The 56,154-nt window shown below is 41.5% G+C and overlaps 4 protein-coding genes across 6 annotated transcripts; 3 read left to right on the top strand and 1 right to left on the bottom strand.

The window, feature by feature from the left end:
- Nucleotides 1-8,644: 8,644 nt before the first annotated feature.
- Nucleotides 8,645-12,307, top strand: LOC306913085 (ependymin-like). Its single transcript, XM_079489609.1, has 6 exons — nt 8,645-8,800; nt 9,202-9,236; nt 9,380-9,514; nt 10,325-10,511; nt 11,726-11,813; nt 12,164-12,307. Exons 1-6 carry the CDS (start codon nt 8,671-8,673, stop codon nt 12,297-12,299), a joined length of 711 nt encoding a protein of 236 aa, XP_079345735.1. The 5' UTR covers nt 8,645-8,670; the 3' UTR covers nt 12,300-12,307.
- Nucleotides 12,308-15,606: 3,299 nt separating this feature from the next.
- On the bottom strand, nt 15,607-20,481 carry LOC306913474 (uncharacterized protein). The gene is made up of 5 exons (XM_079490146.1): nt 20,379-20,481; nt 20,237-20,289; nt 16,202-18,557; nt 16,050-16,131; nt 15,607-15,677 (listed from the first exon to the last, which is right to left on the bottom strand). Exons 1-4 carry the CDS (start codon nt 20,399-20,401, stop codon nt 16,110-16,112), a joined length of 2,454 nt encoding a protein of 817 aa, XP_079346272.1. The 5' UTR covers nt 20,402-20,481; the 3' UTR covers nt 15,607-15,677; nt 16,050-16,109.
- An 833-nt stretch (nt 20,482-21,314) lies between these two features.
- Nucleotides 21,315-35,642, top strand: alg14 (ALG14 UDP-N-acetylglucosaminyltransferase subunit). 2 transcript variants are annotated; one of them, XR_013788545.1, is made up of 5 exons: nt 21,315-21,508; nt 22,146-22,297; nt 23,192-23,314; nt 33,989-34,975; nt 35,217-35,631. XR_013788545.1 is itself a non-coding variant. In XM_079490151.1 (4 exons), exons 1-4 carry the CDS (start codon nt 21,361-21,363, stop codon nt 34,217-34,219), a joined length of 654 nt encoding a protein of 217 aa, XP_079346277.1. In that variant the 5' UTR covers nt 21,315-21,360; the 3' UTR covers nt 34,220-35,642. The 2 variants fall into 2 exon arrangements, 1 of the variants encoding a protein (XP_079346277.1); XM_079490151.1 differs by having other exon boundaries at nt 33,989-35,642.
- Nucleotides 35,643-36,957: 1,315 nt separating this feature from the next.
- cnn3a (calponin 3, acidic a) lies at nt 36,958-55,844 on the top strand. Of its 2 annotated transcripts, none has more exons than XM_079490150.1 (7): nt 36,958-37,071; nt 51,745-51,866; nt 52,223-52,289; nt 52,738-52,875; nt 53,428-53,544; nt 54,186-54,332; nt 54,650-55,844. In XM_079490150.1, the coding sequence occupies exons 2-7, from the start codon at nt 51,811-51,813 to the stop codon at nt 54,989-54,991; spliced, it is 867 nt and encodes a 288-aa protein (XP_079346276.1). In that variant the 5' UTR covers nt 36,958-37,071; nt 51,745-51,810; the 3' UTR covers nt 54,992-55,844. The 2 variants fall into 2 exon arrangements, with proteins under 2 accessions (XP_079346276.1, XP_079346275.1); XM_079490149.1 differs by lacking the exon at nt 36,958-37,071 and adding an exon at nt 39,453-39,771.
- Nucleotides 55,845-56,154: the final 310 nt, after the last annotated feature.

Genomic DNA, 56,154 nt, shown 5'->3' with positions numbered 1-56,154 from the left:
AGCAGTTGAAGATGGATTGTTGGATGGATGGTGGTTAATGTATGTTTTGTAATAATAATCAAACTCTACAAACTAGTAACTAAAGTTGTCAAATAAATGTAGTGGAGTAAATATTAAATGAAAGTACAATATTTGGATCCGAGAGTAGTGGAGTAGAAGTAAAAGTAGCCTAGAAAAAAGTAAAGTACAAATTCCTCAAAATTAATTAATTAAGATTAAGTAAGATATTAAGATATACTTAAATACTCCTTTCCACCACTGTGAGCCAGTAGCGGTCAGCAGTGACATGACTACACAAGCAGAGAATTCAGGAATTATCATAGCAACTAATTTGGAAGGAATGAATAATTGACCAGGCCCTTGCATCGCAAATATTGATCAATCAAAACAGGGAGCAGAGAAGTAACTCTAATGAGGGACAAGGATTATCAATCGAGTCTAGTGAGGCGACTCATGACTCTGTATAACAACAAACTGTTAAAAATATAGAAACTATGAAATATTTTATCAGAAGAAGAAGAAGAATCTTTGCAGTGTTCAGGCCCTAATAATTCAAATAGAATCATTTTGTGAGCATGTCGATTGGCTATTTATATTAATTGGTGTAGGAAAAAAGGATCGGACCAACTATAGAGCCCTGTGGGACCTTGGTCAACTATAAAGTATCTTAAGTGGTTAAGTTTTTCATATACATTTGATTACTTTCACTCCCAGTTATCGTGTCTAGCACCGGAATAGAGGGTATGTTTGTTTGTGACATGGGGCTCGCCATCAATACAGTGACAGTTAATAGTTCATCAGAAGCACCGACAGGTCTTAAGCATTAGAGACAACAAGGATTAGAAACAGCTCTAGCAATGGGGAGAACAGCAACAGGTGCCAGTACACTCCAACAGCTGCTAAAAGAGCAATGCGTTGACTTATCAATCTCTCCTCCTCTTTTTTTCTTTCACTCTTTCCCTCTCTCTGTCTCTGTCTCACCGCAAACACATACGTACTTACGTGCGATGTGCGTGCGTACGTATACAGTATATTATGCACGCACGCACGCACACACGCACACACACACACACACACACACACACACACACACACACACACACATTCACCATCTTTCTCTCTCTTGTGGGTACGCACACACTAGGGATAACCTTACCTTTAGTGGGAAACACATTATCTGACCTCACTCCCGGAATTCACGGAAATGTAATCCCAAGCTTCCTTAACTTTTTTTTCGCTGTCTGTATTCCTACTGTCCCTCCTCTCCTCTCCTCTGCTGTCGGACCACCAAGCATGAGAGAAGAAGATTAAAAGCCTTGATGAGAGAACCCCCTCCCTCTCTCCTTCTCTCCTCTCCTCCTAGACAGTCACAGAGAGCTATCCAGGCAGCACAATGGTCAGAGGTGGGTTAGGTTCTGGGGCTGGGTTGGGTTGGTTGTGAACAACAATTTCACAAAGACTCCCTGGCTCATGTTTCTCCCTCTGCCTGTTTCTCACCAGTCTGCCCAGTGCCCTCCCACCTTTACTCAATACAACACCCAGCACAACCCTACACGGTGTACACCCCCAACACAGACTGTGTGTGTGTGTGTGTGTGTGTGTGTGTGTGTGTGTGTGTGTGTGTGTGTGTGTGTGTGTGTGTGTGTGTGTGTGTGTGTGTGTGTGTGTGTGTGTGTGTGTGTGTGTGTGTGTGTGTGTGTGTGTGTGTGTGCGTGCGTGCGTGCGTGCGTGTCAGAGAGAGACTCTTTCGTACTCTGTCTGTCTGTCTGTCTATCTGTCTGTCTGTTTCTTTTGTCTTCTTTTTTTCATTGCATGCTAGCCATTTCTCCCATACAGGCATAGGACAGTACATGGTCTCTATATTTAGGCTGACAGTGGGAGGCCACAGATGCTTGTTGTCAGGGGTCAGGGGTGAACTCTCTGTCTCGCCACTGTGTGCAACATCGGTTTGAGAAATCAGTGCAGTAATAACTACTGTGTGTGTGTGTGTGTGTGTGTGTGTGTGTGTGTGTGTGTGTGTGTGTGTGTGTGTGTGTGTGTGTGTGTGTGTGTGTGTGTGTGTGTGTGTGTGTGTGTGTGTGTGTGTGTGTGTGTGTGTGTGTGTGTGTGTGTGTGTGTGCGCGCGCGCGTGTGTGCGCGCGTGCATGTGTGCGTGTGTGTGTGCAAGCGTGCCTGCAATGCAGTATTTGTTGGGTATATAGTTAGCCCCTGCTGTACTAAATAAATGAGCTACTGGGTGGACATATCATGGTTAATCCACGATCCAAACACACGCAAAAGAGATTAGAGGAGAATGTGTATACTGTGAATGAGTATATCCCGCCCTAGCATGCATAAGTATATGACAGCAAATGCTTAAGGAGAGAGACAGGCAACACCCTGGGAAAAGACCGGCATGTGTTTGAGGTGTTTCTCAATGCCCGGGGCTCAAAGCTCAGGAAGACCTTCTACCCGGCGGCTGTTAAGAGCCACAAACAAAACAAAACACACAAAAGATTCATGAAAAAGTGTGTTGGTACTCGGAGCTTGTAGTTATTACTGCACAGATTGCTCAAACCGATGTTGCACAATGTATTTATACATGGTTATGCCATATTGCCTCCCTCCCCCTCAGATTCTATTATATTGATGTTGGTTGTAGTTATGGTTATGCTTATTGAACATTTTCTTCTGTTATGCTAATGTTGCTATCGCTGTTATAGTAATTCTCCATGAGGCTTTTTCTTATTTTCCTTAGTTTAGTAGGTTTATTATTGCTATCGTTGTTATGTTGATGTTGCACAGTATTTTTTGCACACTTGCATTCCGCTGCTTGCACATGTGTCACACTGACCATACTGTACAGTATACTGCTGTTGTTCTGTGTGTCTGTACTGCAGCTTGTAAGTCCTTGACTCCAATGGACTTATGGGAGACAAATAAAAGTGAACCTTGACAAATAAACCTTCTCGATTCTCGATGTGAATAAGGCATACATGACACCTGAACACATAAACATTCCTAAAGGCTTGTTCCACCTGTGACACCTATATAAAGGGTTATGACAGGGGTTATATATCACTTTCACTCTCAAATTGACATACAGTAATCCTCTTTGACATAGTTGTCAATTGATATGTCATGCCGATATGAAATGTAAATGTTTTATTTTTGGTAATTTTTGTGGCATGCTTTAAACCTTTATTTAAAACGATAGTGGAGAGAGAGATAGGAAATGTGGGGAAATATTTAGCCACAATGAGCTTACAGAGCTTACAAATTGTAAAGGGTATACTTTCCTTTTTTATTTATTTTTAAATAGGCCCATAAGAAATTTGCAAGAATATAATGTATTTATTTCTGTAATAAACTATTGTGTGTGTGTGTGTCACAGTTGAATGAGGCATTTAGTGCCGGGTGTCTATGGACACCACATGAAGAACGCAGTCATGCATATATACATGTTGACTCAAGTGTTACTTTTTTGTTACATAGTAATTTATTGCTCTTTCCCAGGCTAGCTCTCACACTGGGCTATGTCGGAAAACACGCACCACGTCGCACACACACACACACACACACACACACACAGTCACACACACACACACACACACACACACACACTGTAGCAGACAAACGCTAAGCATTCAGCCTTCTAGACATACACACAAAGTACTGTACTGTACATACCTTAGTTATGATCAGAATGTACAGAAACACATGTCAAAATGTGCACATGAGACATGGGAAACAGGTGCAAATACAACTTATTTGTGTCATTATTAAACACCAGGGTATTACAGTATTGTAGAAACAACAACCATAGACACGAGGCTGAGAGAGCACAGCTCTGTGAGTTTAATCACATGTTTATAATTGAACGTTTGTTGAAAAAGATAATATTCTGGGCAGCAGCTATGAAAACAAACACACACACACACACACACACACACACACACACACACACACCCACACACACACACACACACACACACGCACTATATATATTTCCATGGTCATTATCATCCCCCTCCACTTCTCCTGCACATTGCCTTTTTCTCATGACCTTTGATCTCTCCAAATTGCCCAACACTGCTCTTTTGTAGAACCGCCTCATCAAGCCCTACTTTAGGCCCCCAAAGAGATTCCTGTTTAACTAAAGTGAAGTTGACTTTTTGGGGGCAATATATATAACCCAAGACAGAGGTTCTTATGAGGTCATGGAATTATCTGCAACACACTGAAGAGTAGACTGTTTCAGAGCACTACTAAATAACAATTTGTACCCATTGTCTAGCCTTGTGTATTTCCATTTACTCCTCTGGATTTCTTGTTAATTTACACAATCATATATACAAATTGTGTGTGTGTGTGTGTGTGTGTGTGTGTGTGTGTGTGTGTGTGTGTGTGTGTGTGTGTGTGTGTGTGTGTGTGTGTGTGTGTGTGTGTGTGTGTGTGTGTGTGTGTGTGTACGTGTGCGTGTGCGGGTGTGGGCGTGGGCGTGTGAGTGTGCGTGCGTGCGTGCGTGCGTGCGTGTGTGTGTTTGCAATTTTTGCAAAACGTATCTCTAGTCAATTGATCAAGACGACAAATTCCAGACATTGCTGCCACACAATAGGCTAACCTACCTGACCTGGCAGAGACCTGAGGAGCACTTATTTTATAGTTCATCTTCAAGCTCTGTGGCTTTCAGTCTGACTGGTTTTGCAGAACATGAAGGTTATGTCCCGTGGTCTGCTGGAATTCCACTGAGCAAAAGAACAGATTCCCGGAAATGAGATCTGTATTACAGACCAGTGTCTACATCTTGAAATGAAACCCTGTCCCCCTGCCATTTTACATTTCTTGTAGAAATCCTGGAGTAGGCCTAATTATTGATTTAGGCATTGGGGAGTGGGGACACACGATTGTTCTATATGCTTTTTATTTTGTTATGGCTGTGTGTGAGGAAATGTGTTAATTGGGGTTATTGTATAGTGGCTATATGGTTTAATAATGTTGTATAATGTTTTCCTTGTTGTGCAATTTGGGTCTGTGTTTTGTGTGGCCACTTGGATTGACTTAAATTTCAAATCAATTTGCGCTTAACAATCTATCTTCTTATTGACTCTCTTTTAGTTTATCCATGATTATGGATCATGGGGTGCCCTCAGTAAATCACTTTTTAGCTCCACTCTCTGAACCCACATTTACCTGTTCGTTTTTGGATTTAATTCTGTGTGAGCCTTCCCATCTGTGCCTCCCTATATTGTCCATCATTCATTTTATTTTTTTTCATTTTATTTTTTATTTCGAACATATTAAAACATAAAATAACAGGCAATGGAAATAAAGGAAGAACTAGATTTAAAATAATAATAAAACAAGAAATAAAACAAGGTATATCTAATATCCTTATAGTTTTGTTCGAAAAAGGGATAGGAAGAAGTTTAGTTAAAAACTTATCGGGTCCTACCCCTTCTTTGTGTATCAAAAAAAAATAACATAAAATAAATAGTCAAGCATATACTGTATACAAGACAGTCAAGGGTCAAGGTTGACCCTTGAGGACATACATTTATACACTCACAAAATCATATGCGTACACACTGTACCCAGCTATTCTATCCTATATATATATTTATTATATCTTTTTTAAACATTTTTTTAAACTTATTCCATGTTTCACATCGTTTCAGTTCGTCTCTGCATTTATTCCACAGGATAACCCCTTTCACTGAAACACAGTGGTATTTTGCATTGGTCCTCACTAACGGCTGATTAAACATACATACCCCTCTCAGATCATAATGACTCTCTCTCTTCTGGAACAACCTCTGGATGTTGTTTGGTAATAATTTGTTTTGTGCTTTATACGTTAATTGGACTGTTTTCATGTCAACCAGATCTTTGAATTTTAATGCTTTTAAATTGATAAAGAGTTGGTTTGTTGGTTCTCTGTAGGCAGTTTTATTTACAATTCGTATTGCTCTTTTTTGGAGGATAAATATTGATTTAGTATTTGTTTTGTATGTGTTTCCCCACACTTCCACACAGTATGTTATGTATGGCAATATAAAATAATTGTATAGCATATATAGTGAACTTTTATTTAAGAAATCTTTGACTTTATATAGTATTGCTATTGATTTGGCTATTTTAGTTTTTATATAATTTATATGAGGCTTCCAACATACTTTATTATCTATTATTACGCCAAGGAATTTGACTTCATCCACTTGTTCAATTTCCATTTTGTTTATTGTAAGTTTTTTATTTGTATTAGTTATACGATTTCCAAATATTATGTATTTTGTTTTACTTAAATTTAGTGTCAATTTATTAAAATCAAACCAACTCTTTAACCTTTTTAGTTCCTGTTCCACCGTCTCCATAAGTTGTTCCAGGTTATCTCCACTACAGATCAAATTAGTATCAACTGCAAATATTATTGTTTTCATTAGTTTTGAAACCTCACACATATCATTTACATACAAGATGAAGAGCAATGGACCCAACACGGAACCCTGAGGAACCCCACATTCCACATCTAATAATTGAGATTTATAATTATTTATTTGTACATACTGTTTTCTGTTTTGCAAATAACTACTTACCCAGGAGAGGGCTAACCCTCTAATTCCATATTTTTCTAATTTATATAATAATAAGTCATAATGTACCGTATCAAATGCTTTACTAAGATCAAGAAAAACTCCTATTGCATAATCTTTATTTTCTAGTGCCGTAGTTACTGTCTCAACAAATTAGTGCATGAGATGTTGTCCTATTTGCCCTAAAACCATATTGTTGTTCACATAATACTTTGTGTTTGGTAATGAATTCTTCTAGCCTCTTATAAAACACTTTCTCCAAAATCTTGGAAAACTGTGGGAGGAGTGAAACTGGTCTGTAATTTGTGAGTTCGTGTTTGTCTCCGGTCTTGAATATCGGCACAACTTTTGCTATCTTCATCTTGTTTGGGAATATTCCTTTTTTTAATGATTGATTACAAATGTATGCTAGAGGTTTCGCCACATATTCGATAATGCTTTTGACTAATGCCATGTCAAATCCGTCATTGTCTGTAGACGTCTTAGCCTTACACTTATTGACAATGTCAATTATTTCTTTTTCATCTGTTCCTTTTAAAAACATAGAGTTTGACACCTTTATGGTTTGGCTCTCCACAGTATTTGTATTGCCAGTCTTTGGGATCTTCCTTGCCAAACCAGGACCAACCTTAACAAAAAAATCATTGAATTCATCTGCCACTAAATTCATTTCATTAATAGTTGTGTTATTCATTGTCCGGAAATAATTTGGGTATTCTATTTTCCCATCGCCCTTTTTTATAATTTGATTAAGTACCTTCCATGTATTTCTAATATTACTCTTATTTTCATCCAATATTTTACTGTAATAGTCCCTTTTACTGCTTCTCATTATTCGTATCAGTTTATTTTTATATATCTTATACTTGATTTCTGCCTCTACTGTCCTCTTTTTTAGGAATTCTTTATATAGTTTATTTTTCTTCTTACATGCTTTTTGTATTCCCTTAGTTATCCATGGTTTTCCACCAAATTTCTGCTTGACAGTTTTCTTCACTAGAGGACAGTTCTTATCATAGAGAGCAGTTAATATGGACAAAAAAGTATACTATGAGTCATTCACATCCTCAATGTAAACGTTATTCCAGTCCTGGTTCTTTAACTCTCTTTTAAAGGACTCAACTGTCTTTTGTGTTTTTCATGAGACCCATTCATGGGGTGTGTCAGGTATTGTACACCAGGTGACTGTCATATGACAGTGATGTCACTCCCAGTGCAATGTGATCCTCTCCAGTCACCCAAAAGTACAGTACATGTTTTCTAAGCCTCCTTCCTTCTGTATACAAAAACACGTTTTTTTTGTTCCCCTGACCCTGCAGTCAGAGAGGAACCCCCAAGAATGTACAACTTTACAAGGCATAGAGGTGAAGTTAACAAGCCAAGCCAAACAAGCTGATGGAGGTATACGCTAATAACTGCGTTCAGGCCCTCAGAACTGAAATGCATTATAATGCCATGTCTATAGTTCTAAACACAGTAGGTACGGTCAGTAGAATAGTATATATTTTATGGGTGGAACAGTTAATTGGATAAAAAACTTTAATAAAATAATCAATTTCTACTTTTTCTTTTTTAAATACAGAGGCACAAATACAAGATCAAAATGTATTGCATTGCACATGCTGTGAGCATTTAGTCCAGCTATAACTATTGTCTTATTTTTGCATCATGACTCAATACAACAAAGTATAAAGTTACAGTATACAGTAGAACAGTGTTGTTCATAAGACTAATTGATTTAGTCAATTATAAAAGATTGCTCTGAAAAATACATATAGGCTGATATATATGTAAAATATACACAAAGAACATGCTTGATTATTAGATTTATTTAAAAAAATCTTAGAATAATCTCTAATATAATTATTGTCATTTGCAGCCCTAATATATTCTCATGATCACATGCTGTCAGAGTCACATGCTTTGTTATTGTTTGTTATTTCCTCATCCATATAGTGAGTGAGACTCGTTACAAAAGGTGTGGGGGTTTCCAAAAAGCTGTTGGAAAGAAATTCTGGTAGTTGCTCCGGAACTGGAGCCACGGCATCATGTTTATAAAGAAGTGACTCTGGCTACAGGTCTCAGTGACAGTGTATGTATGTGTGTATGTGTGTGTGTGTGTGTGTGTGTGTGTCTGAGTCACCAAAAGGAAAGCATGAGGACCTTCATCATCGTGTTGTTGAGCCTGTTGGCACTAACCTGCCTGGCAGAGAGGCCCCAGCCATGCTGTAAGTAGAATACCATTGAATGGATTTATGGACATTATCATTCTCGTTCTCACTTCGCTATAACATGGGAAATTGTTCATTGTCTATGTCTTATTCCAGCTCCTTTCTCTTATTGTGGCTTATTGTTTGTTTGTTTACATATATTTAAATTACCTTTGTAACAGTTGTTTTTGCTGGTTGCATTGGTCTTCTGCAGTACTCTCGGATAATTCAGTTATATTGGACAACAAATGTACTGTATGGGCCACCTTATTGTTGTAGAATAAAAGCATGTTTTGTGCAAATATATGTTTATGCATATGAATGTTTGCCAATGGAATCAATGAATGAATCAATGAATCAATCAATCAATCAATCAATCAATCAATCAATCAATCAATCAATGTCCCTATCTCTGACAGCAAGTCCACCTCTTCTGACTGGAGCCCTCACTATGGTGGGTGTTTCTTTTATTCAAAAACCTATAATTTTTGTCAGCAAAAGGATTGAGCACAGCATTACGTGTAAGTAAAGAAAACATGATCTCAGTTGAAAACGAACCTGACTCTTTTCAAATCAAACTGTTCTTCTCCCTCCCAGTCCACCCAGAATGAGAAGCTGTGGACTTACGCACGCTTCTTGTATGATGCACTTGGACAGCGTCTCCGCATTAAGGAGAAGGGCAATTACGAGAACAAGACTTTCACCCTCGATGCTCTTCTGCTCTACAAAGAGGTGAGTATAGTAGGCCTATAGTATAGTACACAAAACATGCCTCAGGCAATCCAGAGATCAGCATCGGGATACAAAGATATCTGACTCAAAAGAGGAACTCTATTGTTAGCACTCTGTAGTTAAGCTTCAGTAGAATGTGAACCTGTAGGGTTGTTAAACTACAGTAGTAGTAGTAATGTGTGTGTGTGTGTGTGTGTGTGTGTGTGTGTGTGTGTGTGTGTGTGTGTGTGTGTGTGTGTGTGTGTGTGTGTGTGTGTGTGTGTGTGTGTGTGTGTGTGTGTGTGTGTGTGTGTGTGTGTGGTTATAATGTTGCATAATAGTTATTGTAGCAGGTAAGTACTGTATGCATGGATTTATTGATTGCATTACTTGCTCATTGCTGTTCATTGTTCGTTATTATAACTAATAAATCATAAATTAATACATATAATGCGGAATGCAGCTCACCATGCATTGCACTTTACAATACTGTTCCAAATAGGGGAGGGCCAAGTGGTCCAGGCGCATGCCACATATAGGCTTTGGCCTGACAGCACGACGCGTGTTCGAGTCCCATTCATGCACCTTTGATGCGTGTCTCTCCCCTTCTCTCTCTCCCTCTTTCCTGTCTATCTTCACTTGATACTATCAATAAAGGCAGAAAAGCCCAAAACAAATCTCAAATAAATAAACATAAACTAACAACTCATTATGGGTCATGATGCTATCAGATTCATCATGTATAGTCTATGGTGAAAATCAAAGTTGCACCATTGTGAGTGTATGGCCCCAAATGAGCCAAATTATGATTTGCTTCCTGTTATCCCTCAGCATGTCATGTTTCTGATTGATGAGCCAAAACGTCAATGCACCAAGAAAGAACTGATGACAGAATTCCAGCCCTTTGCAGTGCCAAAGGATGCTTCTCTCCTGGGTCAGGCTGTACTGGGCAGCTCCTCAGGACGTGGTATGGGTCTCCTAGTCAACACCTGGTCGGGAACCCTGTCTAACAACACAGGTGAGAATGAGATGCAATGTGTTTTCAAATGTGGCCTCAGAATGGAATAACTGCGCAAACGGTGCAAAGTGTTACTGTCGGCCGGAGAAACCTTATTTCCCAATTCTCCATATTTAGTTTTTTAAAAAGCACACCCGTGTGAAGTGAGGGGCGCTCTTATCATCCATTCATTGTCAATGGGAATTGAATCTTTGTGTAGGACGAAACTAACCGATTTGCTCGTCACGTAAATTCTCTATTCATTGTCAATGGGAATTTAATCTTTGTGAAAAAATAGCCGATTTGCTCAGACACATATGACGTAAATTCTCGATTTATTACTTGCACAAGCAGAGCGCAAGTACTGCGATCGGCTGGGTATATACGTGTATGTATATGTATGTCTGTGTACTCCACCGGCCCCTGCAAGTACTGCAATATATATTTTGACAGCAACTGCCTGTCATAATTTCCCTATCTAAGTATTGGACAGTATTAAGATGTTTATACAGTATTCATTTTGTATTCATCCTTAGGGCCCCAACCTTATAAAGCATGAGTGTCTATTTCAAACACAGTGTTTTTTGACTGGGGGGGGGGGGCATATTTTGTCAGCAGCAACTGCCTGTCATAATTTCACCCCCCTCCCTAAGTATTTGACAGTATTAAGTTGTTGATATTGATTTTATATTCATCTTTAGGGCCCCGCGACATGCTTATGCGGTGCAGTGCAGAGCATATAAAAAATGATGCGTTTATGCGACGTGTGATCGTTCCTTGTGTGTGTGTGTGTGTGTTCCTGGCCTCTCTCTCTCTGTACAGTGTACTATAGTGTACACTGAGTGTACACACACACACACACACACACACACATACACACACACACACACACACACACACACACACACACACACACTGTAGAGAGAGTCTCTCATAGGAGTGACTATAGGACCACTCAAAAAGTGTTTAAGAAGTTAATCTGAGTTCCCAGAAGTTTTATTTCTCGCCACTAGGGATTAAGAAGTAGGCCTAGTGAGTTAATTGTGACCTTGTAGATCTGCTATTTTCACTAGTTTGGGTTTCTGGCAAATGTCTAATTTCACTTTTGGGTCACTCACGGTCACGGGCAAATTGGTAACCACTGCCGTAGCTGATCTGTCCACTCTGTGTATCTTTATGTTAGGCTATTTTATATTGACCACGTTTGTTTCCCATGTGTCCCTTAATTAATTCAGGCAAATACATGGCAACTGTTACTGAGTTTGGATGCATTCCGGTTTCAACTGCATATCAAACTGCAAAGTATGGCTGGGTCCTGGTAAGGTAAGTCGTAACCAAATACACATTAGTTTGGAGGTCCTTCCAAAAGTTTGATAACCACTGCAATAACTGTCTCACAATAGGAGACCAGAGCCCACACAACAAATGTCCCATACTTTATTAACAGTTTGCAAAATAGTACAGTGGTATGATTATACAAATATGCTATAAGGATAACGCAATTAAAGCCCTAAGGGCTTGTTTCCATTGTGGTCCTATGTATGTATTAAATTCATCAAGATATATAAAGACATAATAGTACAATAACATACAAGAAATCATCAGCACTAGTGCTATTCAGTAGCATTATTACATTAATTTAAACTGAAACCTCTGTCCCTCTGTTACTCTAGCCTCTTCAATAACGTTATTGGAATTGCGGACCCCCAAGAGCTCAACCCTCCAGACTTCTGCCACCAAGCAGATATGAGTGCTGCTGAGCATGGAAACAAACCACCAGCTGACTTCTTCAGTTTGTTCCTGAAGTGAAACTGCATGTGTATTGTGTAGCCCTGCTCGTCGCTTGGTATATAATAAACTGCATGTGTATTGTGTAGCCCTGCTCGTCGCTTGGTATATAATAAACTGCATGATATTGTGTAGCCCTGCTCGTCGCTTGGTATATAATAAACTGCATGTTATTGTGTAGCCCTACTTGTCGCTTGGTATATAATAAACTGCATGTTATTGTGTAGCCCTGCTTGTCGCTTGGTATATAATAAACTGCATGTTATTGTGTAGCCCTGCTCGTCGCTTGGTATATAATAAACTGCATGTTATTGTGTAGCCCTGCTCGTCGCTTGGTATATAATAAACTGCATGTGTATTGTGTAGCCCTGCTCGTCGCTTGGTATATAATAAACTGCATGTTATTGTGTAGCCCTGCTCGTTGTTTGGTATATAATAAACTGCATGTGTATTGTGTAGCCCTGCTCGTCCCTTGGTATAATAAACTGCATGTGTATTGTGTAGCCCTGCTCGTCGCTTGGTATATAATTCTGTGATTTGCAAATTGTAAGAGCTAGAGTTACTGTATATAACACATCATATATCAGCTGAATATTCATAATGCATTGTACACTTCAGCTGTGTAAAATCTCCCTTGGTGCCAGTATTCTGAGGCAGATATTTTGTGAATAACGTGGAGATAACGTGAACCTCCGTGTGTTGCACTCTCCCGGTGAATGAATGAATGTGTCATGGAGGATGAGGTTGTCTACCCCTCCTCAGGACAACAGTAGGGGGCTATGTAACAACAGGGACCACAGTCTACATGAGATGTTGGCAATGACTAAATTGGCGAGAAAATGGGGGGTGAAAATGCATTAAAAAATAATTGTATAGTGTGTGACTGATATATAAGTCAAATCTTTTCTCATAATGCACTGTACATCGGTTGTATTTTCTTCAACTCAAAAGTTTGTGATTTTGAGTAGTCTTCTTTGGCAGGGCATATATGAATTGGGTTGGAAATTTACAAGATATATATATATATATATATATATATTTTAGACTCTTTGACACCTGCCATTTATTACCAGCATGCACACTCTGCTGCCATGTATCAATAAATACTGATGTAATGTTTCATCAAATGTTTTGATACAAGCCATTTACTTTAATTGAACATGGTGGACCCTATTGTAAACAAGTGAAATGCTTTATGGTGTCATCCACAGTTAAAAGTTTTGTATTGAGTTGTGCTTGAAATGTACTGTAATTCTCCAATCTGTTAATAAATACTTCAATCAAACTCCCATTTCCCTTCAAAGATAGGTCATCTGATAGGAGACAATGTGACCTGGTGGCCTTTGGGCCAACGTCAACACTCAGTTTTGAGAATTTAAAAATATATTCTTTAAACAGCTATTTATCACCACACAATTATATATTGTGGGTTAGAGTTGAGTTTGATTTAGACTGGGTTAGAGTAGAGTTTGATTTAGACTGACGTCAAATTATCTGCCTTTTCTTTGGTTCAAAACTATACGTACCTCAGCCCATATACATATTACAATCATAGGAGGGGTTGTTGTTAAAACACTAAAAGCTCAAATATATGAGTTCAGAATGCAGCTCTTGTAAGGAACTATTTATCCAGGCATTGATAGATGTATTGTATTGTTTAGATAAAATCAACAGTGTTTGACTTTTAAAATGGTGAATTAGGTCTACTTATACCTAGCAGCTTTAAGGTTTCATGTTCTCCCACATGCACCGATTTAACATTAATGGTAGTGAATGGCATTTAAAAATGTATAGGCTGGGATCTACTGAAGTATACTGCATACTGACCGGACAAAACATTTTCTGCAGACGGGCAATCACTGCTAATGGCTAAAAGTCAAAATTAGACTGATACGGTGCTCTAATTTCAGCCAAGTGTAAGCCCAATACATTGAGGGAAACTATTTAATTAAGATTTCAAGTATATGTCCTACATTTGAATCCAAAGGGTTCGTGGGGTGATGAAGCTGCTGTTCAGGTATTCTTGAACCACAGGTCCATGACTCGTTGGCCTAGAAAATCCAGATGCCAGTTCTAAACTTGTGATTTTAGCCCAAGGCAAGGTATATACTCTGCTAATCCCCCACAGATCACATGACAGCAATGCAGTAGTACATTTCTGACTGGGCAGTGTTCACTATGGCAGATTCATCAGGTTTCAAGGTTTGACAGCAGTCTAAAACTTACGATGTGAAGTGTCTCGGTCCTTAGAAATGCGCTATATACATTTGAGATATTAATACAATTCTAGTGTGCACATTGAAGAAAAGCATATGATATGTCTTCCTTTATTCTCTTGAAACAAAAGGTTATAGTCAAAGAGATGGTTTGTTCCAAGCTTGTCCACCCGGCACTCATTGACTTGCATTAGGAAACGGTCCTTTCTTTATGGCCTTGAACCCCCTCAGAAAACCTATCCAGTACAAAGACAATGGTTTCTTGCAAAGAATAAATTCATGTACACATGGTTAATTTGGCAGGGATTAAAGGTAGGGTATTTAACAATTTTGGTTAAAATAAGTGTCAATAATATATTCTGACAAATTCACATGTATGGAGGGAGTTTGGGTGGAAGTGCCTAAAGCCCATTTCTCGGATGGGGAGGCGACATGCTGGAGACAGTGTGGATCTCGGGAGGCTAACCATTGGCATATTTCCTGGGGGTGTCCAGTGATTAGAACCTTCTGGGCAGAATTTCAGAGATCAATAAATAAAATATTTGGTGCAAATTTGCCCTTCGAGTTTACTACATTATTTTTGGGATATGTACATTTCTGGACAGGGAGATCTGAAGAATACCTATATGGCGTTCTGATATCTGCGACATGTAGAAGTATTTACACTGCACTGGTTGCTTCCCGAATCCCCCCCACCATAAAATAATGGATAGATATAGATCTATAATATGGAACAGATCACTTTGACTGCAAAAGGAAAGGTTTGTCTAATTCGGTGAAATATAATACCTTTGAGACCATATTTTGTAGTGGCAAGGATTGAATGACTGAAAATACTGTCTGACTCATGTTCTTTTGAGTATTATACTGTATTGTACTTTAGCTTTTATCTACACATCCATAAAATTGTCTTTGGTTAAGATTTTAGCAAAACCCTTGGACAAAGAAAAAAATATATATACACACACACACTATATATTCTCATACGTATAATTTGTACACACACACACACACACACACACACACACACACACACACACACACACACACACACACACACACAATAAGTAAAGATAATTTTAAAATTCAGGGGAAGATAAAAGTACAAACAGTTTCTTCCATGCAGTTTTATTAAAACACTTCTACAACAGACACTGTTCCAGGTAAATGCAGGTTGAAGAATCTGTGGAGAGATAAGAACCATCAACCCATGCAGTTCATATTCCTTTAAAACCATTTTATTTTGCGGCATGTCATAGATGAGAACGTTTTGAATATAGATCTACAAAGAACAAACCTGTTGTACACAAGGCATAAATCGGGTTTAAGTGGTCAAATACCAATACGTTACCACTGAGGTTTCAGTTAGACCACTTCAACCACTGTTCAACAATGTCTTTAAATGTTTGCACATACAGATCTTCCACTGCTAAACTTTGCCACATCAAATTGACTGATTTAACAACAGTGGGTGAAATATTTTGTACGTGCTCCAAGCAGTTTAAAAAAAAAAAAAAAGATATGGGTAAAGAGCAGAGAAGGGAAGTAAAATTACTTTGCCAATTGTGTAGTTACTCTGCAGACACTGTACCCAGTCCAGTTTTTGGGCACATCTTCAACTCATCTTCACTCCCTGCCTATAAAGAACAAAACATTGTTAAATTAAGAATTTATGATGAAGACCATGATTTAATTATCTTAACATACCTTATAAAATGCAGTGTAGAAGCAGTGTAAGGCTCTTGTTTGTAGGGTGGTTCTGGTTGGGAGCTAGGCTGCCGATTGAAGAAAGCAGTAGCTGGCTGCCATTTTGAAGGGTCATGAGTCTGCTTTCGACCGCTTTTACTTTGCCATTGTGCAGGATTTGAGTCATAGCTAGACTGGGGCCTGTGGTCACTTGGCTTCTGAACAGTCTGGTATACAGGCCTCTGATCAGGCTGCTGTGGTTGGGGATGGTATAGAGGCCTCGGTGATTGTGACTGATATACAGGACTCTGCGGTTGAGATGAGTATACAGGTATCTGGGAGGGCTGCTGTGGTTGGGACCGGTATACGGGCCACTGTGGTTGGGGCAGGTATACAGGCTGCTGTGGTTGGGGTGGGTATACAGGCTGCTGGGCGGGCTGCTGTGGTTGGGGCAGGTATACAGGCTGCTGTGGTTGGGGCAGGAATACAGGCCTCTGGGCAGGCTGCTGTGGATGGGGTGGATATACAGGCCTCTGGGCGGGCTGCTGTGGTTGGGGTGGGTATACAGGCCTCTGGGCGGGCTGCTGTGGTTGGGGCAGGAATACAGGCCTTGGGGCGGGCTTCTGTGGTTGGGGCAGGTATACAGTCCTCTGGGCAGACTGCTGTGGTTGGGGTGGGTATACAGGCCTCTGGGCGGGCTGCTGTGGTGGGTATACAGGCCTCTGGGCGGGCTGCTGTGGTTGGTGCAGGAATACAGGCCTTGGGGCGGGCTGCTGTGGTTGGGAAAGGAATACAGGCCTTGGGGCAGGCTGCTGTGGTTGGGACAGGAATACAGGCCTTAGGGCGGGCTGCTGTGGCTGGGGTGGGTATGCAGGCTGCTGTGGTTGGGACGGGAATACAGGCCTTGGGGCTGGCTGCTGTGGTTGGGACGGGTATACAGGCCTCTGGGCGGGCTGCTGTGGTTGGGGTGGGTATACAGGCTGCTGTGGTTGGGACGGGAATGCAGGCTGCTGTGGTTGGGACGGGTATAAAGGCCTCTGGGCGGGCTGCTGTGGTTGGGACGGGTATACAGGCCTCTGGGCGGGCTGCTGTGGTTGGGGCGGGTATGCAGGCCATTGAGGCCAAGGAGTGACCAGTGGTTGGGGCTGGTACGCAGGCCTCTGGGGTGGCTGCTGTGACTGGTAAGCAGGCCTTTGGGGTGGCTGGTGTGGCTCCTGCAACTGGTAAGAAGGCCTCTTTGGTGGCTGCTGCGACTGGTAAGCAGGCCTCTGGGGTGGCTGCTGCGACTGGTAAGCAGGCCTCTGGGGTGGCTGCTGCGACTGGTAAGCAGGCCTCTGGGGTGGCTGCTGTGACTGGTAAGCAGGCCTCTGGGGTGGCTGCTGTGAATGGTAAGCAGGTTTCTGGGGTGGCTGCGACTGGTAAGCAGGCGCCAGAGGTAGCCTCTGAGGTGGTGGTGGTGTGGACTGGTAAGGCCTTAGGGGCTGTGGATTGGACTGGTAACGCCTCCGAGGGCGCTCTGGTTCGGACTGGTAGGCACTGGCAGGCCGTTGAAGTAGCTGTGGTTTGTCAGTATAGGGGAGCGCCTGAGGCATGGATTGGTAAGTTCCAACTGACGAAATGGGCTTCAGGTTGCTAGAACCACCCCCTTCATGTTGTGAGGCAATATCCCACATGCCTTTCTTGCTCTCATAAACATTCCTTGTATCAGTACCCTGCTGTTGCTGGCGGTTAGGACTTTTACCAGACACATCTCCACCTCCCAGACTAGAATAAGAAACAGTCAAGGAAGTAGAGAGGGATAGCTGCTCTGGTTGATTGCTGGTTTGCTGGCTTTCAGGAGTGTCAATGACGTCCCACATACCTTTCTTGGTCTGGTAAACAGGTTTCGCATCTGTAAGCTTGAAACGAGGCTTCTCTTGCTGATAGCTAGGATTGTTACTAGGCCTATTGGGAGAACTTCCATGACCAATAGGACTCTCGAACAAGGAAGCACCAAAAGCTTCATTAGGGGCTGAAGACCCCTTTTGGTACTGGCTGTGAACACCACCAGGTGACGTGAAGTAAGGGGAGGGTGACTGCTCTGGTTCATTGCTGGTTTGCTGCCCTTCAGGAGTGTTAATAACATCCCACATACCTTTCTTGGTCTGGTAAACAGGTTCCGCATTTGTAAGCTGGAAACGAGCCTTCACTGGCTGATTGCTAGGATTGTTACTAGGCCTATTGGGAGAACTTCCATGACCAATAGGACTCTCGAACAAGGAAGCACCAAAAGCTTCATTAGGGGCTGAAGACCCCTTTTGGTACTGGCTGTGAACAACACCAGGTGACGTGAAGTAAGGTGTAAGGCTACTTGGTCCACGAGCTTTGTAGTGGAGTGCTGTGGAGAGTTAATGGTTCAGTCATGTACATTATGGGTTACTGTTAATGACCATTTACCATACACACATTACACGACTAGCCGCAAGAAATTTAGATGCCATCCATGTCCTCCATTGACAGCCCAGTCATCAAACAGAAAAGTCCTATCTGATTGTATTAAATGACAATCCCTAACATCACAGCTGTATGGACAGCTTGGCTTATCCTCTTTGTCTCTTGTCAAGTCTTAGTTTCATAAAAATCCACCATCATTATGTTACATTTTTTATACTTTTCCTGTGTTTGGAATCACTCGTTTTCAATTAGACCTACTGAACATCCTGCTGCCTCCTGCATTTGTGCAATTTCAGGTGGTGCAACAGAGGATGTTGATTGATTTACAAGTGCTTCCAAATTCAAACAAGACATTGAAAAGTCCAAAAATAACTGCACAGAGTTTGTTGACAGAAGGTTGCTCATAACCATTTTGCAAAGAATTGACAGAGATAAAGACGATAACCCAAGCTGTCTCTGTCTGTACACGTGCAATTTGGAAATATCGTAGTTTAATGCAGTGGTTCTCAAGAATCTCAACCTGTGGGTCAGGACCCCCCATGATTTGCAGGTGGGGGCATCCTCAGATGACAGTGTAGCGACTGATGATATGCACACGGCTGCCATCTTGCCAGCAAGGTGCTACCGAGGTGCGACTTCCCATAGACAGCCATTTCATCCAAACAGAAAAGCCCCATTTAATTGTATTAAATAACATCAAACTCAACATTGCAGCTGTACGGAAAGCTTGAATTGCCGTCTTACTATGTGCAAAGTGTTTGTTTCATAAAAATCTACCATAGACATGTTATGAGCTACTTCCTGTCAAGAAATTCCTTGCAGACGATTATTTTTCAAGTGTCAGAGTTTGGAAGCACTCGTTATAAGTAAAGCAACCTCCTGCTGCCTCCTGCATTATGTGCAAACTAAATAGGTGGTACACATGGGCTGTTGAGTGATAGTCAACGAGCACTTCCAAACTCCAGCACTTAGAAAGAAACCATCTGAAAGGAATTTCTTGACAGGGAGTAGCTCATAACATGTCTACAGTGGATTTTTATTAACAAACACATTGCAGATAGAAAGAGGATAATTCAAGCTTTCCGTACAGCCATGCAATGTTGGTGAGTTTGACGTTATTTAAGACAATTAGATAGGACTGTTCTGTTTGGATGAATGGGCTGTCTATGGGAAGTTGCACCTAGGTAGCACCTTGCTGGCAGGATGGCAGCCATGTGCATATCATAAATAGGACTTAAGACATTTAATACCTCAAAAAAAGATAGATAATCAATAAACTACCCTATAAAACAGTGGCTAAATTGTATAAGAAAGACAATCCTTTTGAAAATAGACAATCTACATTACAAGCTCACAATGCCTCGCATCGAGAGCTTGTAGATCTGCATCATCTGCTATTTCACAATAAACTAAATTGAATGACACAAATCCTACATTCCAATTGCAATATCAGGGTGGGGGAGTAGCCAGTTCAAATGTGATTATTTTGGGCAGTCACGCTGAAAACCACTCACTGGTTAATACAATCAGATAGTTTCTGTTTCACTAAATGGCCCGTCACAACTAGGTGCAAATAGCATTGAGAGCATCCATGTTGCTTGCGGCTAACACAGGACTACTTACCACTTTTGTGATGTCCAAATGTTCCACATGCCAAATGTGACAGCAAAAGCACCCTGGAAAGAGCAAAATAGGTCTACTTGTGAAATGAAGTCAAAACAACTTTAAATTCAGTGTTCACTTCCCACTCAAAAGAGAACTTCACCTCATACAAAGCACAAGAGCCATATTCTTCAGCAAGACCAAATGGCCTCAGTCAAGCTATAGTATAGCTCCACACAATTTAAAACGTATCCTGGTTGAGCTGTCCAATCAATGCCCTCTCTCTGATTAAATTAAAGGAATCAGCTGGGAAACTGTCAGAGGCCAGTTTGTGCCATATCAATTATTTTAAGCCTAGAATCAATCAAGCCACCCAGGATCCTGGTGATTCATGATCATAAAACCTTTGATTATGTGGAGGGAGAGGGGGGGGATAACATAAAATAAACAGAAATAAATATTTTTTGTTTGTTTGTTTGTTTGTTTGTTGTTATTTTTCTTTCCCCCCTCATATTATCAAAGGTTTTATGGTCATGATTCACCAGGATCCTGGATAGCTAAATTCTAGCCTTAAAATAATATGGATATCAATATTTTTGTAAATCTATGGGAAAAATTAATGGCAGATTTTTCAGTGGTGCCAGAAAACCATAACCTGACTCAATGAATGTTTGTGCAATTCACAAAATAAACTATGGAGGGCAGCAACACACCATCGATGCGCCTGGCCTAGCCTAGTTACGCTCCAAAAGACGCTTCAGGAAGGAAAGGTCATATGCGTCACAAGAATACCAAACAACCTTTACCAACGGCAACTCGCCCCCGCGAAAAGTGTTAATTAATGTAAATTAATATCCTTTTATATAATCACCAACCTGAATTATGTTTGTTATTTATAGCTAGGTAGCGGGCGAGATGGAAAAGGGGCGACCGTACCTGAATACCCCGTCACAATGGTGTTCAACTGGAGCCGTAGATTGATGGAGTCACCAAGTAGTAGTAGTAGTAGTAGTAGTAGTAGTACGTCTTTCGTGTAGTTTTTCCTTCTTCAATATACTCCTTGACCTCCATCCATGCCATGGATGGACCACCAGTTTTTGATCCGAAGGAGCTTCCGTAGCTGACTGTGATGATGTGTGATCATCATGGCTCTGGTTGTAGCAGTGTTGTTTGGGATTGTATGTACAGGGTTATTATTCTTACTTGTGCGGTTGCTGATAGTTGTTAAAACGGGCTCAGATTGTAAACCTGGAGCGAAGGGTCCTGTCTGTGTACTCGTCGTTGCTGGATCAGGTAAATAATCCCTGGCTTCACACACCTACTCCTGTGTTCTGTCACTGCTGATGCACAGAGAGAGATTGCTAACTTCCTTAGCTGCCTTCAATATTGGTTTTTGACCAACACAGTACTGTGTTATAGTAATGTGTATTTCTTTTATATTTGTATACGACTTTGACTTTTGTATGAATTTATTTATTCCTCACAGTTGTACATTTTTGCAGCTCCTTTTATAGAGAGAGAAGAGAACACGATTGTTGTATTTAATAGAATGAAAGTGCCACTAGAGAGAGAGAGAGAGAGAGAGAAGATAATGTATTTTTAAAACTCTGAGTTTGCTCATCTTTTGCAATAAGAGCCTTGCCCTTGGATCAAGACTATCATTAGGTGTATTTTATCCAGTCTGACTTTTACTTCCGTATCATATGCATGTCAAAATCGATAAAATACATCTATTATAGTATGATTGATAGTCTTGATGACTTGATCCGAGGCTAGATCAGAGCGTTGTAAGACATGAATATGTGGCCTGTTATTACTTGAGCATGCATGCATGCATACACACACACACACACACACACACACACACACACACACACACACACAATGAACAAATGTAACTCAGACCAGTGTTGTGGTGTATTTTGTACAGGGGGTCACACCACTGAGATTCTTCGCCTAGTGGAGAGTCTGTCCCCATCCTACAGCCCTCGTCACTATGTCATCGCAGACACCGACAAGATGAGTGAGGACAAAATCTGCAGCTTTGAGAGCTCAAAAGATCATGCAGACTCGGAGTCAAAGGTAGACCCTGACTAAATAGAAGTAAATGCATGGGGCGACTGTGGCTCAAGAGGTAGAGCAGGTCGTCCAATGATCCATGGGTCGGCGGTTCGAATCCCGGCTCCTCCTGTCTATGTCGAAGTGTCCTTGGGCAAGACACTGAACCCCAAATTGCTCCTGATGTGCTGGTTGGTACCTTGCATGGCTTCCGCCGCAATCGGTGTATGAATGTGTGTGTGAATGGGTGAATGTAATGCACAATCTATGTAAAGCGCCTTGGATAAAGGCGCTATATAAATGCACCATTTACCATGAGAGAATGGTCTGACAGTTTGTAATGCAAGCCTAACATTACCCAGCAGATGGCGGGATCGTCCTTATGTAGATCTCAGGTGTAGACTGTGTAGGGTTTGAATTGGAATTAGATAGATACAAGATGGTTCCTACTTGATTTATGCCAATGTTTTCATATTTTCACCTCTGTGTTTGCATATTTTCTGCATTTGAGTTATTGATCATTTATACACACGCTCTGGGTCTAGTCAGTCTTAGCCCAAACTGGAAGTGGGAACCCATTCGGTATAAAAAATGGGCAGGGATAGGCAATAAAAAATGTTTTCCCTTTGTTTTTTGCCACCTCCTTTTTTGTGTAGAAACAGGAACTCGGTTTAGCTCCTCCCCTTTCTTAATCCACTTCCTCCCGGGTGCTTCTGTTTATTCCTACTAAAAACAACACTACAGGTTGCTGTAGTGGTGCTGACACGTTTCTGCTAACAGCTGAATCTATCTTGAGAGATTAGTCTTTTAGTCTTTTAATTTGCTTGTAAATGTACATTTCTGTAATTTAGCCCTAGTTGGTTCATTGATTGTGTTTCAGATGTCTATGATCACTTATCATTATGTTTCCCTTCCTAGTATACCATCCACCGGATCCCGCGGAGTCGTGAGGTACGTCAGTCGTGGACTTCATCGGTGGTCAGCACTCTGAACGCCCTCCTCTACTCCTTCCCGCTGGTCTTCAGGCTTCGGCCTGACATGGTATGTATGTAGTCTTAAGGGTGATTTGCGTGCTTATGCCGTGCACCGCAAATAGCCGATCTGCAAGTTCACAATTTGTCATGGCACGTTGTGCCCTTGTAGATCTACCGCTGAGCGGCATGGCGCTAAGTGTCTTTATTAGTACACTTAGTAGCCATTTTAAAACTAAAATACAGTTGCTGCGATACAAAAGTAATTGTTGGTTAATTCTGTACATGTACAATCATGTCTTACTAATGACATCGGTACTGCACATTTGACCATACACATGTGCTTTTTGGCATCTTCTTGTGTGCTTTTTTCAAGTTTTTTCTTTCATCCAATCAATGCACGTGTATAAATGTCATACTAAAATGTTAAAGTTTAAAACAAACACTGAGCATGCATTCTCTGCTGTTCAAATTTCCCCATGCTTAGTATTAATACCCCTATGTATAATCAACACTCTCACACCATAATCCTCTGTTGACAAATGAGCAGCATGCTTTGGGACAGCTAGTGCTGAGCTCAAGAGCAACTTGTTCATGCAAGGGGATCTTGATGGTTTTATACTAGTATAACCCCTCAGCTCTGTCCTGTTTAGGGGACAGACTGCAATTGTCCATTATTCACACAGGTGTCATTTTGCTCTTTCTTTACGCTCGGGATGGGAAACCCAACGGGATCGCCTTTCCTACCAAAGAATTAACTAATGAAGCAAAGACCAGAATAGATGCTGTGTGAATATGGTGCATCGCAAAATTGTTGCAAAACCTACACTTCATCAATGTCAGTCACCCCTGTGCTAATTGATTATTGTTATGTCTCCCACAAACCCTCTGTACTTGACAATTTTCTCACATAGTAAAGAAAGTCCTCTGCAGCTGCCAGTGTGAAATATCTTCCAGTGCCCTCATCCCTCTTTCTGATTTATGGTTTTCACGTGGGTTTTATTCAAGCAGTTTTGCTCTCAGTGACACACAGCACGTCCCAGTGACACACAGCACGCGTGCACGCATGCTCTCTCTCTCTCTCTCTCTCTCTCTCTCTCTCTCTCTCTCACTCGGGTAATCATTTTGCAATACAGGGGCCGCAGCCAGAGGTTTTAATTTTGGGGGGTCCTTCCTTAGCATGGTAAAGTTTGGGAATCCTTGTGTTGGGCAACGGTCAATCCGAGAATCCCATCTGCAAATAACGGAAAAACAGTTCCCCCTGTTTTCAACAGTCTGTCTTGAGAGGCAATGGTTGATCTCAACACCCCTCCCCCAGCAGCAGATGTCACAAAGTGGTCTACAAATATAGCATTCCTTTTTTAAATGATGATGTAGAGGTTTTGCGTGGTATACACGGTTACACCCATCTTGCTGTTGAAACAGATTGGCTCTGGTGTACTACTACTTCGAAATATTATGATCATACTCAGTGGTGGAAAGTAACTAAATACATTTACTTAAAGGAGAATTACATACTAGAAGGCTTTCTTACCTTTATTTGTAGTTGTTATGTCCCCACCAAAGAGGTCCAGGTGTTATTTTGTGCAAAAGTGCATTATTGGCTATTTCCCCTACCATAAGCCCTCAATGGGGGTTGGGTTTTTGTGCTAATTCGCTTATTTCCATCGAAATAAGTAGTAAAGTGTGCCGCTTGGGATACTATTTACATTATGAAGAGAGGATATATAAAAACAATGATTTTTGAGCTATGGAAATAAGAGAATTAGCACAACACGCCAATGCCCCATTCAATTCAATGCAATTCATTGAGGGCTTATGGTAGGGGAAATGCGCTTTTGCACAAAATAACACCTGGACGTCTTTGGTGGGGACGTAACAACTACAAATAAAGGTAAGAAAGCCTTCTAGTATGGAATTCTCTTTTAAGTACTGTACTGTACTGAGTTACTTTGTACAATTTGATTATTATTACAAAAATACATTAACCACTTCAGCCCTATACACATTTTGGCCATTTGAAAATAGCCGATCTACAAGCTCATAATGCGACGCATTACTTTTACTCAAGTATGCCTAAACCTAACCTCGGTAAACCTATGCCTAACCTTAACCCTAACCTCAGTAACGTTGATGGGATTCATAAATCATGCGTCACTGGTCCATAGCTCTAATGCGTTGCATTTAGAGCTACCGTATGTTACACTCGACTTCCGCCGCTTGCATGAATGCAGACCAGCCTCTCGTCTTTAGCGTAAATAAAAAACTTTTTTGCTACTCACCAAAACAAAGGTGGGTTGTGTCATTAGAAAGCCTACTCTCCTTAGTGGGAGCACACACACCGAAAAAAAAATACTTTTAGTTACTCCCTTCTACCGATATTGCACAGAGAATTGCCTCATAGAGAATATTTTTCCTCCGGTGAAAAGAAATCCCTTTCTGGCCAAAAAGTACCTTTTTATAAGTGTGGTGGGGGGCTCAGAGTGCTTCCACTAAGGAAAGTAGGATTTATAATGACACAACCCACCTTTGTTTTGGTTAGTAGCAAAAACGTTATTTTTATTTACGCTAAAGACGAGAGGCTGGTCTGCATTCATGCGAGCGGCGGAAGTCGAGAGTAACATAGCTCTAAATGCAACGCATTAGAGCTATGGACCAGAGCTACAGTGCATCTTTGTTATCTTTGGTAATCATTTTATGTTTATTTTATGCAACGTGCGTTCAAGCATATGCAATTGTTCATAGAAGTTCTCGTTCTGTTCAGTTCACTCACTGGTGTGTTACTGCTGAATAAAAGTAAATATCGTGGCTTGGTCACGAGGGCAATCCTACAGTAGGCTTATGTTGAGCATTTCTCTTTTCACAGAGGATGCATCATGTGCAAACAGGCGTGTACTCTCCATTAAAATAACACATTGTATTACATTTATTATCGTACATTAAAAAGGTGATGTGTCAGTCAGGTATAAGCTGAAATGGCGAAAGAGAAATATAAGAAGTTAAGTTCTACTCAACTTTATTGTCTGTTTTCACTGAAGTACATGAACAAAAATGACAAACTAAAGGAGAAAGTAGCAGTGACAAGGGATTTCATTTGAGAGCCTGTCATCTGCTGCACTGCACTATTAACTATGATTAAAGTGTGTCATTAGAGTTCTGTCTGGATCAGATTGTAGCAGGGAAATTCTGCTGAATTATTAGCTTAGGCGGTCTGCTGTAGCATGGCCACCATTTTTTCCCCCCGACATCTGACTTTCCACAGAGAGAGAGAGAGAGAGAGCGGGTTCCACCTCTGCAGGAATGAAGAAAATCGGGCCCCCTGAGTCTCCCTTCCCTCCCCCCTTCTCCCCTCCACTGGCCCTTTCCTCTCCTCTCCCGCTGTCTCCCCTTTGGCCTGGGTTGTGTAATGGTGGTGGAGGCTGGGGGAGAAGGGGCTTGTTCACAGGATGTGGCAGGACCTGACTGGTTCTTCCAGCCGGGAGAGAGAGAGACAGAGGGAGAGAGGGGGGTGGGGGCAGGAAGGGAGATGTAGCATCAGGTTTCTCCCACTCTCGGAGAGCTGAGAGAAGAAGAAACGAGGGAGGGAGGGATCGAGGGAAAAGTATATTGGGGCGGAGTGCTGTGACTAACAAGCGAACTCCAGGACGGCCTTCCAGGTCAGCGGCATCTCTATAAACACTGGTATTGGCTAGTATCAGAGAATACAGGTTGTGTTATTAACACCCTCTCAAATAATCTCCCCAAATTCTCTTTTATTTGGGAGGAAGGGGCCAGAGGGTCACTCATCACTGATCGCTTTCACTATCAGTAGGTCATATTCCTATTTTGTTTTCCTGGAGACTTTCTAATGCAATCTGTAAGGCGCTAATTTGCCAGCAGAATAACGTCATATCTGGAAGCCATTAGCTCACTGTTTTCTCCCTCGGCCACATTTACTACCGTCCCTTAATCTGTGGAATGTCTGATTACGTGTGCACAGGCGGCCACTGTCTAGTTCTGTCTACTTACCCATGTTGATTTAGGGCAGGCGAAGGCCTCCCTTCTCCTGCTGACCCCTACTCCCTCCCCATGGGTCCATCTCTCTTTCTGTCGTTCTCTTGCTCTCCCTCATTCCCTCATCGCCACTGCTCCATCGGTGCTGTGGGGGTGTTGGGGGTGGGCAGCATTTCTGCACACATACTTTAGGGCAGCGGGCACATACGTTTTCATTTGTTTTGACCAAACTTGAGCATCTCTTCTCCATCTCTTAGGGCAGTTGTGTCAGAGGGGCGGGATTTGTGGTGTGGTATGGTGGGTGGGTGGGTGTAAGGAAGGGTTTGAGGAGAGCGAGAGGAGGGGGGTTAAATCAAACTTGGGGGGGGGGGGGTCAGGAAGAGTGGAGGATAGAGAACTAGGGGGGTAGTTTAGTTCTCAAGCGCGTGTGTTAACCATAAAAGGACATTTGTGAGATCACACACTTGGTCATTCATGCATAAACATTACAGACACACATCACCACCATTATCACCAGATGTGTCGGCACACAATCTTAACAACATGATGAAATCCTCTGAAATATTTCAAATAATTAGCCCATAGCCCAGTAACCTACTGGACCATATAACTACTCTTCACTACTTTCAACCTAGCATCCCACTTTTTGGGCATAGGTGAAGATCTTCATACATCTTAGGACATTTTCAGAAACCACCGGAAATAACAGATCTACAAGATTAGTGCCTCTCTGTGAGCTTTTTTGTTTTGTTTGTTTGTTTTTGCCTACAATGACATGCCAAAAATAACCATGGTTGTTTGTGATCCTTCATAACTTAATTCAGAAATATAAGCCATTCATGATACATTTGGGGGGAAAGCATCCTCTGCATTTGTCTATCTTCATATCTTCCTGGTGTTTTTGAGTGTTGTTGAGCTGTTCTCTTTTCCACTAGTAAACCTCACCAGCACCTCATCTTAAGTTTCTTAGTCAACCGATGAGCAGTGGTTTATTCCACTATATAAATATCTTAAAGACAAAAGGGCCCTGGCCTTTACAGTATAAAGTAGAACAGATGAATAAAACCCCTGTTCTGTTTCTAAATATTATGACTTTTTCAGTGGGCAAGTGGATGCGAATGTAAATCCAAAGAGCACAGATAAGATCAGGTGTAAAACATCTCCGAGTAATATTCAGACCAGAACTTATCAAGCTTAGGACAGGACCAGAACATGTATGTGGTCGGCTGGTTGTGCTTCACAGCATGTCTGTATTTGGATATATTTGAGCTAATTTGGCATTAGTTAAGTGAACCCTTAAAACACCTTTAAGCTGTATTGGAAGTATGTATGGGGTCAAGTCCTGCTGCCCATTGACGACAGCCTATTGAACATTACCTCCAAGTTGAATGAAAATCTGCCCTTCTGTCCTTCCGTTCTCAAGTTGTCTTGCTTACAAATAAACACAAACAGACAGAACTGATTACAATACCCTGCCATGCATTCCTGCGGGCAGGCTAAATATACAGGAAACATAGAAGACTCATAAAACAGAGAGGGAAAGGTTTAATGTTGCTCGTGATAGCAGCAGATGTATACTGTCTATGATGTACTTACAGACCTTAACCATAAGTATATCATGCACAGTGTACAGCTGCTGCTATGCTCATGCACCTTTATGTCTTATCTCCGGTACGATGTGTAAAAAGATATTCTTCTCTTTTTCTTTGGGAACCATGCACGAAAAAGAATTTCACCCAATTTTTCTTTTACTTCTGTAAATCTGTGATGTGACAATAAAGCGGATTTGGATTAAGTTAATCAGACACCTATGTCCATACAGCCATCTGGATCTTGTGCATATAGACTGAAATGGATAAATGAAAGGGCTGTTGTCCAGCCCTGGACGATTCTGTGTGAGTTTTAGTTCTCCAAAAGTTATGCCTCACTCTATTTGTTCCACCACAGGCTTCAAGAGTTGTCCACCATCTGTTTTACCTTAACCTTATTAAGCAGTCAGTGAGCCGCACAATGGAAAAGCCTTCTTCACTCTCTGGGAGCAAGATTCCAACCATGAATATGATCTCCTCTCCCCTCGTATCGCCCCTTGTATCATGTCAAGTTACTTACAGCAACCATAATCAGACTACGGGAATGAACAAAAGTGTTAAGACCAGCATACAGGCAAACGGGGCATTCCTGGCTCATAAATGTAAGTAAAGTACTATTGAGACTCTGTGAGAGCTGTGACCACCGACCTCTGACTTTGTTCCTTGCGGTATATGTGATCCTTTTGGTTGTCACTCTTCATTCGTTACAGCCAGGACAGCCCCCTGCGACATCACCACAGTAGCCTACGTATCGCCACACCAGTCTCCAGCCGTCAAAAATAACACTGAAAAGCCGTCACATTTGCAGACATTTGAGTCAGGCAGGTAGCTATGCAGAAACTGCTGCCTGCAAATATATCACAAACACCCAGCCTCATGCGTGCACTCTGTCTGAAAGGGATGCTAAATGATGAAGTTGTGAACCCGGCCAGCTCATAAAACAAGGCTGTCTTGATGAATTGATACTCGTCTGGCAATGAATGTGAATGCTGAAATAGCCTTCCAAGAGCCTTCTCCCTGCCTCCCGGGGCTTTGTCACACTGTGTGCGCGTGGTTGAGACTGACTGCGATGAAACAATAAACTACTGTAATTCAAGACATTGTCCTTATGAGAACCAAAAAAATGCATTGAGAGCCCATTGCTATGAATCCTGCAGTACATGGTACGCTTGGTTACCATGTTGGTTACGCTTTGTATGGTACGCTTTTGACCGCAAGGTCATGGGTTCGATCCCGGGCATCGCCAACTCAGCGTATGAGTAGCACGGCTTGATGTTGTGCGGTAAGTACTGGGAGCTGATGGTAGGTGTTGCGCTCCACCTCAGCATTCCATCTCCCAGAGGTCTAGTGCATTGAAACGGGATAGACTCCCACACCCCGGCTGATGCCGACAATAAGCCTTACTTACTGTCCAGACTGGTACTGCTCTTCTCACTCAAGCCTCAACACGTATTTTAATTTAAATGTTTAGTTTAACACCTGCTGTTTAGTCGGTTGGAAAATAACGATCGTGTTGTCTGCCTGCGATGAGTTGGGGAGGGACAAAAAGTGAGTGGCGGACACACAGTCACCCGCTGTTGCTCAATAGACCTCACTGAGCTGATGACAGTGTAATCATCATAATGTGTCACCACGCCCTGTATCTGTTTTATCTATGGATGCAGACCTTGTGATTATCAAAGCCTCCACCTTGACCATTGTTTAGCCATAACCATAACAATTGTTTCCCTGAATTCAGTAAACCTGCTATTTATCTGAGTGCTAAGTGACACGGACACGGACCAGTGAGTTAGCTTGCAAGTTGCAACATCCCTAGAAGCAACAAGTGGCTTCTGTTGCTGCTGCTATGAAGAAGCATCACACATCCATCAAGGTCCAAGGTTATATTTGTTGCATTGTGACATTGTATGCACAGGTACAGATAAGAGTAAAACTTCAGACAATGTAGCAACATACAGTAGAGTAGGTAATTAATAATAAGTGAAGGAGAGGAGGAACAGCAAAACATAAGGCTGTAGTTAAGGTGAACCCCATGAACCTCCATCTATTAGATTGAGGGAATCTCTAGTTATTGAGTTCCTTGCTGTAGAAAATGAGGACTCTTAAGTTGAAAGATGTTCATATTAAGACATGGAGGTATTGACCTATTATTAGAGTTGAATACTTTATGTGGCTGTATGTATATTTTTAATAATAATTCCATGTTCCATGAAAGCTCAATAAAACAATAAAAAAGCAACACTTAGGTGCCTCGGGGGGATAAAGAGAAGACACTTTTTAGGCCATACCCACAACTGTGCAGCTGCTGTGTTGTCAGATGTGTCATCCATCCAGTATCTGTGTGTTGATAAATTATAGTCTTCAAACAGAGACGGGTGTGTGTAACATACCTGTTATCTTATGTCACACAGCTGCTAATCATGTACTACTGAACACACAACGCTACCGTGCCACATATAATACCCTGTACAAGGGGATAAAATGGCTGAAGCAGTATTGTATTTCGTATATATACATTCCTCTCTGTACTTGTACAAAATGGTTTCAGTGCAAACGATTGAGAGATTATCAAATACAGCAGTAGGCAAATAAAACTACAGTTTATCTTTAGACCTTTCCTCAAAGATATGAAAAATATGTTTAGTGCTTATCATGTTATATAAGGTGTGCGTGCATGGCTGCATGCGCACCAGAATACTCCAGGGGGGGCTTGTTGGTCGTCTATCGTTGATGTGCTAGAAATGTAGCCAGGCTGCCAGTGCCAGGAAAGGCATGCCAGGAATGTTAGAGCCAGGTTTGTGAATGCCCCCCCACAAAAACTGATTAGACTCAAGACCACTCTTACAGTAGGTGGAGAGACACTATACCAGCACAAACGTAGTCACACTTTTCCAGGGGGAGGAAAGAAAATTGCAATAAAAACGCATTGTATAATTATACACACTTGATGGACAAGGCCCAAATGTTTAAAAATACACATTAGTATTAACCCTCCTCATTGAAGAGAAGTATTTCAGGATAAAATCTTTAGTGATTCATGATATGGTTTGCTAAAATTGTAATATGGCACACACAAAATTAGCCGCTACTGCTAACCTTCATACTGTCGCACTTTAATATTGTGGTCTATATGGCTTGTAGACACCATTGCTGAATATGTTCTAATCTTCACAGAATCCACTTACAAACGTAGTAATTCTGTAACATCTTTTAAATGGTATGTGTTATGGGTCATATGTATCTAATTTGCACTGTCCAGGGACAAACTTCCAAATCAATAATCTATACTAATTGTGATTTATTCTGCTTTGGAGGCTTACTTTGCATGCAGATGAATTTGCAACAGTATGAATGCGAGTCTCGCTTGGGTCAGTGTCTTCACAGCTATGTCCCAAGCAGCAGTGAACAAACATTGTCACATGGAGTGCTGGCTGGCTCCATCATGCTGCACTAGTAGGGGCTGGTGTCAGCACTTCTCCAGTGGTTGACAGCAGCCTCATTGCCAGTAACAGGACCAGCAGGAATATGCGACATTTTTTCACACTTCAGCCGCTATCATATTCATTTGGACTGAAACATGGTGCCTCCAGCTCCAGAGCTGTGTTGAAACTGCTTCTGTAGCAAGTCAGACTGGACCTTATCTTCAACACATACAGGTATTGCATTAGTAGATTACAACAGTGCGACCCAAGTAGTTCCTACAGCTAGCCACAAAACGTTCCAATGTGTTTCATGGTCTCCATTCTGCTGCAGCGTAGTGAACATTGGAGATGGGACATTTAGAAATGTTCATTACTAGGCTTAATAGGAACAGCACGATGATGACCTACCTATTTTCTTGGTACTTCTGCCAAGCTGTCCTGAAGAGATGATTAACTTTTGGGTTAAAAGGGTCAAAGGTCAAGGTCAATTTCAAGAATGGATGGGTGAATTTCCATTACAATTTGTAGGAATGATCAGTAGGTTGCTCAAAAGAGATGATACATTTTTAGGTCGAGGTCACAGTCAATAAAGCTGATGTTGTGGTCAGGGTTTGCACACCAAGTGCATTTGTTTCATTCAAAGATGCATGGTGAGTTTGGAGAAATTTCATCTTCCCACCACTGACGTGACTGACCTTCGCCTGGAAAGGAGCCAGCGTAGGTGGTTCGGGCATCTGGTTAGGATGCCTTTCGGGCGTCTCCCTATAGGGAGGTCCTCGATGCATGTCCCACTGGGAGGAGACCCCGGGGCAGACGAAGGCGCAGATGAAGGGATTACATCGACTCACTGGCCTTGGAACGTCTCGGGATCCCCCAGGAGGAAGTCACTAATGTTGCTCTGGAGAGGGAAGTCTGGAGCTCTCTGGTGGAGCTGTTGCCCCCGCGACCCGACTATGGATAAGCGGTTGAAGATGGATGGATGGACATTGTGTGGACTGACATTGTGCTCACTCTGTTTGCCTTGCTGATATGTTACATTGGTTCTCCTATGGGTTGGCTTATTTTTCTCAACATTGAGCTATGAAATGTGCTTCTCATTTGCATGCAAGAAGTACAGGAGTGGTGTCACTTTTCCATCCACACTATAAGAGCTTAGCAATGTAACTTCCAGAGCAGCGTGCAGAGAGGATATTGCGAACCTAGTGTGTGCCCAGAATGCTACGTCTGTACTAAAGGGATTTTGATGAGTTCTCCAGACCTGTGGGCCCTGCAATTCCAGCATCGTCTCCCTGTCTGCTTTCCCGTAAAATCCCCAGCTCCTAAAACTTCACTCCCTCACTCTCCCTTTGCCCCGAAGGCAGTTTTTCATCTAAGAGCTTTCTCTTCATTCTTTCTTTTTTTCCCCTCCCTTTCTTTCCCTTCCCTTTAGTCTCGCTGTCTTACCTCTCGTGCCCCCACAGTCTGAATCACCGTTGTTTTTTTCATTTTTTTTACTCTCTCCATGGAGATCTTCATCTCCTCCCACCTCCCTCTCAGTATTCAGACTGTATATACAACCAGCAGAGTTCAGCACATTCCTTTATTCAGAGTGATCGAGCAGAGGCCAAACTTGCTGATTTGTCTTTTTTTTTTACCAGGGCCTTGTGAAATGCCTGGGGCCTGTTGCTGTTGATACATACTATAACTATAGTCTCATCTCTACTTTGTCTCTGTCTCCCTGTGTCTTGAATGTTGTTTCAGGTGCTGTGCAATGGCCCTGGAACCTGTGTCCCTCTATGCGTAGCAGGACTCCTGCTTGGAATTCTGGGATTGAAGAAGGTCCTGATTGTCTACGTCGAAAGCATATGTAGAGTTGAGACTCTTTCACTTTCCGGGAAGATCCTCTACCCGATCTCGGACTACTTCTTTGTACAGTGGCCAACCCTGAGGGACAAATATCCCAAGACCATTTTCCTCGGAAGAGTGGTTTGACATTATAATAATAATAATAGCTCAAATTTTGATAGCGCTTTTCTAAATACCCAAAGCGCTTTACATAAGAACACTAGGAACAGACTTTATTCAGCAAAAACAAGGCAAAACAAATGCAACATCAGTGCAAGGTTAAAAGAGATAAAAGAAGAGAAGATAAAAGAATAAACGAGGGTTGTTAAAAATGTGACATGAATTTTTGGATGTGCGAAATGGGACAATTGTGAATGTAAAAAAACTATTTTGTACAAACATGCAGGATGTGTCAGTCTTTATTACATTGTATTGACATGCATTCCAAAGGCCTGCTAAATGGAATCCTTTACATATATGGCACCAGTCTGTTTATGATTCTTAATACTTCATGAATGCTTCTAGCATTAGGTCATCCCCAGCGTTCCAGTTTAGTATAGATGAGAATACCACATACTACCGCAACAACATGCCCAACCGACAGCATGATGAAAACTGCTGTCTTGCCTGCATTTTGTTGATACGACTCTTGTCCCGACTCCCAGTTGGGGAACAATGACAGACAAGACTGCACAGGAATGTCTGCAAAAAGATGTACATATCCATGAGACAGCCTTAACCCTACATCATTCAATGCATTTGGTATAACATGGGGAATACCAGAGAAGATGTGTATGTACTTTTAAAGATCACCCTTGCTTCGATCTAATTTGGTTGAATTTTGAATTGAATAATTTAAGATGGCCATCTCCTCAAGTCAGCTGGCACAAGAGTACTGTACAAGTGAGCATATTGGTAAATGGTGCATTTATATAGCGCCTTTATCCAAGGCGCTTTACATAGATTGTGCATTACATTCACCCATTCACACACACATTCATACACCGATTGCAGCGGAAGCCATGCAAGGTACCAACCAGCACATCGGGAGCAAGGACACTTCGACATGTAGACAGGAGGAGCCGGGATTCGAACCGCCGACCCATGGATCATTGGACGACCTGCTCTACCTCTTGAGCCACAGTCGCCCCTATTGATCTCATCTGAGGTCAAGTCTCCACAATGGCTGCCAGTTCAAAGTTATGGTGATTGACTGTCTGAGAGCACATGTTTTATACATCCCAGTCTTTATTTGATGTTCTGTACTTGTACAACACCCCATAATAACCCATCTCTATCTTTGAAGGAGGCAGAGTGCAAATTAAAAGCATATTGTGAGCTTGCATCAAGTAGGTCTGTGAGTCTGGTACAATCCTGGCACATCATGAACACTTGAACAGCATAAACCATTACTTTTTTTTTTTTACTCAGCCCAATTCAACCATTGGCAAAATGTATTTTAGTGCTTGTCAGAATCTGAATTGTATAATCACTAGAATTTCGCCGCCCTTCGGGCGGCTCATCCTAGTTCCGTTGCAGCGCAATGGGAAGAAGGAAATTGCGAGATTTGACAGACTCCACTTCATGTTTCAGCTGTGTTTTTAAACCCAGTATTGTGCCCTTCACATGTATTAACAGATGGGTATTATTATTATTTGTTGTATTTTATTTTCACATCAAAGCAAATTAAAGTAATGTAAAATAAGCACACATGAAACTGCTTTTTACTGTTTTGGTTTACTTACAATAAGTTAGTGTTTTTGGAAACCAAAAGATGTTGAGAATGGAGCAGAACATACTGTAGTATGTTTTTGTGGGGACCTTGACTGCATTATAGTAGGCCTACAATATTTTGGATTGCAGTGACCCCACATTGTTTCTTCGGGAACAATATTTGTAGTTACAATGAGGGCTACATGAGCCGAAGGGAGAGAAACACGTCGCCTCTCTCCAGTCCGTGCGTATGTTGCTGCTGGTGGCTGAATAACAACGGATCGCAGCGGTGACTGACATAAACGCACAGTTACAAATCAGAGGCACTTCAATAAGAAAACTCAACTAATAACGCTTGTGTGTGTTAATCTGCCCGATGCTGACGTTAGTATATAATGTTTAGATTGTTTTGCTCTTGTACATGCGTTTGTGGGCACAGTGGCAGGGGGTGAAAAGCCGATTTGTCCCATGGTGTGCACTGCAAAACATGCTGAAATCAAACCCCACACACACACACACACACACACACACAGTCACTCAGTCACAAATCCTCCACAGTGTGATTACGTGTCTGCAGTGACACTGATGCGAGGTTACAATGAGTCCGTGGTGTGGTGAGACTGGGAAAGGAATACATCGCGGAAGAGCTTGGCATCCGACTGCGCGCGTTGTGTCGATGAGATGGGCGCGTTGGGAAATACCGCGGCGAAGCACACTCGCCTATTAGTTTGCATTGCATTTGCACAGTGCGCTCAGTGCGATATTTGCGAACGTGGCCGTTGTGTGTGTGTGGCTGGCTGCGTGGGGATCGCCTTGTGAGGGGGCTAGCCAATAAGGGGCCTGTGTTGCATGTGGAGAATTGTGTAGGTGAGTGTGTGTGAGTAGCCGAAGGGGGTGGTGAGAACATGAGGGGGATGTAGCACAGCAATCGGTGACCCCTACATTAAGCTGTGTTGCTCCCATCATGCAGTGCAAATGCGTGTTGTAGCAACCGTAGCCAATGGGAAAACAGGATGCAGTGTTGCCAGGTCCGCGAATTGTAAGCGAGTTGTAAGTAGCGTGTTGAATGGCATTTTTTCTGGGCTAGTTTTCATAGACCTGGCAACAAATTAGGCGGGGGTGTCGGTGCTTGTGGCGTGTTTGTGTTTATTATTGATATTGATGTTGTTTGTGAGTGTGGACGGGAGGCGGCTTTAGTGGCAGTGCAATGACAGTGTTTACGCGGGTGTTGTTGAATGTGGTCGTGCGGCGCGACATGAGGAGATAGCCGTGGATCGACGCGGAGGGTAAGGCTGTGTCGTGTTAGTGTGTTGTTGCAGTGTGTGTTGCAGCGTGTTGCAGTGTGTCAGTGACGTAGTAGCTGGTGCCTTTTGTTCCTGTGCGTGCGCTTGGGCACATGTTTTCAAATGTATAATAGATTAGAGACTGAACACTTTAAAAAGAAACTACTGTATTGTCTTTCAGGAATGCTTTGGGTGTAAGAAGCATTGTTACTCATGTTTGCGTTTCCGTTGTGGTTCTTTTCCTTTTCCTGGACACGGCTCGGAGGACAGGAAGAACTTTGACTAAATGGAGACGTTCTGAACATGACCAATAGGAGAGTGAAAAAGTGTGTGGCCCCGGCTGACATCTGGGGCTATTTATAGGACATATCTCTGAGCATCTGTGTGAGAAACGGACTACTTATATCTGTGTCACATGATAAGAGAGGGTTGTTCTAACTCTTAGGTTGTGGCATTGCTTAAGCTCGCTGCGTGATGTTGACTTGGTCACATAAATTGCTGTACAGTCAATGAGCTGGGTGGTAATGATCAACCCAACAGGATCGAAATGTTGAGTTCACTGAGAACATAGAAACCATAAATGATACCCTGCCAACAGCAGGGCAGCATTTACCATTTAATTAACCAGTACCGCAGTGTAACCAGCACCATGAAGCCTAATTTAGCCGAGTGATGAGAGAGGCCCTCTGGGAATCGGAAAGTCGCCGGTTCTGCAGGTGCCATATTAATGGCATCCACTGCTCATAATAGGAGAAATAATTAAAGGGAAAGAATTTCATGTAGGCCTACATGTACGATAAATACCCCAAGAACAACTAAAGGGAACACGAGTATGTGTGTACAGTGTGACACTTAGTTTTTTGTGAACTACATGGTCGTAGTAGGCTATAAATCATGTAGAGCGATTTCACTTATTTTGCTGATATTGCCTTTTTGTTTTAGTTATACGGTCGGTGAGGAAGACTAGCGACCACTTTGTGGAAGCTAATAGGGATCATAATAAACTCAGACACAGAGCTATGAGCAGGCAGTGGTGGTGGCTCTCAAAAAACCTCCATCTGTGGCTGTCGGCCAGAGTGTGCTGTTGATTTTGGCAATCCCTCTTTTAAGTTATTATTACATTGATGGGAATGAGATGAGGGGCACTAAAGCCCCGGTGTGGTTGTTCTCCAATAGGGAAAGGTAAGGTGATCCATCGAGGGGAGTTTTTTAAGGCACCTCCTTGCATGTTGCTGAGCATATGCCAGGACTAATATTGTAAGAAGCCTCCTTGACAGTGTCTATGGTCTTGGATTTGATTGTCTTGCTATCAAGGTTATGCCTGACAATGTAGCAGTTAAAGCATCATAAATCACGCTCTTAATTCTATTTTAAAACATACTAAAATATCTCCAGGGAAATGCAGACACACCAAGAAATGTGTGGGTGACTTTAGGCTATACCGAGTGAATACAAAGCCTATACAATGATGTAGAATTGTAGCCCATAACCTAAGGGCTGAACAGAACTGAGCTATATTGTCTTTGAATGGGGAACTGCCAATATTGACCTTAAAGTATCTTTTGAAATCAGAGGTCTTCTGAAGATGACCCAGATCTTTAAGGAGAATATGACACCCTTATCATACAAATTAAATGAAAAGACTTACATGTCCCCATGCATCCATGAACACAAATAATAAATATGATTAATTTAATATTTTGTCCATGATATGCCAAACGCTACCAACTGATGTTCTCTAATGGTGTACTCTTTTGCATTCTGGGCTAGTTCTCTCTCTCAGTAGATTTGCATTTGCAGGCTACTTCTCATGTATGTTTATGTATTTGTGTGTACAGCTGTTTCATTTCAAATTTGATAATGTCAACTTTTTGACTTAATGTTCAACATATCATTACTGTAAAACTCATCATGCTGTGCGGTTAGCAAGCATCCACACATCCCTCGACCTGGAAGCAGCCAGGAATCCTTGTGTCTTGTGTGGGTCATTGGGTTTATTGCATGCATTGCACAGCATCGCCATCGCCTGCTTTGACCTGACTCCCACACAGCCAACTACATTAGTGCTTAGTGGGCTATATTTTCTGTCTCACATGTGCCAGTCACACTTACAATCAGAGATACAACGGGCCACTGTGATATATTTGTTGCATGTGCCAGAAAACGCATTCAATTGCTTGAAATGAAAATAATCTAGTCAAATACCAAAATACAACATGATTGTTAAATGTGGAATAACTTTTTAATTTCCATAGGGAGAAGGTTGTCTTTCAAAGTGAAAATGCACCGTTAATTTGATATCCCAAACAGCACGCATCGGTTCACATCATCAATTCCTACATTCAGCAGACTGTCAACAACAGACAGTCAGGCTCATACGGAGGCTGTTCTCATTGGTTCCCACTGCTCCGTCAAATCTTAGCCGTTTTTCCCCCAACAAACATTCTGAGGCAGTACTTTGTGGAATCGGGTTGCTGTTTAGTTCACTCCCGCTCTCCTCTCACACAGCGATCACACACGGATTTATTTACTCTCCGGACTTTTAAATAAGGACCCTGAAACTCGTGGTTTTGACAAGGTTGCACAAAGGGGGTCGCGTTTGCTACATTGTAGCGATTGACTTGTTTTCGTACGAAAACAAAAATGACTAGTAGTTTCAATAAGGGACCAGCATATGGATTATCAGCAGAAGTGAAAAGCAAAGTAAGTATACTAGCAACGTTTTGTTTTTATTTATTTGTTTATTTATTTGTTTGTTTTCGAGTTTTAAGAAATGCCTAATTTCACAGTTATCAAGTTATCAAAGTGGAGACTGTAGAGTGAGAGTCGCATTGGAAGTTCATGAATATGTGCAGCTCAGACTGTAGGCTACATTTCATGCTTGATTAAATCTCGAGTTGCTGCTAAAAATTGCGGCCCCAAGATAAAAACTTTTCCTTGCATTGTGGAAATCTTTATGTTCATTGATCGGAACACAGGCGTAGGACTTATTAAAACAATTCTTATGTCTTGAGTTGAAGCTTTCCTATTTTATCCTAAAACTCCAGCTGAGTTTTCATATAAATGTTGAAAATGATGGAGAGAAGCTCCATCTCATTGTTCCCATAGGGAGGAAGGCGCTAGCCCGTCTGGGCATCCTACGTTAAAGTTTTCTGACATTTGGATGACTTTACATGGGTCTCGAGAGGGGCTAGGAAGGCGCCAGCTGGAGGATAGTACGCTATAGTTTTAATTAATATTAGAATATCCACGCGCGTCGATAAAGAGTAAAGACTATTATCAGTATTATTGACGATGTTTTAGTCAGTTAATGATGCCATGTCCCATGTGCCGTCTGTGTGGCAAAGGTTTAGCCCAGATATTACTCTTTTTTTAACATCTGAAAACATTAGTTGTGCAAAGTTTCCAAACATGGTAACGTCTAACACAAACAAGCTTTAAACGTAAATGCATTTGACAAACGACCCTTTGCAATCAGTAACAGTGGTCTGGGCCATTCAAATGATTTTTTCCCCCTCTTGTCTCCTATTAGTAGAAAAAATGGTTAAATCATGACATCATTGTGGGGGAGAGAAAAACTGCATGGCAAGGAAGGGAAAAAGTAGGCTATATCCCTCCCTCTCTCCATTATTTGAACCATTTCTATTGCCTACGTTTGCACTTCTGTCAAAAATAACTGTGTTGTAAGAGACAAGCATCTAACATAACATTTAAAGAAGACAGTCAGAATGTGCATAGCCTACTCTTAGCCTATATAGTGGTTCTAAACCTGTGGGTTGGGCCCCCCCCATATGATTTCAGATGACAGTGAAGTGACAATTTAAGAACTTTTAAGACCTTTTTAATAACTCAAAAGAAAGAAATGAAAAAACAAGCTAATGTGAGCTTGTAGAGATGCTATTTTCACAATATTTGTCTGTGGAACTTAGTCAAACCAAATTAAATGCCTCAACTTCTACATATTCCAAGTGCTTATCCAGAGGCATGGGTCACAGGCACAGCCTCGTAAAGGTTAGTTAGAACCACTGGCCGGGTGCAGTACTTAGTTTAGACAGTAGGCTACTTGTTTTTTTTTAGACTAGTCATTGGTTAGACCAGTCATTAGTCCTACAACTACAACCTATCTCAAACCCTCACCCTACCTAACCTCCCACTGGGCAGCACACCTAAACCTAACCTTAACCCATGTCTAACCAATGACTAGTCTAAACTAAGTATGCACCCCCCCACTGGCCTACCATATGCCATTTGAGTCTGCTCTGACTGTAAGTGAAATGACAACTGCTAGATTTAAATCCATGTTTACTTTTGGAAAATAATATCCTACACCGAACAGTCTGAGGGGCCAACATTCAAAGATCTGCTTTTTAAAGTTGAACACCAGTTTTAATTTGTTTCTCCCACTACTCACACAATGAAGTTGAATGAACAGACTGTTCAATTAATGAACTAATTGCCCATGAACAGTGCACATGAACAAAATGGATTCGGGGGGTTGGGGGATGTTGAAGGTTTAATTACTGCCACATAAAGCTACTCTGCAAGTGGTATGCATTAGACTGCCTGGGATTCCTATACAACACCCCCCCACCCCGTTTCCTGTTTCAGAATAACAACCCCCCCCCCCCCCCCCCCCCCCCTTGCCGATACACGCACAAAGATACAGAAAGTGTTTAAGATGAGTGAGGAAATTGGAAGCACACAATATTTAGAATGTCATTGCAGCTGTAGCAGGATTTCCATTCAATGAAATGAAGGACACCAATTAAAATGGGTTTCTGACTGTCAACTGACTTTGGTCATACAGTCATACTCCATTGTGTGTGGCAGAAATGTGTTCTCATTTGACATGGGTTTGTATTGAGAACACGTCTGCAAGCAGCTCTGCTAGGACGCTGAAATCTGTTTTGGATAAAGCTGTCCTTTAATTAGTTATTTTTTTGTTATTAGGCTGTACTCTTGTGGCCTTTTTCTGATCCAGTCAGTAATTTAGGAGTCTGCTTGTGCGTCATGCGTCTGCTGCTTTGTCAGGCAACGTTATTTGCTCCCATTCACTTTATAGTTTTTCTTCACATTGTGGCATGACTGACAACTCCCTAGGTGAGGTAATCCACACTTTAAAATGGGTCATATGGGCTTGTCTGAGGCTCTGAGCAGAGTCATGAAATTATCAAAATATTAGTTCTGCTCCTAATTCTACTTGTATTCCCATAGATATTTTCCAGTGTGACTGCCAACAGACAGGCTTTTATTGGAGAGCTGGTGATACACATTCAAGACTTTTTGACAGAGGAAATGGAAAGCAGCTTGGTTTCCAGTGTATCTGCTTGTTAACCTCGGACGATAACCAGCTGCTGTCGGTCAGCAACGTTTTCAAGAGATTGTCAGATTTTGTTTTCCCAAGCCAAATATGTCTGCATCTCTGAAACGTTTTAAGGTGACAATCACACTCATTGAAAGCACAAACCTGCTGACAGGCCCATTATCTAGAAAAACGTTGCTGTTAGGCATTCCAATGAAAAAGTGAAACCTGAAACCTTGGTGATTCCCTGTAATAAAACACCTGGGTACCGTTCACCCCAGCCAGCTTTTCAAGGTTTTAACCTTGAGGTAGGTTTAAGTGTTAGCCAAATGTTTGACAGAATGGCAACAAGAGAACACACTCCTCTGTGTCTGACTCTGAGCACATCTGTCAACTTTAAGCACACTTTAAAATTTTCCCCAGGAGGGAATGAGGTCATGAACTTTGATGACTTGCTCGTCTAGTTGTGCAAGTCGGTCTCGCTAATAATGGTAGAAGCAACTTCAAGCAAGTTTCATTTGAGACACTGAGAGAAACACTAGGTTGGGGATGAGGTGGAAGAGAGATTCATGAGCATTGTGAGACACATGTGCACGCATGACATCTCAGCTGACATCAATTCACTGATTGTCAACCTCCGCAGGCCACAATACAATTTTCTTATTACTAGTCACTGATGTACATACAATGGGTTGTACAACATGCACCAATAGGCTACCTTGTCCTACCGTTGTCTATTGCTAATGAAAATTGCAAAGTAGTGTGTATAATCGGATGATTGCTTAGTTTTTTTATAATGTAATACAAAACATAGACTGTCTTACTGAACACGAGGCCTGTATCAAGGCATACCTAAGCTAAGGCACGTGGCAAATTAGAACATAGAACAACAATGTTCTGATTCAATCACTCATCAACCTTCTAGAGGCCATGATGACCCTGAAGTATCTTTGGTAGAGTTTGTTCTTCGCCCCCTTGAAGTTTGGTTTGCCTTTGAGTGGGCGCGTTGATGTCACATCAGGACAACAGAGTTTGTGTTTCTGTATGCCAAGCCAAAAAGACAACTATTTGGAACGCCGACAAGTTCGACAACGGCATAGTTTTCCCCAAATATTTTTGTTCTGTTTCTTACTACAGGGATATGAGATTAAATGGAAAATGGAAACATACATTTTATTTTGCTGTTATGTTAAGCTGTTTTATTATATTGACATCAAAACTGGACTTTCTGAAAATTTGAAAAGGTTTAGAGGGAGAAAAAAAGGAGTGGAACAAGTATCGACCCCTGAGGGTCAAAGTAATTACTGTTTAAGCGGTCAACTGCCCATAGATTGAACTCGGACTAAAAGCTTTGACACTTGAGCCTTCTTTTGTAAATTCTGTTCCAATGGAACAAACGGTAGTCCTTGGAGTGTTTGCGAACTTTGTGAAGCCATGTCAGACCTGAAATGGTACCACCACACCAGCCAGTGTTATCACTAGTCTCATTCCAAATGGCAGGTGATTATATGCCTTGAGAACTTTACAAAGACGGGTATTCATATTTGTATACACAAGCCAAGTGCCAATGACCCCGAGGGAGAGGTTACAAAGTTTAGCCTAGCTATCGCCTGGATCTGAAAAGGATGTCATTTTGGGTTTGCGGTCTCTCCACTGATAACACCAGCCATTACACAGACTGCCATTTTGTCTTCACGGTCTTTAAACATAAGTAAAAGAAATTCTCCATTGCACAATTTACCCACTTTGTCAACACACAGTTCTTCTCCTGGCTTGTGTATTAAAGGTGGTACTTCAATGTTTTGGTCAACTGTGGATAGGTGTGCTGGTTGATGACATGCCATTTTCTGTGGGTTTTTGATTGAATACTTTATTTGTCAAAAATGTAAACGGCACAAGGTACAGTCAGTAATTATGGCTAAAAGGATAAATAAATAAAAAAAGTCCTGGGGATTAGTTTCCATTGTGGTCCCATGTATTCAATTCATCAACATAGCCTAAAAAGAACACATAATACATCACGTCATCAACAAATCAAAACAAAGTTAACAAACACTGACTATCTATTAATTTGAGAGATGTCTGTCTGTCATAACCCCCTCCTGTAGCACTGCGCAAGACTGCTGCTCGCTTATGGATCCATCTCCAAACGCAACGGCGCTCAGCGCGCCTACACGCCCCTCGCGCACACGACATTGCCCTGTGCTCTGGCCTCAATATACTCTGCTTACAAGCACCAAACGTGCTTGCACTATCTTCATTTACTTCATCATCGTGCCACCATTTCCTTCCTCCGATTGGCTACCGCAGATCACTTGACACGTGTGTCACGCAGTGAAATGCATGTTGGGATAAGAATTGCAGTTTTCTCTGCAATATCGGCATCATGTTAACAGCTAATTCTGCTATAGAATTCCGCTGCACCGCCATTTTACACGACAGAGTTGTGATTGGCTGGATCACATGCCGATCACGTGACACGCACGTACATGCAGTGTGCAGTGCGTGTCTGTGAGATACAAACGCACTACATGCCCGTCGCATTACCCACTTACCCCATTTTTCAGGACAGTTTTGAAAGAAACCTGATTCATGAGACTGCGTTTTAGGGTTCCCAGGGAGGTGGCGATGAGGGCAGGACCGTGCAGTCAGACAGCTGATGAGTTGAAAATCACCAGGTACTGGCACTGCTGTGTTCTGTTTTTAGAACACCACTCCCACAGATAGGGAACTCATCCTGGGAGGCTGTGTTTGGCACGTTCCCATGCAATGTGCTGACAACAGAACATTCTGGTAGATTAGATTGGTTCGATCATTGCCCTGTGATTTCACAAATACTTTTCTGTTGTCAAGTTGACCCAACGGCTCTACTTTTAGATCAACAGGAAAGATTCTCTTCCTGTAACTATTGTTCAAGTCCCATTGACGCCAGCAAGTTCATTCTTGACTTATTCTTATTATCTTGTTCTTTAGAAGGCCATTGCTGAGATCTTGTTTGTGTTAGCTGTGGATATATCTGTATAATTGAAGGACAAGTAGTCAAGGACATTAACATAGAATAACACTGTTCTTATAACTGGCCTCTGGGAAATGGTGCCTTAACCAGAACATCATAATACTTGTTTTAGTTGGAATTAAGTGTAATCTAACGCTGTAATTATTTACAGGAGTCTAGATAATATAACTCTTTTTAATAGATATTGTCGCTCAATTATTTTTCTATACACACAGTATATGTCTTCAATTAGACTTTGGCGTTGTTGTCTTGAACATGCACTTAACGCTTTAATTGCCCGGAACTATTTAATCCATTACATTCATGCGCCCAGTCGATTTATAAACACGGACTCCTTTCCGGACGGACCGGCCGGAAGTTCATGATGTTGTGTAGCAGCTAACAATAGCCACAGCACTTTAGAATCGATCGACAACAACGGGAGACAAGAATAAATCTATCGAGACTAGCGACTGGACCGCGGATCGCCGTCTAACACAGGATCTTTTTTCAGAAAAAGACGGGATGATTTAGATCGCGATTTATGAACGTTTTAAGATTTTCGTTTTCATCAGCTAAACAGAGGAGGGAGTTTTTTGATGACGTCTCAGTCTTGCGCGTCACCGAGGAGAGCCCAGCAGGCACGCCTGGGCTATACAGCCAGGCGATCTGTTCTCATATCAATAAACTTCGTCTTTAGGACAATACTTCGTCCTGAGCGTCGGGCGTTACTAATAGAAAGGACAAAGAACTTCGTCCTGGGCGATTTTAATTTAGCTGATCCAAAATCTTTGTTACTTTTTTATTTTGGCTTATACTTTTCTAGTTCACTTTACATTGATGGCATGCCCACTCTCACCACATGATTTGGTCTGTTGAGTGTTTTCTATGCTATATGATGGTTAAATATTAATGAATAGCAGCTGGACTATTTGTTCAGCCTTGGTTCAGTACTCGGTCATGTGTATGATTCAACAAATGGTTAATCAGTGTGAAAGTGTTCGAGGACGTTATCACATTCTGTTGTGGTTCTTGTTTTCGCTGTACTTTAGTATATTGTTTGTTTTTCTTTTAACTGAGGGTGTCCTCAAGGATTAGAAGAGGCGAGAAGCATCGTTTTTTTTGTTTGACTGTTTGAAATTCATTTTATTTGCAGCTTTGGGCTCAGAGTATGGGAGAAGAGGGGCTTCTCAGGGGGGATGCTGTATTTCTGTCAGTTTATTGATTTTCATATAGTTGCCTCAGGACTCCCCCAACATAAGATCCCATCCACTTGCCTTCTAAACTTCCTTTGTACGAAATGTTTGCAATGTTTCGCACGACCATGGCCACCAGGGAATTCAGGTTCAGAGATGAAATGGAAAGGAGGAGGAGGGGGGGGGTCAGTTCCACTGGGGTTTAACCATAACCTTCCAGATATTCCCCTCAGAAGCTCATTTTAATGACTCCATCAAGATGAAGAAAACTTCTTTTTTCCATTGGCCTGTTTTGGCAACCCTCCTAGAAAGTAACTGTTGGGGGAAGAAAGAGAGAGAGAGAAAATCTCTCTTCTCTAATCATGCCAGCTCTTTCTCTGAGGCTTCTATGTTCTCAGGAATGGCTTCAAAACACCAGTGACACAGAATGCCTCTGATTAATTCCCTAAATGACAGTGCTGTCAGGCCTGACGTTATGGCCAAAGATGTTCCGCTTTAGCCTTCCCCCTCAACCTCTCATTGAGTTGTTTGGGAACATGACATCCCCTTTGCCCTTCACCGAGATGGCAGAGGGGTGAAGTTTTCACTTTTTGCCCTGCCCATTATATTAGAATGTGTCCGGGACATGACCTTTTTTCGCACTGGAGGAAAATAGCTTGTCATGCTTGACTGGCCTGTTGGTGAAATGTAGACCCCATGTGGCTAATTGGTCGAAAATGAAACAAAGCTTTTCTTTGCTCAGAAGACTGACTGGCAGTCAGTCGGTTTATCTTTCCCTGGCCTTTTTACAGCGTGGCTTTGTAGGAGTCAGGAGACTGTGTGTGTGCATGTGTTTTTTTCGGAGCTAATCTTTACTTTTGGACTGATTGGCGCCAAACTTCGAATGCACATGATTACTGTACTTTTATGTCTTTGAATAAGTTTGAGGGCTTCTACCTCAATTTCATTCGTACTTGTACAATGACAAAGAGTTTCTCGTTCTGATTCTGATTTCGCTTTAATTTCATGAAGTTAATGGGACTCGGACTGAAACAGATGTGTCATGTATGTTATGCACAACTGAGGTTTATTCGTAGAATGAATAGTCATTTTGTTTGAGTATCCAACATCTATCGCTATGAATGGACCGGTACAATAACGTTTCCACTTTCCAGCCATGGTGAGACTACATGCTGTTACTAGGTGCTGTTTCGACAGATTCGAGAGAACACAATGTATGAGAGTGGTATCATGAGAAAAGTCAATCGATCAAATTCAAGTCATGTGTACAACAGGTTTACAAGCTTCAGCGAAGAAAGAGACTTCTGTCATTTCCTCGGACGATGGACAATACCCACATTCACACATGTGACATATTAAAACACAATCAGCACCGGGATTTCTTTCAAAATAGAAGCTCGGGTTGCCGGGAAGATATGGCCGCTTTTACTCTGTAAAGGCCCCCCTTCCGTTCCGGACAAAAATCGGGAGACATATCTTTGCTTGCTTACCTTGCTATCGTTACGATATAATCGCTTGATGATTCCTCGCATTCATATTTTGAACGAGATACGAGGGATTCTTTCTGCAGCGGTAAACGGGGATGTCCGCACACTGTTTCTCTGCTCCCAGGATTTTTTTTTTATTGGACCCACAAGGTTCGAAACGTTGTACCAATAAAAAAAAATCCTGGGAGCAGAGAAACAGTTTTCACTGTACGTATATTTTTGACCAGCACCTGTAGAATTTCTGGAGATGTGCGTGCTTCCTGTTGGGGCCTTAGAGGCCAACTATCGTTCGATATCAATGAAAATGCGTCTGTTAATGCGTAGTTATGACGTTCCCACACATTGTACGGTCTAAATGGGTTAAAGTCTGTGACTTATGTCACAGGCTGGCCACATGAAGTCATGATTCGCATCATATCACAGAATAAAAAGCTTGATTCTGGATTTGTCTTGATTCTAGAATTCTCCTAATTTTCAGCTTGGTTACAGCATTTTTACTACTGTACAGATTCCTACTTCATGCCATTGCAGTTAAGCCTAAAATGTATCCCGATTTCCAATGGCAAATATCTGTGCTTTGCTCATTTTAGTGACCTTGAGAACCAAGCCCCAACTGAACTAATCTAGTCTAGACTTTGCAAAAAAGAAGGAAAAAAAAGACATACAAATATAATTTACAAAAGAGAAAATAGTACATTGCTAACGAGAGAAAAGTTTGGGTCATAATCTCCCCGCAGCTGAGCCGACCCTCACAAACACAAAGAGCAAACTGTGGTGAGAGGATGAGTCGCCAGATGTTTGGTCTCTTGCTGTCTTCCCCCTGCCATTTGCATCCAATAGAGTTCAACTTGTCTTTCTTTGGTTGATCCGAGTTGTCTTTAGGATAAATAGGAGAGCTCGCTGCTCGACCGATGCCAAAAGATCTTTGGGTCCGATCCTGATTTTGCAAAGTTCTAGAGACCACAGATGTACCGTTGTTTTAGTGCAAAATGTTCTTAAATCAATTAGATTTGGTTTTATTTTATTTTTAAGTTTTCTATTTGGAAACAGGTCACTTAAGCAAACAAATGGATAAAATGTAAATTATGAAAACAGCATTTCACTTTAATTACACAATGAACAAGCAAACGGGTAAATATAAAAGATGGACATGAACTGAACCTTTATTTAACCACCTATATATCAATTGGGCCCTAAACACATAGGCCTATTTATGCTGCCACAGTACTGAGATGCTGCTTACAATGAGCTATGGTGGGGTCTGTGCACTTTATATTCACACCACTATTGTGTTTTATTGTGCTGTTAGAACCAGCTGTATTTGACATACTTCTGTGAATGCTTCCTTATGGGGCTTGTTTTTCTCATCGAACTAAATAAGAGAATAATAGCAACATTCTATGGGGAACAAGGAAAATACCCACAGGCTATGGGACATGTTCCAAGTTGAACTGAATAAGAGAATAATAACCACAGGATATGGGACATGTTCCAAGGGAGGCCATCAGGCAAGAACAAAGTCTGCCTGCTCTATTTACTAGAGCTTTGTTTGCGTGCTCTGCACATGCAGAGGGTTTACTAGGGGCTAAACGTATAATCAGATGTTAGATTCACAAGTCAGTCTCTAAAATAAATACTGTGCTCAAATAGAGACTGAGGACAACCTCCCAGATGTCATGGTTAAAACTATCTGGAGTCTTTAGGGTGGTCCTTTTATGTTGGGGCAGTGACATGATTGGCTTCCTAATAAGCAGTAGGTGTAGATTTAGTGGCTGTACTTGTTGAGGATTTAGAAATCCCAAGACGAATGGTAGGCAGACAGCTCTAATTGTCTGGTATCCTGACACTAATTAGATTACTTCAAATAAGATTGATGCTTTTTCTGTTGAGGTAAAAGTCTTCTTTTCAGAGACTGTAATAATTTCCATAAAATTATTGCAAAACTGTTTACAAAATTGGAATTGTAACAATTAGCATAATAGGGGCACGGTGGCGCAGTCAGTACTGTAACGCCATCGCCTCACAGCTAGAAGGTCCTGGGTTTGATTCCCGCTGGCGACGCTGTGGGTGCTGTGTTCTCTCCTCAGTGCCCATACCCTGGGTGGGGTTGGCAAAAGGTCCTTTCTGTGTGGAGTTAGCATGTTCTCCCCGTGTCCCCTAGGGTAGGTGATAGGTACCCTCACAAAAAACATGCAGTAATCCTGGTCTCTAAACTGCCTCCCCTGGCCAGGCGCCTGATGGAGGGGAAAGGAACTGTAGAGGTAGTGTAGTGCCCAGGATTTCATTAGATAATTGACACTGGGTGAAAAAAATGGGTTGCAAAATTGTGGGATAAAAATTATTAAAACAACCAAAACAATTAGCATAACAAAACAAAAATATGTCCGTAGCAAGGCTTGTGCATCCCAGTAAGTTTATTTAACTTTATATAGCTGAACCTGCCGTAGGTGCGTGTTTGTGTGCACATGGTGACGAGACATCTCCTAAACATTCAACTGTCCGATCAAATCCTGGAACCACCAGGGATTGCCTCTTATCTGACACACACTACAGTGATGGTGGACAATGCACATTGAGTGGGCGAGGAAATGAACATGCTCTGTTCTTTCTAATGCTCCAATACACTGTTTCCCAAACAGTGGGTTGGGACCCATCTTTGGGGTGCAGACTATTTGTTTTTATGGGTTGCGACTCGAGTAAATGCCCCTTTTCTTCAATTAAAAATATATATTCAAATCAAAAGATTAAAAGAAAAAAAAACTCAACTTTTCATGAATCAAATAAATTATATTTCCATAAATACATTTAAAAAGTGTTAGAAGTAGTGACAATAGCAGATCTTGTTGTGACTTGTGAGCTTGTAGATTTTGGATCTTTTTGAGGGGGATTTTGGGAACCCCTCCTCAGCTGTTTTCAATGTGTCTAGAGACAGAGTTAAAAGAAAGCAAGGGCTCGCAACTCACTTTAAGATGCTCCAAACTTTATTTAGCGACGGGCAGGCAAAAGAATACGACGTTTCGACCTTGTGGTCTTTGTCAAGTAAAGTAGAGACAGAGAGTGACCTCGGAGGCTTTCAGACTGTACCTCGGATTGCTCGGAACACCACAGCTGTGGGAAATGGACACATCCTGTATCTCTTGACAATCCCTTGAGTGCAAAGTTTGGGACGGTGATTAATTGGTTTCAAATATGTCAAAGAATTGGTGTTTTAGCCATCCTCTTCTTTAATTCCACTTCATTTGTCTGGGAATGAGTTTGTTTTTGTCTGCAAATAAAATCCATCAGGGATTTCTAAACAATCCCAACACTAATAAAGTTGGACCGGACATCACAAAGAAATTCCCATAACAAAGGTTAAAGGTTCGGCTTCTTGTAGTTAACAATTTATCTCTATACTTAAATCATGGGCTTTAGTGTTTTTTTTGGTATTCCAAAAAAACATAAAAGCATGTATTATTTTCTCACGCTGGTGTTCTTTTAAGACTAGTCTTTCCTAGTGTTATGACTGTGATGTCTTCATCACAATAACACACCTGAAACCTCGAATTGCATTGATTTGCCCCTGTTTTGACAACAAATAGAGAGGGAACGGCTGTATTGTCAAAGCAGTCGTTGCAGGGTTTTTCTGACCAGTGACATGTGCTGTGGGACAATCTGTGAACAGTAAAGTAATTACTTTTCTCTTTGCACTTTTAGATTGCCCAGAAATATGATCTACAAAAAGAAGAGGAGCTTCGCTATTGGATTGAGGAGGTGACAGGAATGGCTATTGGGGAGACCTTCCAGAAAGGATTAAAAGATGGAGTCATTTTATGCGAGTAAGTCTGTTTGTGTCCTTTCCGCTTGCAAAGGTGTGTGTGTGTGTGTGTGTGTGTGTGTGTGTGTGTGTGTGTGTGTGTGTGTGTGTGTGTGTGTGTGTGTGTGTGTGTGTGTGTGTGTGTGTGTGTGTGTGTGTGTGTGTGTGTGTGTGTGTGTGTGTGTGTGTGTGTGTGTGTGTGTGTGTGTGTGTGTGTGTGTGTGTGTGTGCAGGTTGTGTTTCGTGTAGATGCAAACACATGGTTCAATTTCAGACTCTGAGACAACTCCGGTCCTCCAAGTCTAGAGGGTTTTAGTGGTTAATGACGGCATTGAATGTGTTGTCCCCCCTTTAAAAAAAACCTTCCTGTTCCTCCAGATTGATAAACAAACTGCAGCCTGGTTCAGTAAAGAAAATCAACCATTCACAGCTGAACTGGCACAAGGTAAGACTTGTTCGCTAAACCTTCTATAAAGTGTTCACACCCTCCAATGATAATGGGAGCCATTTTTATTTAAGGAAACGCTAGGAAGTTGACAACATAAAGAGGGCATTCAACTCATTTAAGAGTTAAGACCTGTCGCTGCATGTCGTGCGATGAGAAGAAGGCCAGACATTCATTCATTAAGCTTTCGCTACTTTCAGTAACAACCTACCGTCTCTGGCCTGTTATTGAGCCTTCTCTTATTACCTGAAGAAGCTAGACTTGGCAACTCACATTCTTCATTTAAATATTTTCTTAAAGGTCCAATTATCTCTTTGTTAGAGGTTTGGATTGTGTCTTTTTTTTTCTTTTTCTGCAAAGCAGCTTTATATACTATGGTGTTAAAAAGAGCTGCACAAATACAATTATTGTTGTTATTGAATGCCCCACTCCTACTTTTTCTCTCCAGCTGGAAAACCTTGGTAATTTCATCAAAGCTACCCTGGGCTATGGCCTGAAGCCCAATGACATCTTTGAGGCCAATGACCTGTTTGAGAATGGGAATCTGACTCAAGTCCAGACCTCGCTGCTATCGCTAGCGAATATGGTGAGTTGTCCACCTTTCACATTGAGGACAATATTGCCTCAGCATTAAAGGACCACTTCACCACTTTTCAACTTCTCTTCCTATAATTGGTCCTAACTAATGTTCATGATAAAATACCACCATTTTTTCATACTCCGTCTGTGTCTCATAGGAAGGCTGTGGGCAGTTCAGAAACCCGTCCACCAGTGACATCATCGATGGTGAATCCAAGCTAATAGAAACGGCAGGCTTTCTTTTCCTGAAAAGTTGCAATGCAAAAGTTGAAGCCATCGTTCTCACGATAATAAAAATCTAAATATATTTTAAAACAAATCTTGTTAAAAAGAAATCTGCCTAATGATGATGTCACTGGTGGACGGGTGTCCGAACTGCCCAAAGCCCTCCTATGAGACAGACTGAGTAGGAAAAAAATGGTGGTGTTTTATCATGAACATTAGTGAGAACCAATTATATGAAGAGATGTTGAAAAGTGGTGAAGTGGTCCTTTAACGTGCATTTGTGTCTTAAAAATGCCATCATCAATAACCATGAACCATCTCTGTGACTCTCTAGGCAAAGACCAAAGGCATGGACACAAAGTGTGACATCGGGGTGAAATACTCAGACAAGCAAACACGGCATTTTGATCATGAGAAGATCAGAGCGGGCCAGTGTGTCATTGGACTACAGGCGAGTTATGCTAAATATTCTTATTAATAATAATAATAAAACTTTATTTGTATAGCACCTTTCATGACATGAAATGCAGCTCAAAGTGCTTTACAGAGCAATGAAGAGAAAGAAAAGAAAAGCAAGGCATAAACATTAAAAAACAAGAGCAGTAATGCAATACAGTGAGGACATGAATAACAAATTATTAGTTACGGTAGATTCACAGGTCCTCGTAAAGTATATTATAATAAACCATCTTTGGGTCAGTTTTTTCTTTGAGACTGTCAAATAAAATAAAAAAATCACACCCGTGTGAACTGAGTGGTGCAATTTGATTATAGAGATTGATTCACTCTGACGTGATATCTGTGATGTCAGTGACGTCACATACTAACCATAGCAACCATGCTCGTTTTTTTGGTTGCTAACCATAGCAACCATGCTCGTTTTTTTGGTACGAACAAACACGGGTACACGGGTACAAAGCCAGTTGTTGGAGTGGTTTGCACCACTCAAAAATGTAAACAAAGTAATATATTGAGATTTTCGATGAAACTCAAATTTTGAGATTTCAACATATTCTGGTTTCATCCACTCATCCCCTCCTGTGTAATTGAAAGTAACAGGATTCTATTGTGTGGCTCTGTTCTTCTCCTCAGATGGGAACAAACAAGTGTGCAAGCCAGGCCGGAATGACCGCTTATGGCACTAGAAGACATCTTTATGACCCAAAGACAATGACAGACAAGCCTTTCGACCAGACGACCATAAGTCTTCAAATGGGCACCAACAAAGGAGCCAGCCAGGTGAAAGCTAACTCACCCCTTTAAAGTGGTCGTCTCCCTAAAGTGAACCTTAACAGTGTGGCGGTACTGAAAGGAGGTTTTGTTTTAAATGCCAGACTTTGCCAGTAGTAATTTATTATTTTGTCTTCATTCAATTCAAGCACAGTTAGAGGTTTACATTGACGATAGAATAGAGGGCTACTTGACCGGTAACCTGTCGGATGCTAGTGTGAAATTTGTTGCCAAAACTGAGACGGCAAAGTTTTGTCCCGTAGAGCACAAAGGTACAACAGACTTTTATCTAAAATGCATTTGCTTTTGCTCGCTACCTATTGTAGGCTGGCATGTCGGCTCCAGGCACCCGGCGAGACATCTTTGACCAGAAGCAGCAGCAGCCCATAGACAACTCCACCATCTCCCTGCAGATGGGCACCAACAAGGTGGCATCCCAGAAGGGCATGAGCGTGTACGGCCTGGGCCGCCAGGTCTACGACCCAAAATACTGCGCCAGCCCCACAGAGCCTGTCATCCATGCCAATGGTAGCCAAGGAACGGGCACCAACGGTTCAGAGATCAGCGACAGTGACTATCAGGCCGAGTTCCAAGAAGAGGAGTACCAGGGAAGCTACCACGAGGACTACAGTACTGCCCATTACAATGACCAGGGCATTGACTATTAGTGACCAAGCCTCCCCCCTTATGCAGAACCGCTAGTCGGAGCAGTATTAACATGTGTATTTTATCAACACAACAGAGCAAGTCTTTTGCTATCCTCGCTAGTCTTCTTATATTTTGTTTTGTTTTTAATTCAAGCATAAAGAGAGAGATTGCCTTGAGTGCTTTACTATTCCACCTCACCAAGCAATGGTTGTAATGAGTTATAGTCATAAGCATAGAATGGTGAGATACAGTGTTGAAAATCCTTATTTTTTTTGTAAGTTAGATTGCGTTCTTTTTTTAAATCTACTGTTTTGAAGCCTTAAGAATATATGGGACACTGTGAAGTAGTGATAACTTTGTTGAACCAGCTTTGTGGCAAGTTACAATCCTTTTTTGAATCCCTGGATTTTCTACAATGGTGATTACCTGTAAATGAAACATTCCTGTGTAGCAGTCTTACATGTTACAGACTGATTATAATCATGTGCATTTAACCCTTTCTGTTACCACTTTCATAGGGCCAATCAAAAATGTTGATACGCAGCTTGAAAGGGGTTGAAACATTTGGATGAGCCAGTGTTTATACTGTTTTCATTTTCATGAATCCAAACTATGAATCACTGGAACAATTAGCCATTTTCCTGAAGTGAAGAGTGAGTACTTTGTAATGGCTTTTCTGTTGCAGTGGACGACCAGAATTTACTCCCATCTTATGTTTTCACATAGGGATAGTCATATTTGTGCCATCATGTTTATTTTCCTTTGCATTCCCAAACTGTATTTATTGCCATGCCGTTGACTATAAACCAGTCCACTGTTGTATTGTTTTTAAGAAAAATGTTATGTTTTAAATAAAGCCGTAAATTCCTTGTTTTCTCAAAGTATCTCCATACATTATTATGTGTTATTAGTACACACTAAGGACCAGAACTCTGTCCATGTTCAATCTGGTACAAAACTACAATAGCTTGTATGTAGGGGGGAAGGGGTATTAAGCTATCGGGTTCCATGGCATAGTTTTGGGTTATGGGACAAAAATCAAATTACTTAAGAATATTATGGTAGTTTCTGATTTAAACTTGGTGGCAATCGGATTTTAGTGAGATTTCAAATATGTAGATTAATAAGTGTAGATTTGATTATGGTATGACAAATTAACATGGAGGTTTTTATGCGTGTTAAA

Source organism: Electrona antarctica (genome assembly GCF_951216825.1).
Source record: "Electrona antarctica genome assembly, chromosome: 20".
Taxonomy (NCBI): domain Eukaryota; kingdom Metazoa; phylum Chordata; class Actinopteri; order Myctophiformes; family Myctophidae; genus Electrona; species Electrona antarctica.
This window is presented reverse-complemented; position numbering and strand designations above follow the sequence as displayed.

Bases quoted from the DNA above. Each gene is read 5' to 3' on its own strand.
- alg14 (XM_079490151.1), top strand. From the start codon at position 21,361: ATGGCTCTGGTTGTAGCAGTGTTGTTTGGGATTGTATGTACAGGGTTA. The intron at 21,509-22,145 runs GTAAATAATCCC...TATTTTGTACAG, and splicing joins ACTCGTCGTTGCTGGATCAG to GGGGTCACACCACTGAGATT. The intron at 23,315-33,988 runs GTATGTATGTAG...ATGTTGTTTCAG, and splicing joins TCAGGCTTCGGCCTGACATG to GTGCTGTGCAATGGCCCTGG.
- LOC306913085 (XM_079489609.1), top strand. From the start codon at position 8,671: ATGTGTGTATGTGTGTGTGTGTGTGTGTGTGTGTGTCTGAGTCACCAA. The intron at 9,237-9,379 runs GTGGGTGTTTCT...TCTCCCTCCCAG, and splicing joins TGACTGGAGCCCTCACTATG to TCCACCCAGAATGAGAAGCT. The intron at 10,512-11,725 runs GTGAGAATGAGA...TAATTAATTCAG, and splicing joins AACCCTGTCTAACAACACAG to GCAAATACATGGCAACTGTT.
- cnn3a (XM_079490149.1), top strand. From the start codon at position 39,712: ATGACTAGTAGTTTCAATAAGGGACCAGCATATGGATTATCAGCAGAA. The intron at 52,290-52,737 runs GTAAGACTTGTT...TTTTCTCTCCAG, and splicing joins CACAGCTGAACTGGCACAAG to CTGGAAAACCTTGGTAATTT. The intron at 52,876-53,427 runs GTGAGTTGTCCA...GTGACTCTCTAG, and splicing joins TGCTATCGCTAGCGAATATG to GCAAAGACCAAAGGCATGGA.
- LOC306913474 (XM_079490146.1), bottom strand. From the start codon at position 20,401: ATGGCTCTTGTGCTTTGTATGAG. The intron at 20,290-20,378 runs GTGAAGTTCTCT...TGCTCTTTCCAG, and splicing joins GCTCTTGTGCTTTGTATGAG to GGTGCTTTTGCTGTCACATT. The intron at 18,558-20,236 runs GTAAGTAGTCCT...AACTCTCCACAG, and splicing joins ATTTGGACATCACAAAAGTG to CACTCCACTACAAAGCTCGT.